Below are 72,089 nucleotides of genomic sequence, written 5' to 3'. Positions count from 1 at the left end.
TATAAATAGGAAATTATTAAGTGGGGTTTTATTTTGATCGGGATTCCTTCTCCCCAACCTAATTCCGCCACCCACTTCTCCTCTCCTTCTCTCGGCGCCAACCAAAAGCAAGGTTAGAGTTCCGCTCAAGGGCACTTTCCGGCGACGACTTCGACGCGAGGACGCTCCCCTCCGCGAGAGGAACGTGTAGACGCGAGAAGATCGTCGAAAGGATCGTCTCCTTCGGAGATCTAGCGATTAGATTTGTAAGAAATCTAGCATAGGAGGTAAGAAACCCCTCACCTGCAGTATAAGTAGCTTTTCGTTTGATTATATGTCTTTAGATTAGCTATATGCAGTCTTTTTGACACCTAGGGTGTATTTAACCCACTTCACGATTTTAGGGACTTAGTGAGCACCTCTAGATGGGTCGGACACATCCTTCCCCTATAGTTGGAGGATGTAGACGCTGTCGGGTGCCTAGAGATGGTCTCCCTAATAGAGGTGAAGGTTAGAGCACACCAAGTGTTCGATGAAAGTGCTTAGAACAACAAAATGCAACTTAGGCATTTTAACAGCCCAACTAAATGCAATAGAAGCATTTATTTAGTACAGTTAGTTTATTACAGCTTATAGGGGACTACGGTCCAATGGGTGGGCTCTCACAGTCGCCTCTAGGTTCAGACAACCTAGCTCTAGGTTCAGATAACCTAGAAATAGCAGGATAAGCAATAACTAGCTATATTCAGTATTTTACTTTCTCAGTGGCACTGTACTGGATTAGATATCCATTGGATTGGGCTCCCACAGTCGTCCCTAGGTTCAGCTAACCTAGTAACCCTACTAAATTCGGGACTTGCAAACCCGGGTCTAGTTAGGGATGCGCGCACAACAAAGTACAGTTGCCGGGCCCAAACAGCAGCATGATTATGTATTTTCACCTATTATATGTATATAGTTTTTGAACTCCCACAGAATAGCTAGGTGAAATCAGTATAGTTCTAGCATTTGCTAGAATTAGCTTAGTACATGCTTCAGTTCAGTTCACTCTTATGATTATGTATGATAGCTCTATGTTCAGTTTTATTACACCTGTTTTAGATGATAGTATGTCATGATCAGTTAACTTTCTATGTGTTGTATGTCATGCCATGCTTAGCATATTCAGTATGTTCTTTTCAAATAGCATGTTTTCAAAGCATAAATAGCATCGTATGCATGTTTTGTGAGGTAGATGGTTTCTTACTAAGCTCTCAAGCTTACAGATACTATTTTCCTTATACTGCAGATAAAGGTAAAGGGAAGATGGACTAGTGGAGGCTGGAGGTCAATGCAGTGATGAAGATGTGTGTGGATGGAACTTGGAATAAGAGATCTTAGGGATCTAGCAAGTTTTGTTTAAATCATTAGAACTTTTTAGCATTTTACCATGTTTCGCACTTTAGTATGCTTAAATGTCATGAACTAGTAAACTATGCACACTACTATGCTTAGAACATTCGTTATGTGATGTTAGAATGTTTCCCAGTCATTTTATAACTTGTATGGGTGATTGAGGCACGAAACAGTGCTGAAATCAGACTTCTGGTACGAAATCAGAACCCCAATCGATCGGCCGATCGATTGGAGGCTTCTCAATCGATCAGCCGATCGATTGAGAAGTTCGTACCGTGAATAGTAGGCCACTGGATCGATCAACCGATCGATCCAGCAAATTCTGTCGCGAACAGAAGGCTCTGGGATCGATCACTGGATCGATTGGCCAGTCTGGATCGATCAGCCGATCGATCCAGAATATTGCCCCGAGCACAGTAGGGTGCTGAATCGATCACTGGATCGATCCAACCTGAGTTCTGTATACAGTAACCACCTGGATCGATCAATGGATCGATCCGACCATTCCAATCGATCCGTGGATCGATTGGGAGGCCTGATATCAGCAAGGAACTCTTAGTTAAGTTCCTTGACCATTGGGGGATGTAATATATGTCATGAATAGTTTAGATTACACCCCTTAGCACATGTAGAACCAAGAAATGATAATAGTTTAGCAAAATTTTAATTAGTACAGCTTCCGCACCTAGATTTGATGATGGTCTTGGAATAGTTAGCACAGATTAATGTAACGATCGGCCTCACAGCCTAGTCAGTAGAGGGCGGGTCGTTACAAAATATTTAAAGTTATTTTTTTTTTCAAAAATTGCTAGGTTTTCTTTTCAAAAATAATTAAACCAAAAGAAACTAAAAAAAATTAACAAAAGACATTTTAACTTAAAAGAATATTTAATTTTGAGAGTAATTATAAAACTTTAACTTTGAGAAAATATTTAACCAAACATATTTAATTGAACCTAAGTCCTTTCACTCCTCCTTGATTAATACCAAAAAATATAATTTTTTTTTTAAATTTTGAGGGTCCTAGAGTCCAAGCAAATAAAATAAGATAAAAGTAATTATCTATTTTTCTGATTTTCCATCTCATCCTTCCTAAGTTATCAAACATGTTAAACTTATGAGTTGATGTGAGATCGAGAATTCTGAAATATATTTAAGTCTAAGAAGAATAATTTAATCAAAATAGATTAAATTTAATTTTTTAAGTTTAAATTTTAATTCAAAGAATAACTAAGTTTTAATTTTGAAATTTATGTATTGAAAAATAATTAAATTAATTATATTTTTGAAATTATCAGGATTAATTATTTTTTTTAAATTGATTAAGAATTTGAAATTAATTATACTTAACAATTTGAGATTAATTATACTTAAGAATTTAAAATTATTAGGATTAATTATTCTTTTGAAATTATTAAAAATTTGAAATTAATTATACTTAAGAATTTAAAATTAACCATACTTTTAAAATTAATTAATAATTTGAAATTAATTATACCTTTGAATTAATTAATAATTTAAAATTAATTATACTTTTAAAATTAATTAATAATTTGAAAATTTTTGAAATTAATTAAGCTTTTGAAATTAATTAAGATGACTTCAGTTAATTGAATTAATTTGAGTTAACTTAATTGAATTGAGTTTAATTAATTTGAGTTAACTACCTTTTATTTTAAACATAGGTCCATCTCACCATTTTCTAGAGTTTTAATCAGGGAAGTTTATATAAGTTTTATGAGATGGTTAATTTTAATCTTTAATTAAAATTTAAATCTAAGATTGATTTATATTTGAGTTAAACTAAGGTTTAATAGTTAGTCAATTAAATATTTATTTTAATAATTAGCTTCCAGGCTCTAGCGAGATACTAGGCCTTCTTGGGTATTGGATCATCAACCACTTTTAGACAAAACCTTTTAAAGAAATTGAATATTTAATTTTCTTTCTGAAAATCCTAGGTTAACTAGTCAAGTATATATCAAGCCTAAGTTCTTATCTATCTTAATCTAAGCATGCGTAAGAGAAAAACAGTAAATCAAGCATCAATCAGATTTATTTATAAAGATGGTCTTTCTATTGACTCCCTTGAATCATAGTCTCGATAAGTTCTATCAAGGTAATAGATTGGATCATTGGGAATCCAATATTAATCAAATCTGACTTGATTAATCAAGTTAGACTTGGGGACCCATGCTTGGACTAGGTTATTAGTTGATCGATTCACTAAAGACAAGTAAGAATTGAATCGATTTCTAGCCTTGTTTCCAAGTCCGGTTCGGTTGTATACGACCCTTTATTTTTCAAGAATCAGATCAAGGTTCTTGGAACCCAAGGTGAACTGTTCCAACGTGTCTTAAGTTTCTTTACTTGGCTTTTCAAATTGGAATTCTCTTCCTCAAGTTGTTAGACTTGAGTTGAGGTTCCTTCTTAAATTTGTTCAGTCAAAGAACTCGAGTTAGTCACTTCCTTAAGGGATGTTACCTCCTTTTGGAGTGACTTAACCCGGAGATTGGATTTAGCCAATTTTCTTAACAAGTATTCAATTAAATTTTGTAATTCATCTATTTGAGTACTAGCGAATAGAGAACTTACAAAGTGGTTTGGCCCTTCGGAAACGGATACGGATCCGTGACTTCTTTCGGACTCGATTTCTGATTCCACATCGGTTTCAGACTCAGACTCAGTTTCGATAATATACGCTTGTGTTGGTCGAGCAACGAAGTTTTCTTGCTCGTGTTCTTCTTCGTCTGACTCTTCCGATGACTCAGACCATGTTGCCTTCAACACCTTACATTTTCCTTGCTTCTAATTTGGACATTCAGGCTTGTAGTGTCCCTTCATGTTGCAGCCGTAGCAGGTAATTCCAAACTTGACTTTCGTATTCAATTGAGTCACCTTCTTCTTCTTAAGTGATTTTCAAACTAGTTTAACTAGTTCCGTGGTGATTTCATCTTCTTCTGAGTCCGATTCATCTTCGGACTCAGATTCGGTCGGGCCTTAGGCTTCGACTTCTTGTACACGAGTTTCCCTATAAGTAGCACAATTTCTTTCTCGGCCTGAGTAGTATTAATTTTTTCATGAAGTTCAAATTCGAAAAATAACTCGTCTAATTTAATTTACGAAAGATCCTTATACACTTTGTAAGTATCTACCATGGATGCCCACAAAGTGTTCCTTAGAAATGCATTGAGTGCATACCGATGACGTCGCAACTTTTCACCTTTTGTCCAATTGCGTGGAGATTGTTGAGGAGGTCTTGGATGATTGCATGAAGTTGGCTTGCTGATTCACCTTCCTGTATTTTTATATTATAAATTTTATTTAATATCAAATCATGTTTGCTTACCTTCATGTCGGAAGTTTCCTGTGCAGCTCAATCAACTTTTCCCATTAGTCTTTTACGCTAGAAAATGGGACAACTCGGTTCAGCTCTTCTTTGGTTAGTTTATATTATAGAGTGCATGTTGCTTTGGCGTCTACCTCGATCTTCTTCATTAGATTTGTGTCCCAGTTCTCACTGTTGGTGCAATATCTCTTGGGTCAAGGTTGACCAGTTTGACTAAGCTTGAGTTGGCTCATGCTTAAGTCTTGTTATTTGGGTTTCGATGTTTGATAATACATGGAGACTGACAAAATGTGAAGATTGCATGTGCAATCGTCTGACTGGGGAGATTGCTGGAGCAATTCCCCTCTGGTTAGGGTTTGACCAGATTGGTAGGAGAAAGAGTCAAGTAGGTCAAGGTTGACCGGATACTTGACTGGGAAGTCCTGGTGAGTGAAACTAGGTGGTTGGAAAATCCTGATGAGTGAAGTCAGGTGAAAGACCTAGTGAGTGAAGCTAGGCAGTTGGAAAATCCTGGTGAGTGAAGTCAGGTGAAAGACCTAGTGAGTGAAGCTAGGCAGTATGAAAATCCTAGTGAGTGAAGGTAGGTGAAAGTCCTAGTGAGTGAAGCCAGGCAGATGGGAAGTCCTAGTAAGTGAAGCTAGGCAGAAGTTAATGTTCTGGTGAGTGAAGCTAAGCACGGGAAATCTAGGTGGATCAAGGTGGATCGGACACCTGGTGTTAGTAAGTCCAAGTGGGTCAAGGTTGACTGGACACTTGGCACGAGGAGAAAAAGTATAAGTGGGTCAAAGGAATTGACCGAACACTTGGTGAGGAAATCCTAGCAGGTCGAGGGTGACCGGATGCTTGGCATGGTGTCCCAACAGGTCATGGTTGATCGGATGTTGGTTGTTAAGGGACTTAGGACTTGATTAGGACAAAACAAGTTGAGTCAATCGATCACCCGATCGATTGACTTATGCCCAATCGATCGGGTGATCAATTGGGTGAGTCCCGCGACAAAACTTCCTCCTAATCGATCAGCCGAATGATTGGGAAGGCATCGCTGATGTACATAAGCACTCCCAATCGATTAGCCGATCGATTGGGAGCCTCCAATCGTTCGGGTGATCGATTGGGAAGCTGAGAATCGCGAACAGAAGCTGGAAATCACGCGAGAAGCTGTGAATCGATCATGCAATCGATTCAAGCAATTTCCAAAGAGCACAGAGGCGCTCTGGATCGATCGACCGATCGATCTGAAGCCTCCCCAATCAATTGAGAGCTATTCAGTTGATTGAGATCTGACCGTTGCACAGGTTATAGCCGTTGGCGAGTGTTTTTCTGGGTGTTCTTCTTCGGCTTTCTTCTCCACGCGACAACGACGATTTTCTAGGGTTTCTCTTCACACTCACAGCCAATTCTTGAAGCTTCTTGGAGTAAGGTGTTTGTTGCACTTCCAAGGTCAAGAGGCATCCCAAACAAGAGGAGAAGCTAGCTAGGGTTCATTATATAAGATCTTTTAAGATTTACTTGTACTTGCTTCTTCTTTACTTCTTGTTTATTGTGTGAGTTTGTAAAGGCTTTTCCGCCTTCGGTAGTTACCGTAAAGGAGGATTTTACTTAGTGGAGTGTATATCGCATGTGGATTCTTGGATTAGTTACCTCTTCTTCAGGTGGATACCAAGTAAATCCTTTTGTTAGCGTTGTATTTTTATTTCTTATGTTTTCCGTGCATATCATCACCAAGAAGCAAGCAACGACGAGCGCAATGACTTATTCACCTCCCCCCCCTCTAGCTACATTTCGACCCTAACAAGTGGTATCAGAGCAAGGTTTCTCTTCACCGGAATCATCGCCGGAAGGGGCAACAAGGCTATTGGGTGAAGAAGTTGAAACAACTTCATCAAAGTCAAAGGATTCAAAAAGCTTAACTTCAAGATGAAATTCCGAGATGGACTCAGATTTGACACGAGGGTGCCTCCACCATATGTATCCATGAGTTTCGATTCTTGGAAATCAAGAATCAAAAATTTTCTTATGATGGAGATAGAGCAATGATTTGCTCTAATGGAAGGCTTCGAAGCTCCAAAGAATTCAAAAGGCAAGATCCTAAAGAAGAGCAAATGAAGGCAAGAGCAAATTCAAAGGAGCGAGGGAAATGAAAAAGTGACCAAGCTATTGGTCAAATTATTGTCAATCAATATTTTGGCTCAAGTCGGAGAATTCATAGATGCTAAGGAGCTTTGGAGCAAATTGGCAACAATCCATGAGATCCCCTCCACTGTACCAAATCAAAAAGAATCCAAAGAGGGCGACTCCGTGGATCAAGATCAAGAGGAAGAGGACTCTGAAGTTGAGAGATTCTCAACTTTCGAAGAAGAAGTCCAAGAAGCTTCATCTTCAAAGGAATGCAACGAAAAGGGCAAAGAGGGGAGCATACTCTTTGTTCCATGTACAAGATGAAGATGATGAAGCCTCCACCTCTAGGATTGAGGGTGAGCGATCTTCGTTGACACCAGATCAAGAAGAAAAAGAAGCCTCCACATCCGGGTTAAGAGGAGAAGAGGATGAAGAAGCTTCCACCTCCACAAGTCAAGTCAAATCTATTGGAGGAGCATCATTGTCGGATCAAGAGGAAGTCTCTATCTCCGGATCAAAAGGAGAAGATGCCATCCCTACATGCGAAGGTATAAATATTTCAATTAAAAATAAAAATCACATTATATGTTTTGAGTGTAGGGAGAATGAGCATTACAAGAGTAAGTGCCCTATATTGGCCAAGAAGAAGGGTCAAGTGACATCAAAGGGCAAGGAGAAGCCTAAGAAGACCGCCCCCACAACAAAGAAGAGCAAGCAGCACATTGTGTGCTTCTTGTGTCATCAAAAAAGACATTATCGGAGCCAATGTCCAAAGGGGAAGAAAGCGGTCAAAGTCAAGGGGGGAAGTACAAGTCAAGGGGGAGCTTTCAAGGCAAAACCCAAGGTATCATTTATTGAACATATTCCCTTGACTAATGGTAAAAAACATGTTAGTTCAAGGTTATATCATTTTAATGCTATTTACCATAAAAATAGGAGGCATGATAGACTTAATGAAAATCATGTAGCTCTTCATGCTAAAACTGCCTCATATAAGGTTAGGAAGGTAGATAAACCACTTAGGCAATAATTCTAAGGACCATAGCTATAAGCCTAAAAATAAAAATGCTCAAGGACAAAATGAAAAAGTAAAATCTAGGGATTTATGGAAAGAAAATCAAGTTTTGAGGTCAAAGCTTGATAATATGGAAAAGACTTTAAAGAGAATTGAAAATTTTCTTAAGCGCCAAAATGAGCAAAACCTAGGCCTAGGAGTACAAAAGTCATCCAATGGCCGTAGATGTTTGGGATATAAACCTAAGGCTAAGAAGGATTTAACTTCTTACCATAGGGTTCCATATAACTATGAGACCAACTCTAGGTCTAGGAGTCAAGTCAAGGGTACAAGGGAAGTTATCCCTAGGAGTATCTTTGCAACAACAAATGTGACTAAGACTTCTAAGGAGTCTAACAAAGTCACTAAGAAGTTCAAAAGGGAAGCAATCTCTAGAATGGACCTAGAAAAAGTGACCAAGGCTTCTAAGAAGCCTAACAAGGTCACTAGGAAGGTATCTAGGGAAATTATCCCTAGTGAGTACCTAGAGCATCCAAGGAGCACAAATAGATTTTGGGTTCCTAGGAGCATTTTCTCTACCCTTAGATGGGTTAGAGAGTGTCAACTCAAATTGGAAGGGTAGTTAACCCAACTTTGATAAAGTTGACACTTGGAGGACATTTTCAAGGTTATTATTAACCTTTGAAAATGAAATAGATTTTTCATTTACTCTTAAAAAGAGTAAAATGTGTCAAACTTGAGGAATTGAAATACAAATTAAATTGACACAATTGGGAAAAGCATAAGAAATACCTAGTTGAGACTTGGGTATTTTCTTAGGAAAGTAAGGGTCAATCTAGGCCTTAATTTAAATTTATTCACTATTTAGAAGAGTAAAGTGTGCCCAATCTTGAGGAATTATGCTTAATTTAAATTGACACAATTTAATCATGGGACAAAGAAATGCCAAGTTGGGTTTTGGCATTTTTTAGAGAAAGTGAGGGCAAGCTAGGATGTAATTTTTAATTAGCTAAGGTTTAAGGATACTTAGGTAGGTAATCTAGGTATATTTTATTTATGCTAACTTGCCATGATTATTTGCTCGTCATATGTCATGACATCATGTTTTGCATTCAAGCTTTATTATGAAAAATATAAAAATGTCATATCATGTCATACATACATCATGTAGTTATAGTTTTTTTTACAATCATTTATATTGATGTATGCCATCACACATCATGCATTAATTTTAATCTCTTACAATTAAGGATAATGAAATTTACTAGCAAGTAACATCCTAGGTGGATGCTCATAATCCCAAATTGACTAGGTAGATATGCATGGTCCCTAGTTTAGGGCAAAAATAAACTTTATATCTCACAAACACCTATAAGGTGGCTTGTATGTATTTTAGTACATATTAAACACAAGTGATATGTTAGGATGATGAACAAAACTCAAGATGTTGACTTAGTGCATTCCTTTGAGTTTTAGGTTCATCAAAACACATAGTTATGTGTGTTTCAATCATTGGGAAAGCTAATGTACAAGTTATGTGCATTGATCCCAAAGAACATTGTTGGCTATTGGTTTTGAAAATCATTTTAAAATGCTTTTGGAAAACCTTAATGAAGCCTATCTTTTGATAGTAATCATCATTGAAAAGTTAGACACAAACTAGAAGAAAACATTGAAGTTTTTATAAGTTTTCAAGTTTACGTCAATCTTTGAAAATATGAAGTATTTTCATAGAAAACTATTTTTCAATGATAGTATATACCCTAAATAATGTCTACACCAATTTTCATGATTTTTAGATTTTTGTAGGATATTTGGGGAGTTTCTGAAATTGACTGAAATAGAATTTCAGAAACTCAGTGCTCCAATCGATCAACTGATCGATTGGAGTGCCTCAATCGATCGGGTGATCGATTGAGAGGGGTTTTCTCGTGAGCAGAAGCTCGCTGGATCGATCCTTTGATTGATTCAAACACCCTGAATCAATCCATGGATCGATTGAACAGGGTTCAATCGATAGGGAGCCAACCTCAATCGATTGGGAATGCTGATTTTGGCTAGGAAACCTTAATTTCAGCATTTTAAATCATTTTTAGTCTAAGTAACCATTTCTCACCCCTTGAAATGCATTTGTATACACTTAGAGGGAGTTTTCATGATGAAAATTGTTAGTTAGAGCCCTAGAGCCAATCATTTGATGATTGTTGTATGGACTCATTGTATCATATTCTTGTATATTAATAAAGGTATTTGTTTTGGTTATTATACTTACTTGTATTGGCACCAAATAACTAAGTATAATAGCGTCCTTGAGTAGAAGGTTCTCACCTATATCAATCGATTAGTTGAATCGATAGTGAGATGATATAGGGAACACTACTCTTAATCATTCCTAGTCGAGTATTAACATTCAGGGACAATGTTAATGCAATAAGACTAGCATGTAGGTCAACTCGATGACTTGATCTCACAAGTCATGGATATAGACATATCAAGTTGACACATAGGTATGCATTGGAGAATGTATACTGAATGGCCCGCCATGAGAAAATATCATGGATAGTTATATGAGTGTCATATACTTTCTCATGTGGCTATTAGTATGACTATTAGTCCTTGGACCTGAAGTCACCATAGTTCCCTACATAAGGAGTTATGTACTTTGGCTTCGTCAAACGTCACCCGTAACTGGGTGGACTATAAAGGCGATTACTGGGTATGTAACAAATTATGCAGAGGGATGTGAGTGATGTAGATGGGATCTATCCCTCCTATATGACGGGAGTGACATCGATATTCTTGATAGAGTGAGACCACTAAGTGCATGGCCATGCCCAAATGAGTCAATATGAGATGTTGAGCTCATTTGATCGAGTGAGTCTACTTGGAGTTCAAGATTTAGATTGATTAGAGGATGACACGGTCTATGCCTCACATTAATCAATCTAGATGTCTAGGATAGAAGGACAATGTCACATATTGTGAGGAGTCACAATTAGTAGTCACAAGGTGATGTTGGATCTCAACATTCTTGTAACTTGGGTAGTAATGATATGTTGCTAGATACCGCTCATTACTTATGCTTCTAAATGAGTTTAGGAGCATTGCCAACGTTACAAGAACCTATAGGGTCACACACAAAGGACAATTAGATGAAGATTAGGTTCATATGATGAACCAAGAGGATTAGATTCATGTGATGAATCTAATTGGATTAAGAGTAATCCAAATTGGGCTAATTGAGTTGGACTCAAGTTGATTCATGTGTTCAATGAGTCTAATTTAGATTATGACTCATTGAATCAATTTAATTAAATGAATTAGATTCATTATATTAAGTTGGCTTGAATCAAATGGTTGGATTAGATCATACATGGGAGAGAATTGGTCAAGTTTGACTTGACTTGAGAGGAAGTTGAAGAGTCAAGTTTGACTTAACTATTTGCCACCTCATTTGTGAGTTGGCATTAGGAGGACTAATGATGATGTGCCATATCATCAAGGCTAGCACATGTGTGTGCCACCTCATGGAGGTTACAAATCTCCTCTTTAATGGCCTCCACATTAAATGTGAAGGGAGTTACAAGCCACTAATGTGGTCGGGCACTTATTGAGGTGAGAATGAATTTTTCATTCAAGAGAATTCATTTTTTCTTCCTCCTTGCTAGATCTCATCTTCTTGCTCTCCCTCTCCTCCTCCTTGGTCGAACCATCTAAGGTGCTAGCACACCTTTGTTTGGTCTTCTCCACCTAGTTTGTTTGTGTGGATACTTCTAGAGGATCGTACACTTGACAATCTCGAGATCCGGCGAACCATTGGAAGAGCGGGATTGCGAAGTGCATCGCATCGAGGGTAAATTCCTTCTCCTTGTAGATCTAGTTTAGAACTAGCGAAAGAAACTCGTACTCGTAATGTTTTTCGAAAATTTTATCTTCGCACGGATCCGGTGGCTTGGGGTTCGGGGTTTCCGCGACGCGAAAAAGCGATTTTTGCGGCTCGAATTCCCAACAGTGGTATCAGAGCCACGTGCGAAGCGAGTACAAGTTTTAATTTGTATTTTTATGAAAATTACAGATTTGTAACTTTCTGTAAATTCATGATTTTTATAGTTTTAATGGGTATTTTTCTCGTAGAAGCGAAGCACAAGTGTTTATACACTTGTAGGCTTCGACTACCGAGAAAACCTTTCCGAAATGGCAAGGTTTAGCCCCAAATCATTTTGGGACAACGGGCTAAGGCACTGTAGGATCACTTAGGAACAACTTGTGACGGTTATATCGTGAGTAGGGGTACTTCCCCTAACCTCGCAAGGGGCTTTGTTCCGCGATTGCGCCCGAAAATGCTAAACGAGACCACCGAGAATTTTTACTCATAAAAATTGTAAAAATTATAGAAAAAATTATAGAAAATTATGGAAATTATATAATTTTTAATTATGTATTATTTTTATGATGGTCATGGCCCAAAGACCCAATTTGATTGGACTGATTGTGTTGTAATTCATAATATGGCATACATGCCATTTTCTGTGTTGTGTGTGTTGTATTTGATATGCGACCTGTGCGTCGTACCTTTCTCTTTATTTATTCTTGTTGTAAATTAGTTTAGACTCGAATGTAACTCGAGTTTCACCATTGTAATGTACAAAATTGGAGCGGTGGAAGGTCCACTCGAGACGGAGTTACGAGGAGGGCGCGAGCAACACAAGGTGGTCAAAGGGAGGAGCTTGAGAAGCTGTTGACCTTAGGTTGACCATCCGATCTTTTCATTGGCTTGAGAAGATCGTAGTAGGGCCATGACTAATCACAAAATATTTAATTAATTGCTTGTGTGTGTATGTGATGCATGCTTGTAATATAGTAATTAATTAGCGCCTTAACGATTAGATTAGATCTAAATCGTGTACAAGATGCACCCTATCGATTAGATTAGATCTCAATCACGTCAACTCAAATGCCTACCATGCCGTGATACCTATCACTACCTCGATCACATGTGTTGTTGAATCTGCCAAAGCAGAGCAACACATATTATCTTGGTAGGGTACGGAGGGACAATCTTGGTCCCGCCTATCAACGCATGGGTGAGTACAACTCAATTAGATTGAGTAACTAGTTAACTCGGTTGGATCGAGTACAACTATAGGCATTCTTCCAATGGTTGGAAAGATAGGACATAAATAACATTTATATTAATTCTTGGGTGTATTAGCCAAAGCTAACTTAAGTATTAATATAACTGCGGATAATGATCCTATAAACAAGAGTTGCATAGAGATGTAATTGGTAATCGTTACCTACCGATCATACTAAGTCTTGGGCGATTTAGCCAAAGCTAACTCAAGGCATAGTATGATGTGGATCTTGTCCCACTTGAATTATAGAATTCAGTGGGAGCATCATTTAGTTAAAGGCCTAATTAAATGATTAAAAAGAATATGATATTTACTTTCTGCTTTCAATTCTGTTGTAGATTACCATGACGTCGAATATGAACTCTTTCTCCCTGCGTTCTGTCCTTGAGAAGGACAAGCTCAACGGAGCAAATTTCCTGGATTGGTATAGGAATCTGAGAATAGTTCTCACTCAGGAACGTAAACTGTACGTTCTGGAGCAACCCATTCCGGAGGCTCCTCCTGCCACTGCCACGCGAGCTGATCGAGATGCTTACAAGAAGCATCAAGATGACGCATTAGATGTGTCATGTCTCATGCTCGCGACCATGAACTCAAAGCTTCAGAAGCAACACGAGTTACTGGACGTTTATGATATGGTTGAACATCTTCGTCAACTATATCAAGGACAAGCGAGGCATGAGAGATTCGAGATCTCCAAGGCACTGTTTCAGTGCAAGATGTCAGATGGGGCTCCCGTAGGCCCATATGTACTCAAGATGATTGGATACATAGAGAACCTACAGAGGTTGGGATTTCCACTTGGCGAAGAGCTGGCCACTGACCTGATCTTGCAGTCTTTGCCAGAGAGCTATGGTCAATTTGTCATGAACTACAACATGAACGAAATTGACAAGCCATTGCCTGAGCTACTTAGCATGTTGAGAACTGTTGAGCTCAACCTTAAGAAGGTTAAGCCCAACTCTATTCTGATGGTTCAGAAACATAAGGGCAAGGGCAAGCTTAAAGGCAAGGGAAAGTCCCAAGCCAAAGGCATAGGCAAGACACTGAAGCCTAAAGGAGGGCTTGCCAAGGATGCTACCTGCTTCCACTGCGGTCAGACCGGGTATTGGAAGAGGAACTGCAAGGTATACCTGGAAGATCTGAAGAAGAAGAGAAGTGAGACTTCCACTTCAGGTATATATGTTATAGAAGTCAATCTATCTATTTCTTCATCATGGGTATTAGATACCGGATGTGCTTCTCACATTTGTACTAATGTGCAGGAATTGAGAAATAGCAGGGCATTGACAAAGGGTAAGGTGGACCTACGCGTAGGCAATGGAGCACGGGTTGATGCTGTTGCTGTAGGGACTTATTTTCTATCTCTGCCCTCTGGGCTTGTACTAGAGTTGGATGATTGTTGTTATGTGCCTATTTTGACTAAGAACATTATATCAGTTTCTTGTTTAGACAAGAAAGGCTTTTCATTTATAATAAAGAACAAATGTTGTTTAGTTTATTTAAATGATATGTTCTATTGTAGTGCACCTCTAATGAACGGACTCTATATTCTAGACCTTGAGAGCCCTATCTATAACATAAGTACCAAGAGGTTCAAGTCAAATGACATGAACCAAACCTATCTCTGGCACTATTGCTTAGGTCATATAAATGACAAGCGCTTATCCCAGCTCCATAAGGATGGTTTGCTGGACTCATTTGATTTTGAATCTTATGAGACGTGCGAGTCATGCCTACTAGGCAAGATGACCAAGACTCCCTTTAGTGGGCACAGCGAAAGAGCGACTGACTTGTTAGGACTCATACCTAAAATTACAGGTGGAGTTTGAAGGATTAGGAGAATTAAGAAGCAAGGATGAAGAAGATGAAGGATTAGGAGAATTAAGAAGCAAGGATGAAGAAGATGAAGGCATTTAGTTTATCTTCTTTCTTTATCTACTTGGTCCACTTCGATCCAAGTACGATGCAAACATGGCAAGGATGAAGAAGATGAAGGATTAGGAGAATTAAGAAGCAGTGTTTTGTTACTCTTCTAGTGTTGTACATGGTAAAAGTAGTTCAAATGATCCAACTCTTCAAAACTGGATATCAAGATTAGGATGTTGTGTTACTCTTCTAGGATTAGGATGTTGTGTTGTTCTACCTTTGTTTTAATAGTGTCGTTGTCATTTTGTTGGCTGCTTTTGAAATTTCTTCGGAATGTTGTAAATATTATTTTTGAATGTTAGAAAATTATATGTTAAATTTTATTTACAAATTTAGTATTTTGAATGATTTATAATACTAGAAAATTGTATAATAAATTTTAATATTTTTTTTATTTTTTATCAAAAAAAGACAACGGTTTTTCACTGTTGTCGTAAATAGTTTAAAACTGTTGTTGAAGACCCTGTTATTAAAGGTAGACGCTCAAAGACAATGGTGAAAAACTGTTGTCTTTGAAGGAAAAGACAACAGTTTTTCACCATTGTAAAAACTGATGTCTTTGTCTTCAAAGACAACGGTTAAAAACTGTTGTCTTTGAGTACCCCCTTTAACAACACAGCCTTTAACAACAGTCCGAAAGGGGCTACGACAACGGTGAAAAACCGTTGTTGTAAGGCTTTTTTCTTGTAGTGTGGGGAGATTGCTGGAGCAATTCCCCTCTAGTCAGGGTTTGACAGATTGGTAGGAGAAAGAGTCAAGTAGGTTAAGGTTGACCGGATACTTGACTGAGAATTCCTGGTGAGTGAAACCAGGCGGTTGGGAAATCTTGGTGAGTGAAACCAGGTGAAAGACCTAGTGAGTGAAGCTAGGCAGTTGGAAAATCTTGATGAGTGAAGTCAAGTGAAAGACCTAGTGAGTGAAGCTAGGCAGTGTGAAAATCCTAGTGAGTAAAGCTAGGTGAAAGTCCTGGTGAGTGAAGCCAGGCAGATGGGAAGTCCTAGTGAGTGAAGCTAGGCAGAAGTTAAAGTGCTGGTGAGTAAAGCCAGGCACAAGAAATCCAGGTGGATCAAGGCAGATCGGATACCTGGTGTTGGTAAGTCCAAGTGAGTCAAGGTTGACTGGACACTTAGCATGAGGAGAAAAATTTCAAGTGGGTCAAAGGGATTGACCGGACACTTAGTGAGGAAACCCTAGCAGGTCGAGGGTGACCGGATGATAGGCATGGTGTCCCAACAGGTCATGGTTGATCGGATGTTGGGTTGTTAAGGGACTTGGGACTTGATTAGGACAAATCAAGTTGAGTCAATCGATCACTCGATCGATTGACTCATGCCCAATTGATCGGGTGATTGATTGGGTGAGTCCCGCGGTAAAACTTCCTCCCAATCGATCAGCCAGGTGAAATTTGTTAAATGCGATATTTTATCAACACTGACCAATGGTTAAAAAATAAAAATAAAGGTTTTAAAAAAAATGGAGGAAAAAAATAAAAGGGGTAAAAGTAAAAATTGCCCAAATGGTATTGTACTGATTTAAAACGACCCTTCTCTGATACCAATTATAGAATCGTTGCGCTAGAGGGAGAGGGTGAATAGCGCTCATGGCTTTCATGTTCGTTTGAAAATGTTTAAATAAAACACAATAGAATAAAAAAGACAAGACAGAAAGAAAGCAATCACGAACACTAAGAGTTACTTGGTTTGGAGCTTGTGACAACTCTTACTCTAAGGCTCACACGTGAGAATGCTTTCGATGGACAATCCACTAATCAATCAAAAGTTACAAAGAGATTTACATTTGTAGTATAAGTAACTTTTAAATAAAACAATACCGATGACTTGGAGAAATAGATCTTCAGCGTAGTCGTCGTCGAAGCAGCTTTCAGGCGTCAAGAGGCTTTATCGAAGCAGCGCACAAGTGCAGAAGTCATTCTGAATGTTGTTGTTTATCCCCTGGTCGAATGCTGCTTATATAGGCTATTCTGGGTGCCTAGAACCCTTTCTAGTGCCTGGACCACGTGTCTTGGCCAATCGACGCGCTCCATGTAGGCTTATGGATGATTTTTTGGGCCCGGGGGCCTGGACCGAGTTCGGGCGCCCGAACCGCCTAGGAGCCCGCTGCCCACCCTGGGTGAGGCTGGTCCGGGAGCTCAGACATACTTTTTAGCCACCCCTTTTTTCAACAAAACAAAGTTAGTATAGGCAATAAACAATATATATAATATAAATTTGACAGTCTCTAACTGTCCGTTTTGATTTTGAGTTTCACTGAAACTCTAGGTCAAATCGACGCTTACTGTTCCCATTTCGGGGGGAATGCACCCTCACTTACTCCTCTCAAGAGAGTTTACCTTTTGCCAGATCGGTCCTCCATGATCATCTAGACTTTTGTTCAGTGTCCGAGACTTCAGGTCTTCATGCTGAACATGTTAGTTAGAGCCCTAGAGCCAATCATGTGATGATTGTTATATGGACTCATTGTATCATATTCTTATATATTAATAAAGGCATTTGTTTATGGTTATTATACTTACTTGTATTGGTGCCAAATAACTAAGTATAATAGCGTCCTTGAGTAGAAGGTTCTTACCTATATCAATCGATTAGTTGAATCGATAGTGAGATAATATAGGGAATACTACTCTTAATCATTCCTAGTCAAGTATTAACATTCAGGGACAATGTTAATACGTTGAGACTAACATGTAGGTCAACTCGATGACTTGATCTCACAAGTCATGGATATAGAGATATCAAGTTGGCACATGGGTATGCATTGGAGAATGTATACTGAATGACCCGCCATAAGAAAGTATCATCGATCGTTATATGAGTGTCATATACTTTCTCATGTGACTATTAGTATAACTATTAGTCCTTGGACCTGAAGTCACCATGGTTCCCTACATAAGGAGTTACATACTTTGGCTTTGTCAAACGTCACCCGTAACTGGGTGGACTATAAAAGCGATTACTGGGTATGTAACAAATTATGCGGAGGGATGTGAGTGATGTAGATTGGATCTATCCCTCCTATATGACGGGAATGACATCGCTATTCTTGATAGAGTGAGACCATGAAGTGCATGACCATGTCCAAATGAGTCAATATGAGATATTGAGCTCATTTGATTAGAGTGAGTCTACTTGGAGTTCAAGATTTAGATTGATTAGAGGATGACACGATCTATGCCTTAAGTTGATCAATCTAGATGTCAAGGATAGAAGGATAATGTCATATATTGTGAAGAGTCACAATTAGTAGTCACAAGGTGATGTTGGATCTCAACATTCTTGTAACTTGGGTAGTAATGATGTGTTGATAGATACCGCTCATTACTTATGCTTCTAAATGGGTTTAGGAGCATTGCCAACGTTACGAGAACCTATAGGGTCACACATAAAGGGCAATTAGATGGAGATTAGGTTCATATGATGAACCAAGAGGATTAGGTTCATGTGATGAACCAAATTGGATTAAAAGTAATCCAAATTAAACTAATTGAGTTGGACTCAATTTGGTTCATGTGTTAAATGAGTCTAATTTGGACTTAGACTCATTGAGTCAATTTAATTCAATGAATAAAGATTCATTACATTAAAATTGACTTGAACCAATGGTTAGATTTGATCAACCATGAGAGAGAAGTGGTCAAGTTTGACTTGACTTGAGAGGAAGATGAAGGGTCAAGTTTGACTTGACCATTTGCCATCTCATTTGTGAGTTGGTATTAAGTGGGCTAATGATGATGTGCCACATCATCAAGGCTAGTACATGTGTGTGCCACCTGATGAGGGAGATCAAGAGTTTTTGACTCTTGATATCCCATGGAGATAAAACTCCCTCTTTGAAGTGGCCGACCACTTAACTCATTGTGTGAGTTTCATTTTGGTTTTGTAACTCCATCTTCTTCCTCCTCTCATCTCTTTTCTCCCTCTCCTCCACCTTGGTCGAATCCTTCAAGAGTGCTAGCACACTCTAAGATTTCTTCTCCACCTAATCGTTCGTGTGGATACACATAGAGGGGTGTTCACTTGACACCCTTGAGATCCGGCATCTTTTTGGATGAGTGGGATAAGCGAAGGGCTTCGCATCAAAGGTATAACTCTTAACATGTAGATCTAGGTTAGAAAACATGTACACGTAAAATTTTAGAACTTCACACGGATCCGTGGCATAGGATTTCGGGGTTTTTGCAATGCAAAAAGCGGTTTTTGTGGCTCGAAAATCCCAACAAAACGTCCACTCCAAGACCCGTCCAGACTTCCACCTGCTCCACGATCACTAGGATTTTCACCTAGAGTCCCCGACTCTAGGATTTCGCCTAAAGTGCTCGACCCGCCAAGAGTTCACCTTGCCTAACCGCAGTTAGGACTTTCCACCACCTAGGGTTACCTCCCCTAAGACCTAGAGTTATCTGCCCCTAGGGTTTTTCACCTGCCTAGCATCCACTAGGACTTTTACCTAAGAACACTTAGGACTTTCCTACAAGCTCATTTAGCTTTGTTAGACAACAAGTAACCCTAACTTTTGACCCTTTACCATAATCAAAACTTAGGTTCGATCATCTGGTGCTCCATGCTACCAACATAGGTGAGGATGCGTTCCCCGTTGAGGGAACAATAGGCGTCAGTTAGACCTAGGGTTTCCGGAAAATCTAAAAGTTAGAACTGGACAGTTCGGAGATTGTCAAATAATTTATCATTTATATTTTATTGTGCTAATTTTGTTTTGTATGATATGTTTGATATTTTGGACTAACGTATTTTGCAGGGAGAGAAAAGCATATAAAAGGCTCGGATGGACAGTGTTTAAGGTGCCTCCGGGGCTGTTGGAGGGGCCTCAGGAGGTTTGGTTGAAAGCCCACGCGGAGAGGCTCGAAGGCGCCCTCCAAGAGTCTGAAAGCGACTTGGAGCTGGGATGGAAGGCGCCTTCGAATAGATGAAGTTTGCAGAAAGCGAGGCTTATCGATACTGTGGATTTGAGGATAGAAATCCAAGCTAGAGGCACCTTCAATGAGGTTGAAGGTGCCTTCAACGGGGTTGAAGGTGCCTTCAACAGTCCATAAATGGAGACCACGAGCAGATGCTTCGATACAACTCATCTTCACGATCTTTCTCTTGCGTGTTGCTTTAAAGATGATTCAATGAAACCGTAATGCTGCTTCGACGACCAAAAGTTTTACTTTAAGAATTACATGTTGTTAGTATAATTTTAAATTACTGTAATTAAGTTCTGAACTTATAATTCTACAATTTGTAAAAAAATTTTAAAATTATAGTGATTTCCCAATGAAAGTGATCAAGGATGACAGACCATGGAGTAAGAGTCGTCATACGCTCCGAACCAAGTAAAACTCGGTCTTGTTAGCATTGTTTCTCTTTTCTTTCTTTTCGCTGCATTATTCTCTATTTTTAAACAAAAAAATTAAAAACCTATTATCTCGAGATGATGACACACTATTTCCATGATTAAAATATTTTTTTTAGTGATGATGACACACTATCTTCATTATCGCTACGAGGAGGCTGATGATGAAGGATACTAGGATGAACGAAATCATCTTTTATTTTATAAATAATAATTATTTATTATATTTGAATAACTATCCACGCTATTCCAATTAGAGATGGTCTCTAAAATTTTAATTAAATCTTCTCGTCCAAAATCACAAATATTAGCCAATAATATTGTTTCATATTAATTAATTAATTAGATTCCATGCCTTGTATTAATTTTATTTTTTCAATTGATATGTGTTATTGCCTATTAGATTTCTTTAATTAATTGTTTTTGTTTCGTTTTTTCAACGCAATTTAACTTTTAAACATACTAATAAAAGAGCAGAGCAAGTAGATACTTAATTAAGCTGATGGAAACCAACTTACCAGAAAGTACGTACAACATAAAAACATAAAAACGAGGCGACGTACCATGCATGCATGCATATCGCTAATTATTTATGCCTCGCTACCTTTGATTCTGTTTTATTTAATAGCTAGCGATCCATGCATGGTTAACTTACGACAGTGGTGAAGCCAACTAATTTTTAGTCACCATGGCGATCTTCCTGTTCGTGGGTTCACCCTCAGGGATAATCCATACAGGCCTGCTGTAGATGACGACGTGGCCGTCGCGCTGCAGGACGAGGATGGAGCCGGGGAAGCTGTTGAAATTGGAATTTTGGCCAATCTCATCTACGATGCGGAAGTAGCCGTCGGTATCGAAGAAGGCGTAGCAGCCTCGGCCGTTGCCTTGGAAGGACCACACTTCATTGCCGTTGTCTTTGAGGACGAGCATGCAGTGGTCCTGCATGATGAATTCATAGGTCCCTTCGGTGAGGGATTCGCCGGGGAACAGCTTGTCGCCGCGATAGAGAACGTTGTTGTTGGCCATGGCGGAAGGCAGGAGGAGTCCGAGGAGGACAGCAGCAGCAGAGAGCGTGACAAGGGCAGCCATGGTTAAGCTAGCTACGGATATATCACTCACTAATTCACTCAAGTGATCGCTTGTTTAGAGTATCATGCCACTCCCATCTATTTATAGATGAGGATATATAGGAGGAGGTAAATTTAAAATACAGTTTCAAGAATCATTAATTGCTTACAAATTCATAGTATACGATAGCATTCAGTTTCCTTTACTACAATCAAATTATTCATATCGAGTGGTTGTGCTGTCGATAATCAAAGTAAATAATTTATCATTGATTTATAGCTAGAGTAGTATGACAAAACTAGCTAGCTAGCCAATAAATGCCCTCAGGTTTAGGTTCTATAGGAAATGAAACTCATATATGCTTCTAACCGTTCATGTTACGTTCATATATATCGATAAGATATACAGAAAAAGTTATTAACAAAAGACCAAAAAAAATTATATATTTAAAATTGATGATTGTGATTTATGTAGTAATTATAAATTCGAGACAAGCTAAAATGCATGTTTTTTAAATGTCAGTATAATAACACATAAATGAGAATATCAAATAAATCAATCACGCTAGATATCGACATTAAAGAATATCAAATAAATGGATGCACAAAAAATAGAAGAGGACCCCAGCGATTGATGAATACTTATCTATCATATTAAAAGCATTAAAATATAACTCATCGACCGACTGACACACTGAAAATCTCAATAGTCGCATGTCCCTTTGACCAATAGGGCATGAATATTATAGGACCGTTCCCAATGACACTCGGTCAGAGACGATTCTAGCTTGTGACGATGGATTACTTTTCTAAATAAGTAAAGGCAGAAGCTTTTTGAAAATATTTTTAAAAAACTTAACTAAGTACATGAAAGCTTAATTAAAAAAACCTTTTCAAACACTGATTTTTTTAGATGGGAATATTTAAATTTTCTTTTTCAAATATTTGAAGTTTTTTTTTTAAAAAATAGTTAAGTTTTCTTTTAAAAATAATTAAACGAAAAGAAACTAAAAAAATTAACAAAAAAATACTTTAACTTAAAAGAATATTTAATTTTGAGAGTAATTATAAAATTTTAATTTTGAGAAAATATTTAACCAAACATATTTAATTCAACTTAAGTCCTTTCACTCCTCCTTGATTAATGCCAAAACAATATAAATATTTTTTAAGTTTTGAGGGTCCTAAAGTCCAAGCAAATAAAATAAGATAAAAAGTAATTATTTATTTTTCTAATTTTTCATCTCATCCTTTCTAAGTTATCAAATATGTTAAACTTATGAGTTGATGTGAGATTGAGAATTCTGAAAGATATTTATGTCTAAGAAGAATAATTTAATCAAAATAGATTAAATTTAATTTTTTAAGTTTAAATTTTGATTCAAAGAATAACTGAGTTTTAATTTTGAAATTTATGTATTGAAAAATAATTAAATTAATTATATTTTTGAAATTATTAGGATTAATTATTATTTTTAAATTGATTAAGAATTTGAAATTAATTATACTTAACAATTTGAAATTAATTATACTTAAGAATTTAAAATTATTAGGATTAATTATTCTTTTGAAATTATTTAAAATTTGAAATTAATTATACTTAAGAATTTAAAATTAACTATACTTTTAAAATTAATTAATAATTTGAAATTAATTATACCTTTGAATTAATTAATAATTTAAAATTAATTATACTTTTAAAATTAATTAATAATTTGAAATTTTTTGAAATTAATTAAGCTTTTGAAATTAATTAAGATGACTTCAGTTAATTGAATTAATTTGAGTTAACTTAATTGGATTGAGTTTAATTAATTTGAGTTAACTACCTTTTATTTTAAACATAGGTCCATCTCACCCTTTTCTAGAGTTTTAATCAAGGAAGTTTATATAAGTTTTATGAGATGGTTAATTTTAATCTTTAATTAAAATTTAAATCTAAGATTGATTTATATTTGAGTTAAACTAAGATTTAATAGTTAGTCAATTAAATATTTATTTTAATAATTAGCTTCCAAGCTCTAGCGAGATACTAGGCCTTCTTGGGTATTGGATCATCAACCACTTTTAGACAAAACCTTTTAAAGAAATTGAATATTTAATTTTCTTTCTGAAAATCCTAGGTTAACTAGTCAAGTATATATCAAGCCTAAGTTCTTATCTATCTTAATCTAAGCATGCGTAAGAGAAAAACAGTAAATCAAGCATCAATCAGGTTTATTTATAAAGATGGTCTTTCTATTGACTCCCTTGAATCATAGTCTCAATAAGGTCTATCAAGGTAATAGATTGGATCCTTGGGAATCCAATATTAATCAAATCTGACTTGATTAATCAAGTTAGACTTGGGGACCCATGCTTGTACTAGGTTATTAGTTGATCGATTCACTAAAGACAAGTAAGAATTGAATCGATTTCTAGCCTTGTTTCCAAGTCCGGTTCGGTTGTATACGACCCTTTATTTTTCAAGAATCAGATCAAGGTTCTTGGAACCCAAGGTGAACTGTTCCAACGTGTCTTAAGTTTCTTTACTTGGCTTTTCAAATTGGAATTCTCTTCCTCAAGTTGTTGGACTTGAGTTGAGGTTCCTTCTTAAATTTGTTCAGTCAAAGAACTCGAATTAGTCACTTCCTTAAGGGTTGTTACCTCCTTTTGGAGTGACTTAACCCGGAGATTGGATTTAGCCAATTTTCTTAACAAGTATTCAATTAAATTTTGTAATTCATCTATTTGAGTACCAGCGAATAGAGAACTTACAAAGTGGTTTGGCCCTTCGGAAATGGATACGGATCCGTGACTTCTTTCGGACTCAATTTCTGATTCCACACCAGTTTCAGACTCAGACTCGGTTTCGATAATATACGCTTGTGCTAGTCGAGCAACGAAGTTTTCTTGCTCGTGTTCTTCTTCGCCCGATTCTTCCGATGACTCAGACCATGTTGCCTTCAACACCTTACATTTTCCTTGCTTCTAATTTGGACATTCAGGCTTGTAGTGTCCCTTCTTGTTGCAGCCGTAGCAGGTAATTCCAAACTTGGCTTTCGTATTCAATTGAGCCACCTTCTTCTTCTTAAGTGATTTTCAAGCTAGTTTAACTAGTTCCGTGGTGATTTCATCTTCTTCTAAGTCTGATTCATCTTCGGACTCAGATTCGGTCGGGCCTTAGGCTTCGACTTCTTGTTCACGAGTTTCCCTGTAAGTAGCACAATATCTTTCTCAGCCTGAGTAGTATTAATTTGTTCATGAAGTTCAAATTCGGAAAATAACTCGTCTAATTTAATTTACGAAAGATCCTTATACACTTTGTAAGTATCTACCATGGATGCCCACAAAGTGTTCCTTGGAAATGCATTGAGTGCATACCGACGAGGTCGCAATTTTTCACCTTTTGTCCAATTGCATGGAGATTGTTGAGGAGGTCTTGGATGCGTGTATGAAGTTGGCTTGCAGATTCATCTTCCTGTATTTTTATATTATAAATTTTATTTAATATCAAATCATGTTTGCTTACCTTCATGTCGGAAGTTTCCTGTGCAGCTCAATCAACTTTTCCCATTAGTCTTTCGTGCTAGAAAATGGGACAACTCGGTTCAGCTCTTCTTTGGTTAGTCTATATTGTAGAGTGCATGTTGCTTTGGCGTCTACCTCGATCTTCTTCATTATATTTGTGTCTCGGTTCTCGCTGTTGGTGCAATATCCCTTGGGTCAAGGTTGACCAATTTGACTAAGCTTGAGTTGGCTCAAGCTTAAGTCTTGTTATTTGGGTTTCGATGTTTGACAATACATGGAGACTGACAAAGCATGAAGATTGCACGTGCAATCATCTGACTGGGGAGATTGCTAGAGCAATTCCCCTCTGGTCAGGGTTTGACCAGATTGGTAGGAGGAAGAGTCAACTAGGTCAAGGTTGACCGGATACTTGACTAGGAATTCCTGGTAAGTGAAACCAGGCGGTTGGGAAATCCTGGTGAGTGAAGCCAGGTGAAAGACCTAGTGAGTGAAGCTAGGAAGTTGGGAAATCTTGGTGAGTGAAGCCAGGTGAAAGACCTAGTGAGTGAAGCTAGGCAGTATGAAAATCCTAGTGAGTGAAGTTAGGTGAAAGTCCTGGTGAGTGAAGTCAGGCAGATGGGAAGTCCTAGTAAGTGAAGCTAGGCAGAAGTTAAAGTTCTGGTGAGTAAAGCTAGGCACGGGAAATCCAGGTGGATCAAGGCAGATCGGACACCTGGTGTTGGTAAGTCCAAGTGGGTCAAGGTTGACTGGACACTTGGCACGAGGAGAAAAAGTCCAAGTGGGTCAAAGGGATTGACCGGACACTTGGTGAGGAAATCCTAACAGGTCGAGGGTGACCGGATGCTAGGCATGGTGTCCCAACAGGTCATGATTGATCAGATGTTGGGTTGTTAAGGGACTTAGGACTTGATTAGGACAAATCAAGTTGAGTCAATTGTTCACCCGATCGATTGACTCATGCCCAATCGATCGGGTGATCGATTGGGTGAGTCCCACGGTAAAACTTCCTCCTAATCGATCAACCGAACGATTGGAAAGGAATCGCTGATGCATAGAAGCACTCCCAATCGATCGGGTGATCGATTGGGAAGCTGAGAATCGCGAACAGAAGTTGGGAATCACGCGAGAAGCTGTGAATCGATCTTGCAATCGATTCAAGTGATTTCCAGATAGCACAGAGGCGCTCTGGACCGATCGACCTATCGATCTGAAGCCTCCCCAATCAATTGAGAGCTATTCAATCGATTGAAATCTGATCGTTGCACAAGTTATAGCCGTTGGTGAGCATTTTTCTGGATGTTCTTCTTCGACTTTCTTCTCCACGCGGCAGCGACGATTTTCTAGGGTTTCTCTTCACACTCACAGCCAATTCTTGAAGCTTCTTGGAGTAAGGTGTTTGTTGCACTTCCAAGGTCAAGAGGAATCCCAAACAAGAGGAGAAGCTTGCTAGGGTTCATTATATAAGATCTTGTAAGATTTACTTGTACTTGCTTCTTCTTTACTTCTTGTTTGTTGTGTGAGTTTGTAAATGCTTCTTCGCCTTCGGTAGTTACCGTAAAGAGGGTTTTGCTTAGTGGATTGTATGTCGCATGTGGATCCTTGTATTAGTCACCTCTTCTTGAGGTGGATATCAAGTAAATCCTTATGTTAGCGTTGTATTTTTATTTCTTATGTTTTCCGCTGCATATCATCACCAAGAAGCAAGCAACGACGAGTGCAACGACCTATTCACCCCCCTCTAGCTACATTTCGACCCTAACAAGTGGTATCAGAGCAAGGTTGCTCTTCACCAGAATCATCGCCGGAAGGAGCAACAAGGCTATTGGGTGAAGAAGTTGAAACAACTTCATCAAAGTCAAAGGATTCAAAAAGCTCAACTTCAAGATGAAATTCAGAGATGGACTCAGATTTGACACGAGAGTGCTCCACCATATGTATCCATGAGTTTCGATTCTTGGAAATCAAGAATAAAAAATTTTCTTATGATAGAGATAAAGCAATGATTTGCTCTAATAGAAGGCTTCGAAGCTCCAAAGAATTCAAAAGGCAAGATCCTAAAGAAGAGCAAATGAAGCCAAAAGCAAATTCAAAGGAGCGAGGCAAATGACAAAGTGACCAAGCTATTGGTCAATTTATTGTCAATCAATATTTTGGCTTAAGTCGGAGAATTCAAAGATGCCAAGGAGCTTTGGAGCAAATTGACAACGATCCATGAGATCCCCTCCACTGTACCAAATCAAGAAGAATCTAAAGAGGGCGACTCCGTGGATCAAGATCAAGAGGAAGAGGACTCTGAAGTTGAGATATTCTCAACTTTCGAAGAAAAAGTCTAAGAAGCTTCATCTTCAAAGGAATGCAACGAAAAGGGCAAAGAGGGGAGCATACTCTTTGTTCCATGTACAAGATGAAGATGATGAAGCCTCCACCTCTAGGATTGAGGGGGAGCGATCTTCGTTGACACCAGATCAAGAAGAAAAAGAAGCCTCCACATCCGAGTCAAGAGGAGAAGAGGATGAAGAAGCTTCCACATCCACAAGTCAAGTCAAATATATTGGAGGAGCATCATTGTCGGATCAAGAGGAAGCCTCTACCTCCGGATCAAAAGGAGAAGATGTCATCCCTACATGTGAAGGTATAAATGTTTCAATTAAAAATAAAAATCACATTATATGTTTTGAGTGTAGGGAGCATGACCACTACAAGAGTAAGTGTCCTAAATTGGCCAAGAAGAAGGGCCAAGTGGCATCAAAGGGCAAGGAAAAGCCCAAGAAAACCGTCCTCACAACAAAGAAGAGAAAAGAGCACATTGTGTGCTTCTTGTGTCATTAAAAAGGACATTATCGGAGCCAATGTCCAAAGGGTAAGAAAACGGTCAAAGTCAAGGGGGGAAGCACAAGTCAAGGGGGACCTTTCAAGGCAAAACCTAAGGTATTATTTATTGAACTCATTCCCTTGACTAATGGTAAAAAACATGTTAGTTCAAGGTTATATCATTTTAATACTATTTACCATAAAAATAGGAGGCATGATAGACTTAATGAAAATCATGTAGCTCTTCATGCTAAAACTGCCTCTCATAAGGTTAGGAAGGTAAATAACCACTTAGGCAAAAATTCTAAGGGCCATAGCTATAAGCCTAAAAATAAAAATGCTCAAGGACAAAATGAAAAAGTAAAATCTAGGGATTTATGGAAAGAAAATCAAGTTTTGAGGTCAAAACTTGATAACATGGAAAAGACTTTAAAGAGAATTGAAAATTTTCTTAAGCGCCAAAATGAGCAAAACCTAAGCCTATGAGTTCAAAAGTCATCCAATGGCCGTAGAGGTTTGGGATATAAACCTAAGGCTAAGAAGGATGTAACTTCTTACCATAGGGTTCCATATAACTATGGGACTAACTCTAGGTCTAGGAGTCAAGTCAAGGGTACAAGGGAAGTTATCCCTAGGAGTATCTTTGCAACAACAAATGTGACTAAGACTTCTAAGGAGTCTAACAAAGTCACTAAGAATTTCACAAGGGAAGCAATCCCTAGAATTGATCTAGAAAAAGTGACCAAGGCTTCTAAGAAGCCTAACAAAGTCACTAGGAAGGTATCTAGGGAAGTTATCCCTAGTAAGTACCTAGAGCATCCAAGCAGCACAAATAGGTTTTGGGTTCCTAGGAGCATTTTCTCTACCCCTTAGATGGATTAGAGAGTGTCAACTCAAATTGGAAGGATAGTTAACCCAACTTTGATGAAGTTGACACTTGGAGGGCATTTTCAAGGTTATTATTAACCTTTGAAAATGGAATAGATTTTTCATTTACTCTTAAAAAGAGTAAAATGTGTCAAACTTTAGGAATTGAAATTCAAATTAAATTGGCACAATTGAGAAAAGCATAAGAAATACCTAGTTGAGACTTGGGTATTTTCTTAGGAAGGTAAGGCTCAATCTAGGCCTTAATATAAATTTATTCACTCTTTAGAAGAGTAAAGTGTGCCCAATCTTGAGGAATTATGCTTAATTTAAATTGGCACAATTTAATCATGGGACAAAGAAATGCCAAGTTAGGTTCTGGCATTTTCTAGAGAAAGTGAGGGCAAGTTAGGATGCAATTTTTAATTAGCTAAGGTTTAAGGATCTTAGTGTTAGTTAGAGCCCTTGAGCCAATCATTTGATGATTGTATTATGGACTTGTTATATTATATTCTTATATAAATAAAGGCATTTGTTTTTGGTTATTATACTTACTTGTATTGGTGTCAAATAAACTAAGTATAATAACGTCCTTGAGTAGAAGGTTCTTACCTATATCAATCGATTGGTTGAATCGATAGTGAGATGATATAGGGAACACTACTCTAAATCATTCCTAGTCGAGTATTAACATTCAGGGACAATGTTAATACAATAATACTAGCATGTAGGTCAACTCGATGACTTGATCTCACAAGTCATGGATATGGAGATATCAAGTTAACACATGTGTATGCATTGGAGAATTATACTGAATGACCCGCCATGAGAAAGTATCATGGATCGTTATATGAGTGTCATATACTTTCTCATGTGGCTATTAGTATGACTATTAGTCCTTAGACCTGAAGTCACCATGGTTTCCTACATAAGGAGTTATGTACTTTGGTTTCGTCAAACGTCACTCGTAACTGGGTGGACTATAAAGGCGATTACTGGGTATGTAACAAATTATGCAGAGGGATGTGAGTGATGTAGATGGGATCTATCCCTCCTATATGACAGGAGTGACATCGATATTTTTGATAGAGTGAGACCACGAAGTGCATGGCTATGCCCAAATGAGTCAATATGAGATATTGAGCTAATTTGATCGAGTGAGTCTACTTGGAGTTCAAGATTTAGATTGATTAGAGGATGACACGATCTATGCCTCACATTGATCAATCTAGATGTCTAGGATAAAAGGACACTTGTCATATATTGTGAGGAGTCACAATTAGTAGTCACAAGGTGATATTGGATCTCAACATTCTTGTAACTCGGGTAGTAATGATGTGTTGCTAGATACCGCTCATTACTTATGCTCCTAAATGGGTTTAGGGTCATTGCCAACGTTACAAGAACCTATAGGGTCACACACTAATAACAATTAGATGGAGATTAGGTTCATATGATAAACCAAGAAGATTATATTTATGTGATGAATCAAATTGGATTAAGAGTAATCCTAATTGGGCTAATTGAGTTGGACTCAAGTTGATTCATGTGTTCGATGAGTCTAATTTAGATTATGACTCATTGAATCAATTTAATTAAATGAATTAGATTCATTATATTAAATTGGCTTGAATTAAATGGTTGGATTAGATCAACCATGAGAGAGATTAAGTCAAGTTTGACTTGACTTGAGAGGAAGAGGAAGAGTCAAGTTTGACTTGACTTTATGCCACATCATTTGTGACTTGGCATTAAGTGGACCAATGATGTTACTCCACATCATCATGGTGTGCCACCTCATGGAGGTTACAAGCCTCCTTTACATTTAATGTGGCCGGCCACATTAAATGAGTGGGAGTTACTCATGTGGCCGACCACTCAAGGGGATGACTGGGAATGAATTTTTCATTCATGTGCATTCACTTCTTCTTCTTCCTCAAGCTCTCCCTCTCCTCCTCTACCATTGCCGAGATCCTTTGGAGTGCTAGCACATTCTAAGGCTCTCCCTCCATTGAGTTGTTCATGTGGATACGTATAGAGAGTTGTCTACGTTGACAACTTCGAGATCCGGCGAACCGTTGGACGAGCGGGATTGCGAAGGGCATCGCATCAAGGGTAACTTTCTAAACATGTAGATCTAAGTGTAGATCTAGGTAAGAAACTCTTACTCGTAGTTTTTCGAAAATTTTTCTTCGCACAGATCCGTTGGCTAGGGAGTTTTGGGGTTTCCGCGATGCGAAAAAGCAGTTTTCGCGGCCCGAAAAACCTAACACTTAGGTAGGTAATCTAGGTAAATTTTATTTATGCTAACTTGCCATGATTATTTGCCCATCATATGTCATGACATCAAATTTTACATTCATGTTTTATTATGAAAAATATAAAAATATCATGTCATGTCATACATACATCATGTAGTTATAGTTTTTTTTTTTTACAATCATTTATATTGATGTATGCCATTGCACATCATGCATTAATTTTAATCCTTTGCAATTAAGGATAATGACATTTACTAGCAAGTAACATCCTAGGTGGATGCTCATAATCCCAAATTGCCTAGGTAGATATGCATGATCCCTAGTTTAGGGCAAAATCAAATTTTACATCTCACAAAGACCTATAAGGTGACTTGTATATGTTTCAGTACATATTAGATACAAGTGATATGTTAGGATAATGAACAAAACTCAAGATGTTGACTTAGTGCATTCCTTTGAGTTTTAAGTTCATCAAAACACATAGTTATGTGTATTCCAATCATTGGGAAAGCTAATGTATAAGTCATGTGCATTGATCCCAAAGAACATGGTTGGATATTGGTTTTGAAAATCATTTAAAAATGTTTTTGGGGAACCTTGATGAAGGCTATCTTTTGATAGTAATCATCATTGAAAAGTTAAACACAAACTAGAAAAAAATATTGAAGTTTTTATAAGTTTTCAAGTTTGCGCCAATCTTTGAAAATATGAAGTATTTTCATAGAAAACTATTTTTCAATGATAGTATATACCCTAAATAATGTCTACACCAATTTTCATGATTTTTAGATTTTTGTAGAATATTTGGGGAGTTTCTGAAATTGACTGAAATAGAATTTCAAAAACTCAGTGCTCCAATCGATCACCCGATCGATTGGAGGTCTCAATCGATCGAGTGATCGATTGAGAGGGGTTTTCTCGTGAGAAGAAGCTCGCTAGATCGATCCTTTGATCGATTCAAACACCCTGAATCGATCCATGGATCGATTGAGCAGGGTTCAATCGATAGGGAACTAACCTCAATCGATTGAGAATGCTGATTTTGGCTAGGAAACCTTAATATCAGCATTTTAAATCATTTTTAGTCTAAGTAACCATTTCTCACCCCTTGAAATGCATTTGTATACACTAAGGGGGAGTTTTCATGATGAAAACAAGGATGGATTGGTTAAGAGAGACTAAGTAGAAGTTTACGTTGAAAAGGGGGAGATTGTTGGTGTAATATCCCTTAGGTCAAGGTTGACTAAGCTTGAGTTGGCTTAAGCTTGAGTCTTGTTGTTTGGGTTTTGATGTTTGACAATACATGGAGACTGACAAAACATGGAGATTGCAGGTGCAATCGTCCGACTGGGGAGATTGCTGGAGCAATTCTCCTCTGATCAGGGTTTGACCAGATTGGTAGGAGAAAGAGTCAAGTAGGTCAAGGTTGACCGGATACTTGACTGGGAATTCCTGGTGAGTGAAACCAGGCGGTTGGGAAATCTTGGTGAGTGAAGTCAGGTGAAAGACCTAGTGAGTGAAGCTAGGTAGTTGGAAAATCCTGATAAGTGAAGTCAGGTGAAAGACCTAGTGAGTGAAGCTAGGCAGTATGAAAATCCTAGTGGGTAAAGCTAGGTGAAAGTCCTGGTGAGTGAAGCCAGGTAGATGGGAAGTCCTAGTGCGTGAAGCTAGGCAGAAGTTAAAGTGCTGGTGAGTAAAGCCAAGCACGAGAAATCCAGGTGGATTAAGGCGGATCGGACACCTAGTGTTGGTAAGTCCAAGTGGGTCAAGGTTGACTAGACGCTTGGCACGAGGAGAAAAAGTCCAAGTGGGTCAAAGGGATTGACCGGACACTTGGTGAGGAAATCCTAGCAGGTCGAGGGTGACCGAATGCTAGTCATGGTGTCCCAATAGGTCATGATTGATCGGATGTTGGGTTGTTAAGGGACTTAGGACTTGATTAGGACAAATCAAGTTGAGTCAATCGATCACCCGATCGATTGACTCATGCCCAATCGATCGGGTGATCGATTGGGTGAGTCCCGCGGCAAAACTTCCTCCTAATCGATCAACCGAACGATTGGAAAGGAATCGTTGATGCACAGAAGCACTCCCAATCGATCAACCGATCAATTGGGAGCCTCCAATCGATCGGGTGATCGATTGGGAAGCTGAGAATCACGAACAGAAGTTGGGAATCACGCGAGAAGCTGTGAATCGATCATGCAATCGATTCAAGTGATTTCCAGAGAGCACAGAGGCGCTCTGGATCGATCGACCAATCGATCTGAAGCCTCCCCAATCAATTGAGAGCTATTCAATCGATTGGGATCCAACCGTTGCGCAGATTATAGTCGTTGGCTAGCGTTTTTCTGGGTGTCTTCTTCGGCTTTCTTCTCCATGCGACAGCATCGATTTTCTAGGATTTCCCTTCACACTCACAGCCAGTTTTTGAAACTTCTTGAAGCAAGGTGTTTGTTGCACTTCTAAGGTCAAGAGGCATCCCAAACAAGAGAAGAAGCTAGCTAGAGTTCATTGTATAAGATCTTGTAAGATTTACTTGTACTTGCTTCTTCTTTACTTCTTATTTGTTGTGTGAGTTTGTAAAGACTTCTCCGCCTTCGGTAGTTACCGTAAAGGAGGGTTTTAACTTAGTGGAGTGTGTGTCGCGTGTGGATCCTTGGATTAGTCACCTCTTCTTGAGGTGGATACCAAGTAAATCCTTGTGTTAGCGTTATATTTTTGTTTCTTGTGTTTTCCGCTACATATCATCACCAAGAAGCAAGAAAGACGAGTGCGACGAGCTATTCACCCCCCTCTAGCTACATTTCGACCCTAATGCTCGCATGATACTGGTTTTCCAATGTCGTCGAGAGGGAGGACGAGGCTTGTTTGGATATTATTCACATCTCGACTTGTGTCTTGAGGTGGTACTCCATTCAACTCTTCCAGTAGCCGAAGTCTTCACCGGAGAAGAGGGTAGGGCGTGAAGTGCTATACCCTTCTTGATGGGTCATTTATTGAATAAATCTAGCACACAACAAAAACAAGTAGATTTGTCCCAAGGTTTGGTCTTGGATTAACAGTGATGGAGAAAAATAAAATAGTATTTCACTAATTTCGAGAAAAAATAATTTTAAATTACTATAATTAAGTTTTGCACTTATAATTCTGCGATTTGTAAAGTTTTTTCAAAATTATAGTGATTTCCCAACGAAAGTAATCAACGATCGCAAAACTTGAAGTAGGAGTCGTCATAGACTCTGAACCAAGTAAAAGTTGGTTTTGTTAGCATTGTTTCTCTTTTCTTTCTTTCCTTTGTGTTATTCTTTATTTTTAAAAAAGTGTAAAAAAATCATGAATGTTATTCATCCTTTCTCCTCTAGCACACATCAATCATAAGTGCTGGACTATGAAAAGTTGAATTTTTACCTCCCGTACACCAAAACAAAAAAGTGGATGATGCTCCACTCGTTAGATAAAAAGTCACTGAGAAGGTTTTAAAACTGGAGGATCAGTTTTAAAATCTTTTACAATGCCATAGAAACGTAAAACAAAATTTTAAATCTTTTTTCATCAGTTGAATATGAAAATGGAACGTAAGGATAACGATAAACAGTAAGTGAAATATAAAAAATTAAACATATTACAAGATTAGAATTAAGTTAAAGTAAATTTATATAAAATAATTTATGATATAGTCAATATAGTTTCATTAAAGATGCGTGGGAGACCATAAATATTTAAACAAAAAAAATTAAAAAACTATTATCTAGAGATGACGACACATTCTCTCCGTAACCATAATATTTTTTAGTGATGATGACACACTTTCTTCATTATCGCTACGAGGAGGCTGACGATGAAGGATGCGAGGATAAGCTGAATCATCTTTTACTTTATAAATAATAATTATTTATTATATTTGAATAACTATAGACTCTATTCCAATTAGAGATGGGTCTCGAAAATTTTAATTAAATCTTCTCGTCCAAAATCACAAATATTAGCCAATAATATTGTTTCATATTAATTAATTAATTAATTAGATTCCATGCCTTGTATTAATTTTATTTTTTCAATTGATATGTGTTATTGCCTATTAGATTTCTTTAATTAATTGTTTTTCTTTCGTTTTTTGTTCCAACGCAATTTAACTTTTAAAAATACTAATAAAAGAGCAGAGCAAGTAGATACTTAATTAAGCTGATCGATGACAAGAATCATTAATTGCTTACAAATTCATAGTATACGGTAGCATTCAGTTTCCTTTACTACAATCAAATTATTCATATCGAGTGGTTGTGCTGTCGATAATCAAAGTAAATAATTTATCATTCATTTATATTTATAGCTAGAGTAGTATGACAAAACTAGCTAGCTAGCCAATAAATGCCCCTCCGGTTTAGGTTCTATTGGAAATGAAACTCATATATGTTTCTAACCGTTCATGTTACGTTCATATATATCAATAAGATATACAGAAAAAGTTATTAACAAAAGACCAAAAAAAAAATTATATATTTAAAATTGATGATTGTGATTTATGTACTAATTATAAATTCGAGACAAGCTAAAGTGCATGTTTTTTAAATGTCAGTATACTAACACATAAATGAGAATATCAAATAAATCAATCATGCTAGATATTGACACTAAAGAATATCAAATAAATGGGCGCACAAAAAATAGAAGAGGACCCTCAACGAGGGATGAATACTTATCTATCCTATTAAAAGCATCAAAATTTAATTCATCGATACACACTAAAAATCTCAATAGTCGCATGCCCCTTTAACCAATAGGACATGAATATTGTAGGACCGTTCTTAATGGTACCTGGTCAGACACTATTGTAGCTTGTGATGATGGATTACTCTTTTTAAATAGGTGGAGACAAAAGCTCTTTGAAAATATTTTTAAAAAACTTAGTTAAGTACATGAAAGCTTAATTAAAAAAACCTTTTCAAACATTGTTTTTTTAGATGGGAATATTTAAATTTTCTTTTTTAAATATTTAAAGTTGTTTTTTTTTTCAAAAATTGCTAGGTTTTCTTTTCAAAAATAATTAAACCAAAAGAAACTAAAAAAAATTAACAAAAGATATTTTAACTTAAAAGAATATTTAATTTTGAGAGTAATTATAAAACTTTAACTTTGAGAAAAATATTTAACCAAACATATTTAATTGAACCTAAGTCCTTTCACTCCTCCTTGATTCAGGTTCGATCGGGCCTTAGGCTTTGACTTCTTGTTCACAAGTTTCCCTACAAGTAGTGCAATACCTTTCTTTGCCCGAGCACTATTAATTTGTTCATGAAGTTCAAATTCGAAAAATAACTCATTTAATTTAATTTGTGAAAGATCCTTATACACTTTGTAAGCATCTACCATGGATGCCCACAAAGTGTTTCTCGGAAATGCATTGAGTGCATACCTGATGACGTCGTAATTTTTCACCTTTTGTCCAATTGCGTGGAGACTATTGAAGAGGTCTTGGATACGTGTGTGAAGTTGGCTTGCCAATTCGCCTTCCTGTATTTTTATATTATAAAGTTTATTTAATATCAAATCACATTTGCTTACCTTCATGTCGAAAGTTTCCTCGTGCAGCTTGATCAACTTTTCCGATTAGTCTTTCTCACTTGAAAATGGGTCAACTCAGTTCAACTCTTCTTTGGTTAGTCCACATTGTAGAGTGTATATTGCTTTGGCATCGACCTCGATCTTTTCATCAGATTTGTATCCTAGTTCTCGCATGATACTTGTTTTCCAGTGTCGTTGAAAGAGAGAACAAGGCCTGTTTAGATATTATCCACATCTCGACTTGTGTCTTGAGGTGGTACTCCACTCAGCTCTTCCAGTAGCCGAAGCCTTCACCGGAGAAGAGGGGAGGGCGTGCAGTGCTATACCCTTCTTGATTGGCCATTTATTGAACAAATCTAGCACACAACAAAAATAAGTAGACTTGTCCCAAGACTTTATCTTGGATTAGTAGTGATGGAGAAAAATAAAATAGTATTTCACTAATTTTGAGAAAAAATAATAAAATAATAATAATAAATATTATTACAAATTTTGTTAAATGTGATATTTTATTAACATTGACTAATGGTGAAAAAATTAAAAAAAAAATTTAAAAAAAATTAGAGGGAAAAAACGAAAGGCATAAAAGTAAAAATTGCTCAAACAGTAGTTATATCGATTCAGAACAGCCTCGCTTTGATACCAATTGTAGAATCTTTGCGCTAGAGGAAGAGGGTGAATAGCGCTCATGGCTTTCATGTTCGTTTGAAAACGTTTGAGTAAAACACAACGGAATAAGAAAGACAAGACAGAAAAAAAGCAATCGCGAACATCAAGAGTTACTTGGTTCAGAGCCTATGGTGAGTCCTACTCCAAGGCTCGCACGTGATAATGCTTTTGATGGATAATCCACTAATCAATCGAAAGTTACAAAGAGATTTACAATTGTAGTACAAGTAACTTTTAAATAAAACAATACCGATGACTTGGAGAAATATATCTTCAGTGTAGTCGTCGTCAAAGCAACTTTCGGGTGTCAAGAGGTTTTATCGAAGCAGCGCGCAAGTGCAGAAGTCATTCTGAATGTTGTTGTTTAGCCCTTGGTCGAATGTTGCTTATAGGCTATTCCGGGTGCCTGGAACCCATCCGGGTGCCTGGACCACGTGTCTTGGTCAATCGACGCGCTCCATGTAGGCTTATGGATGATTATTTTGGGTCCAGGCGCCTGGACCGTGTTCGGGTGCTCGAACCACCTGGGCGCCCACCGCCCACCCTGAGCGAGGCTGGTACGGGTATCCGGACCAACTTTTTCAGCCACCCTTTTTTTTCTACAAAACAAAGTTAGTACAGGCAATAAACAATATATATAATATAAATTTGACAGCCTTTGACCGTCCGATTCTAACTTTGAGTTTCGCTGAAACTCTAGGTCGAACCGACGCTTACTGTTCCCTCTTTGGGGAAATGCGTCCTCACCTACTCCTCTCAAGAGAATTTACCTTTTGCCAGATCGGTCCTCCATAACCGTCTAGACTTTTACTCAACGTCCGAGACTTCAGGTCTTCATGCTGAAAGTCCACTCCACGACCCGTCCATACTTGCATCTGGTCCGCGACCACCAGGATTTTCACCTTGAGTCTCTGACTCTAGGATTTCACCCAAAGTGCTCGATCCACCAAGACTTGGCCTTGCCTAACCGCAGTTAGGACTTTCCACAACTTAGGGTTACCTCCCACTTGGACCTAGGGTTATCTCCCCCTAGTGTTTTCCACCTGCCTAGCATCCACTAGGACTTTTGCCTAAGAACACTTAGGACTTTCTTGCAAATTCATTCAACCTTGTTAGACAACAAGTAACTTTAACTTTAGACTCTTTGTCATAATCAAAACTTAGGTTCAATCATTTGGTGTTGCATGCACCAACATAGGTGAGGGTGTGTTCCCCGTTGAGGGAATAATAGACGTCGGTTAGACTTAGAGTTTTCAGAAAATCTAAAAATCAAAACCAGACAGTTCTGAGACTTCAAATTATTTATTATTTATTTTTTATTGTGCTAACTTTATTTTGTATGATATGTTTGATATTTTGGACTAACGTATCTTGCAGAGAGCGAAAAACACATAAAAGGCTCAGATGAGCAGGCTCCGGGACTGCTGGAGGAGTCTCAGGAGGCTTGGTTGAAAGCCCATGTGGAGAGGCACGAAGGCACCTTCAATGGGGTTGAAGGTGCCTTCAACAACTCAAAAAAGGAGACCACGAACAGATGCTTCGATACAACTCATCTTCGCGATCTTTCTCTTGTGTGTTGCTTTAAAGACAATCTGACAAAGCTGTAACGTTGTTCTGATGACTGAAAGCTTTACTTTCAAAATTTCACGTTATCGGTATAGTTTTAAATTACTTTAATTAAGTTCTGCACTTATAATTCTACAATTTGTAAAGTTTTTCCAAAATTATAGTAATTCCCCAACGAAAGCGATAAACGATCACGAGCCTTGGAGTAGGAATCGTCATAGGCTCCGAACTAAGTAACACTTGGTCTTGTTAGCGTTGTTTATCTTTTCTTTCTTTCCGTTGCGTTATTCTCTATTTTTTAAAAAGTATAAAAAAGTCATGAGCGCTATTCACCCTTTCTCCTCTAGCACACATCGATCATACATACTGGACTATGAAAAGTTGAATTTTTACCTCCCATACACCAAAACAAAAAAGTGGATGATGCTCCACTCGTTAGACAAAAAGTCACTGAGAAGGTTTTAAAACTGGAGGATCAGTTTTAAAATCTTTTACAATGCCACAGAAACATAAAACAAAATTTTAAGTCTTTTTTCATCAGTTGAATATGAAAATGGAAGGTAAGGATAACGATAAACAGTAAGTGAAATCTAAAAAATCAAACATATTGCAAGATTAGAATTAAGTTAAAGTAGATTTATATAAAATAACTTATGTTATAGTCAATATAGTTTCATTAAAGCTGCGTGGGAGACCATAAATATTTAAACAAAAAAATTAAAAAACTATTATCTCGAGATGACGACACACTCTCTCCGTAACCATAATATTTTTTAGTGATGATGACACACTATCTTTATTATCGCTACGTGGAGGCTGACAATGAAAGATGCTGAGGATGAACGAAATCATCTTTTAATTTATAAATAATAATTATTTATTATATTTGAATAACTATCCACGCTATTCCAATTAGAGATGGTCTCGAAAATTTTAATTAAATCTTCTCGTCCAAAATCACAAATATTAGCCAATAATATTGTTTCATATTAATTAATTAATTAATTAGATTCCATGCCTTGTATTAATTTTATTTTTTCAATTGATATGTGTTATTGCCTATTAGATTTCTTTAATTAATTGTTTTTCTTTCGTTTTTTTTTCAACGCAATTTAACTTTTAAAAATACTAATAAAAGAGCAGAGCAAGTAGATACTTAATTAAACTGATCGATGACGGAAACCAACTTAACAGTAGGTACGTACAACATAAAAACATAAAAACGAGGCGACGTACCATGCATGCATGCATATCGCTAATTATTTATGCCTCGCTACCTTTTATTCTGTTTTATTTAATAGCTAGCGATCCATGCATGGTTAACTTACGACAGTGGTGAAGCCAACTAATTTTTAGTCACCATGGCGATCTTCCTGTTCGTGGGTTCACCCTCAGGGATAATCCATACAGGCCTGCTGTAGATGACGACGTTGCCGTCGCGCTGCAGGACGAGGATGCAGCCGGGGCTGGTGTTGAAAGTGAAATTTTCGCCATTCTCATCGTAGATGCGGAAGTAGTAGTCGGTATCGAGCCTGGCGTAGCAGCCTCGGCCGTTGACGAATTGGAAGGACCACAATTCCCTGCGGTTGTCGTTGCCGTTGTCGTAGAGGCCGAGCTTGCAGTGGTCCTGCATGATGAATTCATAGGTCCCTTCGGTGAGGGATTCGCCGGGTAACAGCTTGTCGCCGCGATAGAGAACGTTGTTGTTGGCCATGGCGGAAGGCAGGAGGATTCCGAGGAGGACAGCAGCAGCAGAGAGCGTGACAAAGGTAGCCATGGTCACTGGCGGAGCCAGGAATCATAGCCCACCTGGGCTAAAATTGTCATCCGGGCTAAAAGTCCTTTTTCTCCCTTTGAAAATCCAAAATACAAGGGGTGAAGAAGTAAAATCAGCCTAATCACCAACTGGACCCCCCGGGCTATAGCCCGGGTAAGCCAATGCTTGGCTCCGCCATTGGCCATGGTTAAGCTAGCTACGGATATATCACTCACTAATTCACTCAAGTGATCGCTTGTTTAGAGTATCATGCCACTCCCATCTATTTATAGATGAGGATATATAGGAGGAGGTAAATTTAAAATACAGTTTCAAGAATCATTAATTGCTTACAAATTCATAGTATACGATAGCATTCAGTTTCCTTTACTACAATCAAATTATTCATATCGAGTGGTTGTGCTGTCGATAATCAAAGTAAATAATTTATCATTCATTTATAGCTAGAGTAGTATGACAAAACTAGCTAGCTAGCCAATAAATGCCCCTCCGGTTTAGGTTCTATTGGAAATTAAACTCATATATGCTTCTAACCGTTCATGTTCATATCCATAAGATATACAGAAAAAGTTATTAACAAAAGACCAAAAAAATTTATATATTTAAAATTGATGGCTGTGATTTATGTAGTAATTATAAATTGGAGACAGGCTAAAGTGTATGTTTTTTTTTTTTCAAATGTCAGTATAATAAACGTATAGAGATTAAACATCATTTTATAACAGATCATGTAGTTAGGGGTAATATTGTACTTGACTATGTTGAGTCCAAATCAAACCTAGCATACATTTTCATAAAATCATTACCTGAACTCGAGTTCAGTACACTTAGAAGACAGTTAGGTATGTGCTTAGAAGAATAGATTCAAAATAAAATATTTTTTAAAATCATTTTTTATTACTGTGTTGTCTTTTTCAAAAGTTATGGATTTTTAAAATTATTTCTTCAAAATCAGCTTGATTTTAAAATTTTAGAATAAAATCTTTTTTGTTTTCTTCAAAACTCTTAATTTTACTAGTGCCTTTAAAGATTGGACTTAGTATAGGTATTTTCCCTAAAAAGTATGTACCCATAGGTTTTAACTAGAGTATCTCATAAGCTCACTAAGAATACCTTGCTTGTATATGAAAAACACTTAGAATGGTCTGAGATGCATAGGGTATTGCCTAGGCTTTAGAATGCTTATATCTATGCTATAAATACCAATTCAAATTGATTAAGCTGAGTCATCCTTTTTAGTCAAAACTAACTGGATCACATACTTAACTTGACTAACTAAGTGAATGCTACTATCTTATGGTAAACAGCTAGTAGCTAAATGTTGGATATTTATTCTAAGAAAAATAGATGAATGTTTTAAAATCTTATTTATAAATCTTTTTAAAGCTAAATAAATAGTATATGGTAGCATTCAGTTTCCTTTACTACAATCGAATTATTCATATCGAGTGGTTGTGCTGTCGATAATCAAAGTAAATAATTTATCATTGATTTATAGCTAGAGTAGTATGACAAAACTAGCTAGCTAGCCAATAAATGCTCCTCCGGTTTAGGTTCTATTGGAAATGAAACTCATATATGTTTCTAACCGTTCATGTTACGTTCATATATATCAATAAGATATACAGAAAAAGTTATTAACAAAAGACCAAAAAAAATTATATATTTAAAATTGATGATTGTGATTTATGTAGTAATTATAAATTGGAGACAAGCTAAAGTGCATGTTTTTTAAATGTCAGTATAATAACACATAAATGAGAATATCAAATAAATCAATCATGCTAGATATCGACATTAAAGAATATCAAATAAATGGATGCACAAAAAATAGAAGAGGACCCCAGCGATTGATGAATACTTATCTATCCTATTAAAAACATTAAAATCTAACTCATTGACCGACTGACACATTGAAAATCTCAATAGTCGTATGCCTCTTTGACCAATAGGGCATGAATATTGTAGGATTGTTCCCAATGACACTCGGTCAGAGATGATTCCAGCTTGTGACGATGGATTACTTTTCTAAATAAATGAAGACAGAAGCTTTTTGAAAATATTTTTAAAAAACTTAACTAAGTACATGAAAGCTTAATTAAAAAAACTTTTTCAAACACTGATTTTTTTAGATGGGAATATTTAAATTTTCTTTTTCAAATATTTAAAGTTGTTTTTTTTCAAAAATAGTTAGGTTTTCTTTTCAAAAATAATTAAACCAAAAGAAACTAAAAAAATTAACAAAAAGTACTTTAACTTAAAAAAATATTTAATTTTGAGAGTAATTATAAAACTTTAACTTTGAGAAAATATTTAATCAAACATATTTAATTGAGCCTAAGTCCTTTCATTCCCCCTTGATTAATGCCAAAAAAAATATAAAAATTATTTAAGTTTTGAGGGTCCTAGAGTCGAAGCAAATAAAATAAGGTAAAAGTAATCATCTATTTTTCTAATTTTTCATCTCACCCTTTATAAGTTATTAAACATATTATGCTTATGAGTTTATGTGAGATTGAGAATTCTGAAAGATATTTAAGTCTAAGAAGAATAATTTAATCAAAATAGATTAAATTTAATTCTTTTTTAGTTTAAATTTTAATTTGAAGAATAACTAAGTTTTAATTTTGAAATTTATGTATTGAAAAATAATTAAATTAATTATATTTTTGAAATTATTAGGATTAATTACTCTTTTGAAATTGATTAAGAATTTGAAATTAATTATACTTAAGAATTTGAAATTAATTATACTTAAGAATTTAAAATTATTAGGATTAATTATTCTTTTGAAATTATTAAGAATTTGAAATTAATTATACTTAAAATTTTAAAATTAATTATACTTTTAAAATTAATTAATAATTAATTTGAAATTAATTATACTTTTGAATTAATTAATAATTTAAAATTAATTATACTTTTAAAATTAATTAATAATTTGAAAATTTTTGAAATTAATTAAGCTTTTGAAATTAATTAAGATGACTTCGTTAATTGAATTAATTTTAGTTAACTTAATTGAATTAAGTTTAATTAATTTGATGTAACTACATTTTATTTTAAACCTAGGTTCATTTTTATGAGATGGTTAATTTTAATCTTTAATTAAAATTTAAATCTAAGATTGATTTATATTTGAATTAAACTAAGATTTAATAGTTAGTCAATTAAATATTTATTTTAATAATTGACTTCCAGGCTATAACGAATACTACAACAAAAACATTAAAAGACAACGGTTAAAAACTGTTGTCGTAGACCCTTTAAAACCGTTATAATTGACAGTATTGTTAAAAGTAGGGGGTTACGACAACGGTTTTAAACCGTTGTCTTTGAATGAAAAGACAACAGTTTTACAACGGTTTTAAACCATTGTCTTTGAATGAAAAGACAACGGTTTAAAACCGTTGTTATTTAGAGCATTTTTAATAACACTGCCCGTTATAATCATTTTTGGGGCTACGACAACGGTTTTTAACCGTTGTCTTTGACAGCAATAACGGTTTTAAATCGTTGTCTTTTAAATTATTATCTTTTAATACTAATATATCATATTTTAATTTAAATATATAATAAAGAATCATAATCAAGAAAGAATATTTTCCACATCAATATCATTCAAAATGTTAGTTATACAAGAATTATAATCACTAAAGAAGAAATATATTTCATGTTCAAAAAATTTTTATCCCAATAGTATGAAAAGACAACGGTTACTTCCTCAAGCTAACTTGGTCATGTGCTTGTTGTAAACCTTGCGTTGAAGGACTCAGTCTTATAGTTGGTCAGGCTCCTATTTGCAGTTCTTCTATCATTGTTACTTCCTCGAGCTGACTTGGTCCTGTACTTGTTGTAATAAATTTTCCTTGCTTTGGGAAGTTGATGGTGATTCTTCTTCATAGTGTGTAATAGTAAGGTGCATGGTGCATCATAGACAGCAGGAGCCCATTTGGCATGTAACTTGAAGTTCGATGGTGAACCATGCTGTGCGCGACTTCCCTTCATGGCAGAAATAAGCTTTGGAAGCATCTGGAGTAGCAGTCCAATAAATACATTAAGGAGAAGTATGAAATTTGCAAACATGAACGTGTATCACATATGGCCAATCCCACTAAAGAAATTATAATCCAATGAAAGTAGAATCAATTCTTGCGAGTTGCAACTAACATGGTCCTATTTTCTATAAATAGGAGCAAATCATTTTTGTAGACATGAATCTGTTGCATTTATGTAGAGAATGCAAATATATCTTTTTTGGAGTAATACTAATTAAGAAAGTTCAATCCGTATGAAAAATTATAACGAGCTTATTTTCATACTAAAATTTTACAGCAAGTGTGTGTATAAACCTTATACAACAAGTGCGTGTAACTTTGAGGATGATACTATTCCATGTAGTCTTGATTGTCGGTTGTAACACTATTCTGCAATGTTAGTGCTTGACAACACTAGTAAAAAGGATCAACATGCGCATAAGAATTTCTACTTCAAATAAAAGTACAATTCATACGGGAACATAGACCACCATGTTCCATATAAGTCTATTTTAATTGTTATGTTCAACTAATGCATTTAATTAATTATGAAAACAATAGATAAAGAAATATAAATTGTTGAGTGAATGTTACTTGTAATTGTCAAATCCTGGACAACATTTGATGTTACTTGGAACGTTGGTGGCACGCTAGGAAACTTTGTCAATAGAACCTGCAAAATATAAACATATATTAGAAGATAAAAATATCCAAAACAATGTCATTATCCCCTCAACTAGTTAGGTTTTTTATTCTACTACGAAGCATTACAATACAAATATGTCTGAACTTTAAACAATGTAAACTAACCCTCATTTAAGTAATTGTGTTTGATAAAAAAGAGAAAGGATAATAAATCATGCAATTAAATTTGAATATAAAGAACAAACTTTACATTAAGCTAACTGATTTTTTATACTGATTCTAGCAATCTCTTGTCTAAATGAAATATTAATACATTGCATGTGATAGTAAGGATACATCATGGCAACTATACATAGACTAAGAAATGAAAATTGACAAAATTACTTACAACTACGATAGAAGGGCTAGAATCTTCCCCAGGATGAGAATGTGTTACGTCAGCACAAAATATTATAGTTGGTTGGTCGCTAACAAGAGGAATGCGCCTTGACAATGCATCGACAAGAACGGTGTCCCTTCCTTCAACCTATGAATCAAGCCTTAGTAACACAAAGCAGAACAAGAAAAATAGATCCACCTTCCACGTACTCACCGTTCCATTGATCTGGAGGCCAACATTGGCAAGGTATTGTTTACTCATCCTAAAAACATGCTTTGTCAAACAACATTATGAAACTAAACCAAGGCAGTCTCACATATCTACTTTTGATCACCTGTAATAACTATGATATATAATAATAAAGCGAACGAGGAAAGGGAAAAAAATTAAAGATAAAAGGTTCAGCCAATTGATATTTGTCAACAAGCAAAAATATCAAGTTGTGCACAACACTTTGCTGTGAGACAACAAAGAAGTAATCAGAAATTATATACGTAGACAGTTTCTCTAATTTAATCCTAGACCACTAAAAGAAGTAAACAAAATTATATACATAGTCGAATGAACAAGTCACGTTATTGCATTAAAGAAAATGTTATCTTTCACATAATCAAATAAAACAGATGCAATGTGTTGATGATTGCTGCTCACGAAACTTAGAAGCAAGGAAAGGCCTAGTCAAAAGAGAGAGCAAGGAGTCACGATCAGAGAGCACCGAACCAGACAAAAGCTTATTGTGCACATTCTGAAATGCATTTGATATCTTAGGTAGTTCAACGCAGCAGACTGTTCTAGCAGCATTTTCCATTCACTCGAAAGGATCCTCTATCTGTAAAGTTGAAAGATCATCAACTAGCTATAGACTGCAAGTAATCATTCCAAGAAATTTCAACAGAAACATCAACAATCTTACAATCAGGGGCAGCGATCTACAAAAACGATGGCTTTTTTGTCACCCTTCATATGTCGAGATGCTATAATCTGATCCAGAAGTTCTAATATCTGAAAACTGCACATATAGATTAAATCTTGATCAATATCCCAATAGCCTCTTTCTATCATAGCCTACTTTATATAAATTCAAGATAAGAAAATCGAGACTTGCTCAGTCTAAAACGCTAAATGTTGTACAATTAGGTAACTAGCCATGAATCTAAAAGATCGCACCTTGTCGAAAAAGGACAACAAAAGTTGAGCAAGAGAGCTTTGGTTTATGATTCTGCTATATCTGAACCTCTGTATATTTGCGGAACACACATCCTCAAAAGGACTCCCAGAGAAGTTACTCCATCCTGCAGCAACAAATAGTAGAAAATAGACATACACTAAGGAAAGACCTATATCATAATTATAGACATGCAAGCATGCAAAAAAGACGTAAGAAATAAAGATGTTTCAAGGCTCTAGAAGATATATACCTCAATCAGAAATTCTTTCTTCATTAATTATTGCTCGCAGTGGTTGGAAAATTGGTGGTTCGTAGGTCTGCTAAAGAAAAAGTAAAACAACACGAAGGATTCTAGAAAAGAATTTGATAGTTGATATTGCATCAAGAAATGAGCAGAAAAGAATCACAAACTCACAACTTTAACCTGAAAATGGAAGATAACGATCAAACAAATGGCATAGGAACTTAAACTCCCAGACTTTGGATCATTAATATCTTGTGCTTTAGCCCACTCCTTCAGCTGAGAAAAGGAATGGAATAACATCACAAAGGAATCTAATAACACTTTAAAAAATGCTTACAAAAAATGCTAACCTCTAAAACCATGTCACGGAAACGGTCATCTATTTCAGATAGCCATTTAAGAACGTTGGACTTCATTACACCAAGATGATTATTAACGGAGACATCAAAAGAAATATTAAGCTGCCTGCTAATGTATTTAAGCAAAGGAACTCTTGCATTTGGAATGTACTCAACAAAACTAGCAAGACCTGAAACAGAGATAGGAAATAGAAATCACTCACATTTTTATCATTTGTTGAAGATTCCATATAGATACTATAGATAGTATTAAAAATTTTCTATTTTTAGATTTTGTTGTGCCTTTTTAAAATTTCAAAATAGGTCGACAATTGTTTAAAGTATACCACCATATAAATAATGAGTTATTACAATTGTATAAATTATTTCTTTGTGGGAATCTAGCTTTCCATGCTTTTCATTTAGTATCATATACAAGAAGAATCAACAATGTCATGTTCATTACCTTACTCGACAGATTGAAGATATTGCGACTGATTTGAAAATCAGTAGAGAGGTCATGATAGATTTCAGCAGACACCTAGATTATGAATGACAAATATTGTATTTTGTTCTCTTAAGCATTTGGGCGAATAATTGGTCTACACACAACAATCATCATCAATCAATTAAACTGCCTAAGTTGGTTCTCCAAAAAGTTAGGAAATACTAAATATATCATTCTTCAAAAAGCATAACCATGATTTGTTTATCCAAATTCAATAGTTTTAGAGATCATAAAAATAGATAACTGCAAACAGACAAGGAAAAAAAAAGCACGGACCTGAAACAGGGATGACGTTGAAGGGTTGTTAGAGGACTTTCAGCAAGTCCTCGGTGCCGCTGAAGGTAAAGGCACCTCCATCCTCCAAGTTGAGCACTTTGACAACTCCATCTTCTGCCAGCAACGCATAGCGCCGAGATCGGACGCCTAGGCCTATGGGCTCATCTGACAGATCCAACTCCACCCCGAGTGCCAGAGTGAACTCCCTGTTTCCGTCAGAGAGTAACAAAACCTTGTCCTTAATGTTGAGATCCTTCCTCCAGGCATGCATCAATAAAGCGTCGTTGACCGAGATGCAGGCAATGGTGTCCACGCCTTTGGCATGCAGCTCCCCAGCCTTTTCCACAAATCCAGGGAGGTGCTTCTGCGAGCACGTCGGCGTAAAGGCCCCGGGACGGTGAAGAAGATGGCTTTCTTGCCCTTGGTGAGATCAGAAATGGTGATGGTTTGGAGCTCCCTATCGGAGTCGAAGTAGGAGAGGTTGGCGTCAGGAAGATTGTCTCCGACAGAGATGATGGTTGCGACGGCAGGGGCGGAGGCGGAAGAGGCGAAGAGGCGGGGGAAGAGGGAGGACCTACGAGTGTGCAGTCAGAGGTGTAGAGTGGTAGTAGAAATGGAGTGGTGGAAGCGGGCGGCAAAAGGGAGGAGGCGGGGCAAAGAAGGGGCGATGGGTTTAGGGCTTGGATCGAGAAGGTAAAGGGGCGGAATACGGCGGCAAAAAATTTCGGGGAGAGGGAAAGAAAAAACGTCGCGGCAAAAAATGGCAAAGGGGAAAAAGCGGCGAAAGAAAAAAACAACGGCATTCAACAACACTTAATAGACAACGATTTTTAAAAACTGTTGTCGTAATCCCAAAAAAAAATGCACATAGACAACCGTTTTAAAAAACTGTTGTCGTAGCCTTTAAAAATCGTTGTCGTAGCCCCAAAAAAACATAAATAGACAACGGTTTTTAAAAACCGTTGTCATAGGCCAAAAAAATTGTTCAAAGACAATGGTTTTTATTAAAACCATTGTTAAAAGGCAAAAAAATAACGATTTGGTATAAAACCGTTGTCGTTTGAGTGTTGTTGAATGAGGTTTTTCTTGTAGTGGAGGCACTAGGTCTCTTGGGTATTGGATCATCAACTACTTCTAGATAAAACCTTTTAAAGAAATTGAATATTTAATTTTCTTTCTGAAAATCCTAGGTTAACTAGTCAAGTATATATCAAGCCTAAGTTCTTATCTATCCTAATCTAAGCATGCATAAGAGAAAACAGTAAATCAAGCATCAATCAGGTTTATTTATAAAGATGGTCTTTCTATTAGTTCCGCCTAAATCATAGTCTCGATAAGGTCTATTAAGGTAATAGATTGGATCCTTGGGAATCCAATATTAATCAAATCTGACTTGATTAATCAAGTTAGACTTGGGGACCCATGCTTGGACTAAGTTCTTAGTTGATAGATTCTCTAAAGACAAGTAAGAATTGGAATTCTCTTCCACAAGTTGTTGGACTTGAGTTGAGGTTCCTTCTTAAATTTGCTCAGTCAAAGAACTCGAGTTAGTCACTTTCTTAAGGATTGGTATCTCCTTTTAGAGTGACTTGACCCGGAGATTGGATTTAGCCAATTTTCTTAACAAGTATTCAAATAAATTTTGTAATTCATCTATTTGAGTACCAACAAACAGAGAAACTACAAAGTGGTTTGACCCTTCAGAAACGGATACGGATCCGTGGATTCTTTCGAACTCGATTTTTGATTCCACATCGATTTCAGACTCAAACTTGGTTTCAACAATATACGCTTGTGCTAGTAGAGCAACGAAGTTTGCTTGCTCGTGTTCTTCTTCGTCCGATTCTTCCGATGACTCAAACCATGTTGCCTTTAACACCTTCCTTTTTCCTTGCTTCTGATTTGGACAATCAGGCTTGTAGTGTCCCTTCTTGTTGCAGCCGTAGCAGGTAACTCCAGACTTGGCTTTCGTATTCAATTGAGTCACCTTCTTCTTCTTAAGTGCTTTTTGAACTAGTTTGACTAGTTTCGTGGTGATTTCGTCTTCTTCTGAGTCCGATTCATTTTCGGATTCAGGTTCAGTCGGGCCTTAGGCTTTGACTTCTTGTTCACAAGTTTCCCTACAAGTAGTGCAATACCTTTCTTGGCCCGAGTACTATTAATTTGTTCATGAAGTTCAAATTCGAAAAATAACTCATCTAATTTAATTTGTGAAAGATCCTTATACACTTTGTAAGCATCTGAAGGACCGTTGCGGCCGGCTAGAAGGGAGTTTGGATCGTCCTGTAAAAGTTTAAAAGAAAACAACTCTTCTTGAACTCTTTAAACTAATACTTGTATAAATAAATTAAGCAAAGCAGTAAATAACATCAGAAAGACAAGGCACACCGGATTTGACTTGGTTACAATCGGGGTAGTTGTTAATCCAAGGAAGTTGTCGCACTAATACTCCTTTAGGCGGAGAAGCCTCTTACAATGTTGACGCACAGGAAATAGAAGTTTAACTACAACTAAAGCGTACAAGTGTTGGAAAATGAAATGTTTGTGATTGTTGAAAAGCTTCTGGACCAAGGCTATATTTATAGCCTTGGTCGGGGTGCCTGGAAGGGTTCTGTCACGCCCCGGGGGAGTCCCTGTCTGAAGAAATTTCGGTAGCATCTCCCTTGTACGGGTGACAATATGAAACTTTATACATCACCCCCAGGGCCACATATACATCGGCCAACATGGCCAGAACAATAACAATAATAAATAAGCAAGCAATCACACCATCCATGCAGTTAAATAGTGAAATAAAACAAATGATAAGTAAACATCTCAAATCATCCTACTCAACTATACTCATAAAGCACAAAATTCAACGACGAAAATAAAATCAGCTTACCTCTTCTGTCGTCCAGGCAGGCATGTAGAAGATCAGATCGAATAAAAATCCATACAAGATCCAAAGTATCGAAACAGAACAAGTCTAAACATAGTCTAATAAAGAAAAACCAAAAGGACCAACAATCATCCTCGTGATTTGCAGGGGACTAGCGACTGGAACTCTCCTGACAGCATCAACCTGAAAATAGTAAATATCCACGGGGTGAGTCAACTCCTCAGCGGGTAACAACTGATATGCATAATAAAGGAAATAACAACTACCACTGATCATGCGTACAGTCTCCTGATATAAGAAGGATAAATGCAGCTGAAGTAAACAGAAGAAAACTGTACTAACCAGGATGGGAATACGGATAACAAGGTCGTCAGACCGAGAGTGTCACAAATCCTGTGTGCATGTCAAACATATGCATCCATCCAAATGCAGCAAGTAAATGCAGCAAACACAAGCAATAAATGCATCAATGTGTATGATGCCAATGACATGTCCTGGTCACCCCTACTCTTCAGTCAGCCGTCTCACACACGATGGTGAGACCGAGTGGGTAGGGCTGTGACAACCGTGCACTCTGTCATCACTGCTCCTGATGAGTGACCGAGTGGACGGGATGCTGTCAGAGTACACCTATCCTCCTTACCCCAAATCATAAGTGGGGGAGCTCAATGCTCTCATCTCCCGGTACACGATGACGGGGAGGGATCCCTATCCTGCTACAACGCTGCGTCACACTAACCCATGAGTGAACCAACGGAGCCTTGACAGAGCACCTGCTGCAACACACCCTTCCTGATATACCACTAACCCATGAGTGGTGATGTGTGCAGATCCATGTAACTGGTGATGTGCTCAATAATAATAGAGCCGACTATCGCACAGCATGCAATCATGCGAGATGGTGCATGACACTAAGCATGGCAATATCCTCAACCTATCCATATATATAAAATGTGTACCATAAGACAAAGAACCAAATCAAAGGTACATAGATCAGATAAGGTATAAAAACCTGAGTACTGAACATAATAAACACCTGGTTGTATCACTACCCCTATAAGCATGTATAATCAGGTAGGTACTAACATGAAGTGTATAATAAGTAAACAAACAAGCATGAAACAGGTATCGGGTAGTGACTGTTGGTGCGGTTAGCACTAACGGTCTAACTCAGGTTTTGATGAATGACAAATCAGGTTAAGTTAGGTTTGTTGTTGTCTGACACTTTTATCAAGTGTGCAGGAAAAGTCCAGCTAGGTCGACGGGCTGACCGGATAGCTGGCGAGAAGTCCAAGCGGGTCGACGGGCTGACCGGACGCTTGGCGAGAAGTCCAGCTAGGTCGACGGGCTGACCGGATAGCTGGCGAGAAGTCCAAGCGGGTCGACGGGCTGACCGGACGCTTGGCGAGAAGTCCAGACGGGTCGACGGGCTGACCGGACGTCTGGCAGGTAAGTGAGGTAAGTCACTGGAGGGGAGTGACTGCGAGGACGCGTTCCCGGGTAGGGAACATTAGGCGTCGATCCGGCTTAGATCCATTTCGGATATCTAAGTCGAGATCGTGACTAGATTCCGGTCTCGGAAAGACGGAATCTAAGTCATACTTTGCTCATCTATAAAACTGTGCTAACACTCTTTGCTGCAGGGTACATTTGCCTCGGACTAACCTTTTCTTGCAGGAGAAGGACTTTCTGGAGAAGAGGGGTCCGGGCGCCCGGAAGGCAAATTTCATCCAGCCGAGTCGTCGCCACGTGGAGCATCATGGTTTGTGCAGCTACGTCACATTCCAGGCGCCCGGGACAGCATATAAAAGAAGCCCCAGGCAGGAGCTTCAGAATCAATCATCAACTGAGAACTTTTCGACTGCTGGTCCTGCTGCTCTACGTTCCTGCGACGCTAACAAAGCTCCGACAAAGTGCTTCTTCGTTTTTTTGGTTAATTTCCTTGTCGGTATTACTTTGTTTCATTAGCATTTCCTGTATTCATTTTGTAATTATATTCGAATTGCTAGTGATTGCCCAACGAAAGTGGTCAAGGACCACGGGCCTTCGAGTAGGAGTCGTCACAGGCTCCGAACGAAGTAAAAACAACTGTGTCTACTTTACTTTTCCGCTGCGCTTATACTCGATATTTTCGAATCGATATTCACCCCCCCTCTATCGAATCTAACGGTCTTACAAGTGGTATCAGAGCAGGTACCGCTCTGATTTGGTGCAACCACCAATCAGACAGGGGGTGAAATATTTTTTTTAATTCCAAACTGATATTATTATCTTTTTGGAAGATTTTTTTTCCGTTACACTTAGAGTTTCTATTTTTTCCCGCACTGCTAATCCAAGACGAAGTCTTGGGATTTTTTTCCAGTTAATTTAGTGTGTGCAGGATAAGATGTCTCAACAAGAAGGCTTCAGCACAGTTCGTCCTCCCCTATTCAACGGGGATGACTTTTCGTACTGGAAGAGAAGAATGGAGGTCTACATGAAGACAGACTACGACCAATGGATGAGCGTCACAAAGGCTTATAAAATTCCAGTAGACAACTCCGGGAAAATAATAGACCCTGAAGAATGGACAAATGATTTAAAGAAAAAGGCATCAATTGAAAACAAAGCCATCAACACTCTACACTGCGGACTAACACGAGAAGAACTGAACCGGGTCGGACCGCATGAAAACGCTAAGGAACTCTGGGATAAACTGATCGAGCTGCACGAAGGAACAAGCGACGCGAAGGTAACAAAAAGAGATTTGCTGTTAAATAAAATTTTTAATATAAAAATGCAGGAAGGAGAAACGGCAAGTCAGCTCCACGCGAGGGTCAAAGATATCCTCAACGGTCTCCATGCAATAGGACACCAAATGGAGAACCGAGACTTAATAAGGTACGCGTTAAATGCTTTTCCGCGAAATAATTTGTGGGCATCAATTGTAGATGCCTACAAAATTTCAAAAAATTTATCTAAATTAAAATTGGATGAACTCTTCTGTGAATTAGAACTTCATGAGCAAACTAACGCCGGGGTCGAGAAAGGTGTAGCTTTATTCGCAGGTTCCTCTAAAGAAAAGAAGAACAAACCCGAATCTGAAGAAGATTCCGATCAAGACTCTGAAGACGAAGAACACCTGGTGAACCTGGTAAGGAAAATGTTCACCAGGAAAAAGAAAACTTCAGAAGATCAGTTCGCCAGCCGACTCAAGAAATGTCACATGTTTCGGATGTAACAAAAAGGGCACTACAAGAACGAATGCCCAAGATTGAAACTTGACAAACCAAAGTCAACAAAGAAGAAAGCCCTCAAAGCAACATGGGACGATTCCTCCTCGGACGAATCGGAAGGAGAAAAGCACCAAAGTCACCTCGCGCTGGAAGCTGAAACGGAAGACGAATCAGAGGAATCGGAAGACGGGTCCGAACCCGAATCGAGCCACGAGTCCGCACTCGTTTCCGAAGGTTCCGAAGAGGTATACCTAAACTTAAATCATAAATTCTTTAGAATTATCTCGTGTTTAAATAAAAAATTAGTTAAATTGGAAAATGAAAATAAATCGCTTCTTGAGGAAAATCAAAACCTCAAGGAACAATTAAAAAATTCGAATCCAACTCAAGACCGAACACTTGAGGAGGAGAATTTATCATTGAAAAGTGAAATTAATAAGTTAAAAGAATTGTTGGAAAAATTCACAACAAGATCTAAAAATTTAGATTTAATTCTAAATAACCAAAAGGCATGCTATAATAAAACCGGACTTGGATATAAGTCAAAATCAAACAAAACCTTTAAATCATTATTAACCCAACACAAAGCAACTAAACAAGCTTGGGTCCCGAAAGCGTGCTTAACCACGCAAGTAGGACTTAATCAATTCTATATACCTAAAGATAAAATACATTATATAAACTTGAATAAATCGGATCAAAACTAAAAATAAATTTAACTTAAAATCAAAATTCAAAACTCAACAAAATTTAGACTATCACCAAGTTGATTATAACTATAAAAGAATCGACACAAACCCAAAATCTAAATTAATGGCCAATAATTCAGGGGGAGGCTCCACCAAAACTAACATACCCGACAGGGTAACCCAAAACAAACTAACCCGACAGGGTAATCAGGATTAGTTAAAAAGAGACCGAGGTTAACTTGACTCATGGTACTGGTGAAGTTTTTGGATGATAGTACGTTAGGGAAGCTTGGGCATCGCATGTCTAGAAAGATATGGCTTCGATCTGGTGCATTTGGCCAAGTGGAACTGACCGAAGCTACCCTTAAACGAATCCTAACCAGTTAGACCAAGATTTAGTACTAAGTTCCGTGGATAGGACTATTCGGAAAACTTCGAAAGGTTGGTTACTTCTAATGATGTCCCTGTGACTCACCAAGCTTAGAAGTTTATCCGAAGAATGCCTATTTGTGGAAACCAAAACTAAATCTGAATCTAACATAAGTTAAACCAAAAGTCTGTAATCAAACCAATTTCATCTCACAAAATCATAGGATTCCCTGATTGATAATATAGATCGGGTGAGATGAATAAGGCTTAATTTAATTTTAAACTTAAAAATTAATTTCAAAAATTTTAATTTTAAACTTAAAAAATTATTTTCAAAATTTTAAACTTAAAAATTAATTTCAAAATTTTAATTTTAAACTTAAAAATTAATTTCAAAAATTTTAATTTTAAACTAAAAAATTATTTTCAAAATCTTAAACTTAAAAAAAAATTATTTTCAAAATTTTAAACTTAAAAATTAATTTCAAAAATTTTAATTTTAAACTTAAAAATTATTTTCAAAAATTTTAATTTTAAACTTAAAAATTAATTTCAAAATTCTAATTTTAAACTTAAAAATTAATTTCAAAATTCTAATTTTAAACTTAAAAATTAATTTCAAAATTTTAATTTTAAACTTAAAAATTATTTTCAAAATCTTAAACTTAAAAAAATTATTTTCAAAATCTTAAACTTAAAAAAAAAAAAAATTATTTTCAAAATTTTAAACTTAAAAATTAATTTCAAAAATTTTAATCTTAAAAATATTTTCAAAATTTTAATTTTAAACTTAAAAATTAATTTCAAAAATTTTAATTTTAAACTTAAAAAATTATTTTCAAAATTTTAAACTTAAAAATTAATTTCAAAATTTTAATTTTAAACTTAAAAATTAATTTCAAAAATTTTAATTTTAAACTTAAAAATTAATTTCAAAAATTTAATTTTAAACTTAAAAATTAATTTCAAAAATTTTAAACTTAAAAATTATTTTCAAAATTTTAAACTTAAAAATTAATTTCAAAAATTTTAATTTTAAACTTAAAAATTAATTTCAAAAATTTAATTTTAAACTTAAAAATTAATTTCAAAAATTTTAAACTTAAAAATTATTTTCAAAATTTTAAACTTAAAAATTAATTTCAAAAATTTTAATTTTAAACTTATTTTCAAAATATTAAACTTAAAAATTAATCTCAAAAATCTTAAACTTAAAAATTATTTTCAAAATTTTAAACTTAAAAATTATTTTCAACTTAAAAATTAATTTCAAAATTTTAAACTTAAATTAATTAATTTAAAAAAAAAATGATTTTATCAACTTATAGGCTAAACTTGTTTGTTTTCAAAATTTCCATTTTTAGACTTTCAAAAACAGTTTTGGCCTTAGACTAGTCTTACATCCTTAGAAAGCATGTACCAATAGGTTTAGTTCTTGAGCATCTCACCAACACCTTAGGTTTACCTTGCTTGTGGTTGATAAACATAGAAAGGGGTGAGATGCATAGGCCATCTGTCTGGACTTAAGATACTTATTTCAGTGCATCAGTATAAGTCTGGACGTTAAATACAATTCAAATATTAATCAGATTAAAGTTCATCAGTCGAGTCAAACACTGACTGATTATAATTAACTTAATCTGACTAACCAAGTGAAAGCTACTATTTTCTAATAGTTAGTTAGTACCTAATTGGTTAGACAGCTGGTTGAAGTTAAATATCAAATTTAGGGGGAGAAATAAAACTACTTTAGTTTTCCAAATTGAATTTTAAACTTAATTTTGAAAATCAAAGTTTAAAAATAATTTGTTTAAAATTGTGAAATTTTTAAACTCACAAACTTTTTATCCTTTTTACCTATTCTTTGAAAACTGAACTTTTCAAGTATTTTAAACCATGGTTTTGAATCTAATACTTTTAAACTTTGAAAATTTTGATTTTGAAAAGCAAACTTTACAAAAACATTCCAAAAATTTTTTTCTTACGTTTATCAAACTCCTTTGAAAACTAAAAGTAAAGATTTAAACTTAATTTTACTTTGAAAATTGTCCTGAGTCTACTTCTTAAAAATTTGACTTTACTTAATTTTGACAATTTAATTTGAAGGATAAATTTTACAAAATTTAGTTTACAAACTAAGCTTCTCAAAGTTATTTTCCTTGTTTTGAAAATTGAATCTTGTACACTTAGTGTTGAAAAATAAATTTCAATTAGTTTTGAAAAATAGACTTTTCAAACTTAGTTTTGGAATTTTGGTTTTGAAAACTTATGTTTAAGTAGCATTTCAAAGTTGAAACTTGTTTTGAAAAATTTTTTTTAGACCTTATACACTTATGTTTGAAAATTAACCTATCTAAACTTAGCATTTTTTCTAAAAGCTAAAAGCTAATGCTTTAAACAAATTTTCAAAACTTTATACCCCCCCCAAGTCAATTTGATCTTCTCTTGGATTTAAAAACTCAGTTATTGTTCACGGTATTATTGTTTTCAGTATTTCTCGCTATGATTGTTTACCCTTGTTTTTTGATGAATGCCAAAGGGGGAGGGTTAGGTTGGTTAAGTTAGGGCAACTAAATGCAAAATTAAAAAACTAACTTAAACCTTAAAACCCTCAAAAATCATGCTTGATTTTTGCATATTTTTTATCACTAACTTAACCAGGTTGTCGTTCCATCAAAAAGGGGGAGATTGTTGGTGCGGTTAGCACTAACGGTCTAACTCAGGTTTTGATGAATGACAAATCAGGTTAAGTTAGGTTTGTTGTTGTCTGACACTTTTATCAAGTGTGCAGGAAAAGTCCAGCTAGGTCGACGGGCTGACCGGATAGCTGGCGAGAAGTCCAAGCGGGTCGACGGGCTGACCGGACGCTTGGCGAGAAGTCCAGCTAGGTCGACGGGCTGACCGGATAGCTGGCGAGAAGTCCAAGCGGGTCGACGGGCTGACCGGACGCTTGGCGAGAAGTCCAGACGGGTCGACGGGCTGACCGGACGTCTGGCAGGTAAGTGAGGTAAGTCACTGGAGGGGAGTGACTGCGAGGACGCGTTCCCGGGTAGGGAACATTAGGCGTCGATCCGGCTTAGATCCATTTCGGATATCTAAGTCGAGATCGTGACTAGATTCCGGTCTCGGAAAGACGGAATCTAAGTCATACTTTGCTCATCTATAAAACTGTGCTAACATTCTTTGCTGCAGGGTACATTTGCCTCGGACTAACCTTTTCTTGCAGGAGAAGGACTTTCTGGAGAAGAGGGGTCCGGGCGCCCGGAGGTCCGGGCGCCCGGAAGGGATCCGGGCGCTCGGAAGGCAAATTTCATCCAGCCGAGTCGTCGCCACGTGGAGCATCATGGTTTGTGCAGCTACGTCACATTCCAGGCGCCCGGGACAGCATATAAAAGAAGCCCCAGGCAGGAGCTTCAGAATCAATCATCAACTGAGAACTTTTCGACTGCTGGTCCTGCTGCTCTACGTTCCTGCGACGCTAACAAAGCTCCGACAAAGTGCTTCTTCGTTTTTTTTGGTTAATTTCCTTGTCGGTATTACTTTGTTTCATTAGCATTTCCTGTATTCATTTTGTAATTATATTCGAATTGCTAGTGATTGCCCAACGAAAGTGGTCAAGGACCACGGGCCTTCGAGTAGGAGTCGTCATAGGCTCCGAACGAAGTAAAAACAACTGTGTCTACTTTACTTTTCCGCTGCGCTTATACTCGATATTTTCGAATCGATATTCACCCCCCCTCTATCGAATCTAACGGTCTTACAGTGACCAATTGATGCAGATAAGAAACACAATTATTACTATTTGTTAAAAATACTATTATGCATATCAAATGACATAAAGTCAAAGTACCCACCTCTAATAGAAAAGGATCGTATCCAGTCCAAATCCGACGTCGAGATACTCATCCTGTGTCACAGTCCTGTGTTACCAATATAAATATATTTTATTTAGCTACAATTCAATGAATAGCTAAATAAAATCCTTAACCCTAAATTATTCCAAATTTCCATTTTTAGGTGTAACTACAGCAAGAATAAAATTCTTCCTCTAGTCAAATTCAAATAGTTATCCCTTCTAAAACTCACCAAGATATAGGGATTCCTCGATTAGTCAATGTCGGAGGTACACGCTGCGATACCGCTGTCCAACATGGTTAAATGCCTGAAAATTAACAATCCATCACTATATCACCTATTTAGAGGCTAGGGTTAACACTTACCTCAATTCACAGCCAAAGCTAGTTGCTGCCGGAAGAAGTAGCTGCTGGAAAGTGGCTGCCGGACCCAAGAACAATCAACAACACAAGATTACCCTCGTAATCACTGATCCACTAAACCCTACACCTGTGGACCAGGTCAGAAGGGGAAATTAAGAGTGCAACCAAGTGCTACAACCAACTCACCTTGTTGGCTTAGCAGTAAGGAACTAGGGCAGAGGGGATTCTGGCCGAAACAGAGGAGAGAAACCTAGGGCACGCGGCTGGAGGCTAGGGCGCAGGTGAAGGTCGGCTGTAGGGCTGTGGAGTTGGCGTCGCTGGTGTGGAGAATGAGGCAATGGTGCGAGAGGGCAAAATCGTAGAAGAGTGCTCGAGATGAGGAGAGGAAGGGGCAGCAGTGAGGAGGAAAAGAGGAGAAGGAACCGTTGAGCGGTTTGGGGAGAAAGGCGTCGGGGAGGTTAGGGCACAGCATAAACGAAGGAAAAGACAAAAAAAAAAAAAAAAAAAAAATGAAAAATCTAACTTTTCCTAGTTAAAACGGGGTAGCCTAAACAGGCTTTCCTGGGGCCCAGTTTTATCCCCATAAACTCGTCCATACGAGCTCCGAAATATTTTTAAAAAATTTCTAAAAATTCTGAAAAAATCCCTTATTATTATTATTCGTCCTTTTTTCGGTATTTTACAAGTTCCGGGCGCCCTGGGGGGATAAATTTTATCCCCCAACGTTCAGATCGAGTCAAAGACTCAATCTGGTCAAAACCAAACTCTGGGCGCCCGGAATGGTTCCGAGCACCCGGATGGTCCGGGCACCCGGAATGAATCCAGGCGCCCGGACCATTAAAGTCAACTTTTGTTGACCTTTTGGTCCGGGCTCTCGGCTCCGGTTCAGCTCATCTTTGGTCCGGATCTTCTACTCTCGATCAGCTCGTTTAGGTGATCTCTACCATCCGGAATAGGGCTCACCCGAACCCAACTTCCGATCTTCTAGAGCGGGCTTCCCTCCGGCTTCTCGTCCCTCTGAATCACTGCGTGCTTCCTTCTTGTCCGCCAGCGTACTCATCCGCAGTCTTCGTCCCTTGGTCATGCCGACCTTCTCGCTAGCTGCGTCTCTTGCTCCCCGAGCAATCTTCCGCTCCGGCTTTCATCCCTCGGAACCACCGCACGCTTCCTTCTCGTATGCCCGTGTACTCTTCCGCAGTGCCTCGTCCCTCGGACGCACCGCGTGTCGTCCTTCTCGCTAGCTGCGTCTTCCACTCGAGTACCTGTGCTCCTAAGCTCCTGCACACTTAGACACAAGGTTAGAAACACACAAGACCTAACTTAACTTTGTTGATCACACCAAAACAACATTGGGGTTCCAACAATCTCCCCCTTTTTGGTGTGACCAACCCAAGTTAAGCTAGGATAAAAATAAACATAAAATAAAACTAACTTAATTTGCAAATTAAGTGCAAAAAGATAGAAAAAATTAAATTTTGCGATTCAGTGCAAAAATTTATTTACCTCCCCCTAGACTTATACTTTTCCTTCTCTCCCTTTGATCACAAAAAAAATGGGGTACAAAGAAAAAAATCTAAGGGTTAAAGACTTAGAAAATTTTAAAAATTTATCTTAAAAAATTATTTCTAAGTCAAAAACTTTTAGAAAGTTTTGAGAAAACTTTGAAAATTTTGCAATAATTTTCACAGAAGCAATCTCAAAATATCAGAGACAATTTCTAAGTTAAATAATTTTTCACAAAAATTTGAGAAAGTTCTAAATTTTTGTAAAAATATTTTTGAAGATTAAAAAATTTAAGGCAGAAATTTCTAACTTCAGAAAAGCTTTTTAACTTAGGCAAAATGATTTTTTGAGAATTTTTCAAAGCATAATTTTTTTATTTACTTATATATATATATATATATTTTTTTTTTAAAAAAAAAAATCTTTCTCAAGTTATTGTCATTTCTCTAAATTTCTATTTTAATCTTTCATTAGTTTTTAGATCACAATTTTTCAGATTTAAAGCAGACAATATTAACCATGAAATTGTATCATGTTAATTTCTATTTTTAATTTGTCGAGAATCTTTAATCGACAACCTATTGTTCGAAATTCTTTCAACTCATTATTATTTAATGATTTTTTAGTTTTTAATTCACAAAACTCGTTCGAGAAAGTAATTTGTAATTCGAAAAAATATTTGAAGAAAGTTTTCGATAATATTTCGAATTTGCATAATTCTTTCAAAAAAATGTTTTGCAATTCACAAAAGTCTTTCAGCAATATTTTTAATTTACAAAATTCTTTCAAACTAATTTGTAAACCGAAAAACTCTTTCGATGATTCAATTTTTAAATCGCAAAAATCTTCAGACAACATTTCTATTGAATTAACCAATTGCTCAGAATGTTGAGATCATACCTGACTTACCTTGTCAGCTTTTGATCCTCCCCCTGTTGTGTTGCTTTCTTCCGAAGTCTCTTCCTCTTCATCGATGCTCATTTGGGATGAGCTTTTAGTGTCTTCGGGATGGAATTCGGCTGTCTCGGTAGTTTCCTTGTTCTCAGACTCTTCTGTCGACAGCTCGGTGTCAGATTCAGCCTCGACTTGTTCTTCGTAGAGTTTCAGAACTTTTCCCAAAGTTCTTTCACGCTCTTGTATTCTCCGACTCTGTTGAAATCTTCATTTGGTATTGTGCTTAGAATGTGAAACTCTGCCCAAGCGTTTGCCATAGACTCGTCACGTTGCTTCTCATTCTAGAGGCGTATATCAAGTTTTTCTCCATTCGTATTCTTCGATGCTTCATAACCAGATTTTAATATTAAAGAAATGCCAAGGTCTGAGTTAAGGTATACCTCCATTTTTTGTTTCCAAACGGCAAACTCCCCCTTGAATGCAGGTGGGTAGACGTTGGCTCCGGCCATCACTTCGTTCGACGGTTAGTCCTCCTGAAGCGTCTCAGCTCTGATACCACTTGAAAGGACCGTTACGGTCGGCTAGAAGGGGGTTTGGATCGTCCTGTAAAAGTTTAAAAGCAAACAACCCTTCTCGAACTCTTTAAGCTAACACTTGTATAAATAAATTAAGCAAAGCAGTAAATAACATCAAAAAGATGAGGCACACCAGATTTGACTTGGTTACAACTGGGGTAGTTGTTAATTCAAGGAAGTTGTCACACTAATACTCCTTCAGGCGGAGAAGCCTCTTACAACGTTGACGCACAGGAAATAGAAGCTTAACTACAACTAAAGCGTACAAGTGTTGGAAAATGAGATGCTCGTGATTGTTGAAAAGCTTCTGGACCAAGGCTATATTTACAGCCTTGGTCGGGGCGCCTGGAAGGGTTCCGGACGCCCTGGGGGGGATAAATTTTATCCCCCAACGTTCAGATCGAGTCAAAGACTCGATCTGGTCAAAACCAAACTTCGAGCGCCCGGATAATTAAAGTCAACTTTGTTGACCTTTTGGTTCGGGCTCTTGGCTCTAGTTCAGCTCATCTTTGGTCCGAGTCTTCTACTCCGGATTCGCTCGTTTGGGTGATCTCTGCCATCCGGAATAGGGCTCACCTGAACCTAACTTCCGGTCTTCTCGAGCGGGCTTCCCTTCGGCTTCTCGTCCCTCGGAATCCCTGCGTGCTTCCTTCTCGTCCGCCAGCGTACTCATCCGCAGTTTTCATCCCTCGGTCATGCTGGCCTTCTCGCTAGCTGCGTCTCTTGCTCCCCGAGCAATCTTCCGCTTCGGCTTTCGTCCCTCAGAACCACCACACGCTTCCTTCTCGTCCGCCGGTGTACTCTTCCGCAGTGCCTCGTCCCTCGGACGCACCACGCGCCATCCTTCTCGCTAGCTCCGTCTTCCACTCGAGTACCTGTGCTCCTAAGCTCCTGCACACTTAGACACAAGGTTAGAAACACACAGGACCTAACTTAACTTTGTTGATCACACCGAAACAACCTTGGAGTTTCAACAGCATCTACCATGGATGCCCACAAAGTGTTCCTTGGAAATGCATTGAGTGTATACCGATGACGTTGTAATTTTTCACCTTTTGTCTAATTGCATGGAGACCGTTGAGGAGGTCTTAGATGCGTGCATGAAGTTGGCTTGCTGATTCACCTTCCTGTATTTTTATATTATAAAGTTTATTTAATATCAAATCATGTTTGCTTACCTTTGTGTTGGAAATGTCTTGTGTAGCTCAATCAACTTTTCCCATTAGTCTTTCGCGCTAGAAAATGGGACGACTCGGTTCAGCTCTTCTTTGGTTAGTCTACATTATAGAGTGCATGTTACTTTGGCGTCTACTTCGATCTTCTTCATTAGATTTGTGTCCCAGTTCTCACATGATACTGGTTTTCTAGTGTCGTCGAGAGGGAGGACAAGGCCTATTTGGATATTATCCACATCTCGACTTGTGTCTTGAGGTGGTACTCCATTCAACTCTTCCAATAGCCGAAGTCTTTGCCAGAGAAGAGGGTAGGGCGTGCAGTGCTATACCCTTCTTGATGGGTCATTTATTGAATAAATCTAGCACACAACAAAAACAAGTAGATTTGTCCCAAGACTTGGTCATGGATTAGCAGTGATGGAGAAAATTAAAATAGTGTTTCACTAATTTCGAGAAAAGATAATAAAATAATAATAAAAAAATATTATTACAAATTTTGTTAAATGCGATATTTTATTAACACTGACCAATTGTGAAAAAATAAAAATAATTTTTTAAAAAAAAATGGAGGGAAAAAATGAAAGGGGTAAAAGTAAAAGTTGCTCAAACGGTAGTTGTACCGATTTAGAAAGGTCTCGCTCTGATACCAATTGTAGATTCGTTGCGCTAGAGGGAGAGGGTGAATAGCGCTCATGACTTTCATGTTCGTTTGAAAACGTTCGAATAAAACGCAATAGAATAAGAATGACAAGACAGAAAGAAAGCAATCACGAACATCAAGAGTTACTTGGTTCGGAGCTTGTGACGACTCCTACTCCAAGGCTCACACGTGAGAATGCTTTCGATGGACTAATCAATCGGAAGTTACAAAGAGATTTACAATTGTAGTACAAGTAACTTTTAAATAAAACAATACCGATGACTTGGAGAAATAGATCTCCAGCGTAGTCGTCATCGAAGCAACTTTCAGGTGTCAAGAGGCTTTATCGAAGCAGCGCGCAAGTGCAGAAGTCATTCTGAATGTTGTTGTTTAGCCCTTGGTCGAATGCTGCTTATATAGGCTATTCTGGGTGCCTGGAACCCCTCCTGGTGCCTGGACCACGTGTCTTGGCCAATCGAAGCGCTACATGTAGGCTTATGGATGATTTTTTGGGTCCGGGGGCCTGGGCCGAGTTCGGGCGCCCGGACCACCTAGGGGCCCACCGCCCGCCTTGGGCGAGGCTGGTCCGAGTGCCTAGACTAACTTTTTTAGCCACCCCTTTTTGTTCTATAAAACAAAGTTAGTATAGGCAATAAACAATATATATAATATAAATTTGACAGCCTTTGACTGTTCGGTTTGACTTTGAGTTTCACTGAAACTCTAGGTCAAACCGACGCTTACTGTTCCCTTTTCGGGGGAATGCACCCTCACTTACTCCTCTCAATAGAGTTTACCTTTTGCCATATCGGTCCTCCATGATTGTCTGGACTTTTATTCAGCGCCCGAGACTTCAAGTTTTTATACTAAAAGTCCACTTCACGATCCGTCCGGACTTCCACTTGGTCCACGACCACTAGGATTTTCACCTAGAGTCCCCGACTCTAGGATTTCGCCTAAAATGCGAAACCTGCCAAGAGTTCGCTTTGCCTAATTGCAGTTAGGACTTTCCACCACCTAGGGTTACCTCCCCTAAGACATAGGGTTATCTTCCCCTAGGGTTTTCCACCTGCCTAGCATCCACTAGGACTTTTGCCTATGAACATTTAGGCCTTTCCTACAATTTCATTCAACCTTGTTAGACAGCAAGTAACCTTAACTTTGGACCCTTTGCCATAATTAAAATTTAGATTCGATCGTCTGGTGCTCCATGCTACCAACATAGGTGAGGATGTGTTCCCCATTGAGGAAACAATAGGTGTTGGTTAGACCTAGGTCTCGTTAGCGTTGCTTCTCTTTTCTTTCTCTCTGCTATGTTATTCTCTATTTTTTAAAAAGTATAAAAAAGCCATGAATGTTATTCACCCTTTATCCTTTGCACACATCCATCATACATGCGGGACTACGAAAAGTTGAATTTTTACCTCCCATACACCAAAACAAAAAAGTGGATGATGCTCCACTCGTTAGATAAAAAGTCACTGAGAAGGTTTTAAAACTGGAGGATCAGTTTTAAAATCTTTTACAATGCCACAGAAACATAAAACAAAATTTTATGTCTTTTTTCATCAGTTGAATATGAAAATGGAAGGTAAGGATAACGATAAACAGTAAGTGAAATCTAAAAAATCAAACATATTGCAAGATTAGAATTAAGTTAAAGTAGATTTATATAAAATAACTTATGTTATAGTCAATATAGTTTCATTAAAGCTGCGTGGGAGACCATAAATATTTAAACAAAAAAATTAAAAAACTATTATCTCGAGATGACGACACACTCTCTCCGTAACCATAATATTTTTTAGTGATGATGACACACTATATCTTTATTATCGCTACGTGGAGGCTGACGATGAAAGATGCGAGGATGGACGAAATCATCTTTTACTTTATAAATAATAATTATTTATTATATTTGAATAACTATCCACGCTATTCCAATTAGAGATGGTCTCGAAAATTTTAATTAAATCTTCTCGTCCAAAATCACAAATATTAGCCAATAATATTGTTTCATATTAATTAATTAATTAATTAGATTCCATGCCTTGTATTAATTTTATTTTTTCAATTGATATGTGTTATTGCCTATTAGATTTCTTTAATTAATTGTTTTTCTTTCGTTTTTTTTTCAACGCAATTTAACTTTTAAAAATACTAATAAAAGAGCAGAGCAAGTAGATACTTAATTAAGCTGATGGAAACCAACTTACCAGAAAGTACGTACAACATAAAAACATAAAAACGAGGCGACGTACCATGCATGCATGCATATCGCTAATTATTTATGCCTCGCTACCTTTGATTCTGTTTTATTTAATAGCTAGCGATCCATGCATGGTTAACTTACGACAGTGGTGAAGCCAACTAATTTTTAGTCACCATGGCGATCTTCCTGTTCGTGGGTTCACCCTCAGGGATAATCCATACAGGCCTGCTGTAGATGACGACGTGGCCGTCGCGCTGCAGGACGAGGATGTCGCCGGGGCTGGTGTTGAAAGCGAAATTTTCGCCATTCTCATCGTAGATGCGGAAGTAGTAGTCGGTATCGAGCCTGGCGTAGCAGCCTCGGCCGTTGACGAATTGGAAGGACCACAATTCCCTGCGGTTGTCGTTGCCGTTGTCGTAGAGGCCGAGCTTGCAGTGGTCCTGCATGATGAATTCATAGGTCCCTTCGGTGAGGGATTCGCCGGGTAACAGCTTGTCGCCCCGATAGAGAACGTTGTTGTTGGCCATGGCGGAAGGCAGGAGGAGTCCGAGGAGGACTGCAGCAGCAGAGAGCGTGACAAGGGCAGCCATGGTTAAGCTAGCTACGGATATATCACTCACTAATTCACTCAAGTGATCGCTTGTTTAGAGTATCATGCCACTCCCATCTATTTATAGATGAGGATATATAGGAGGAGGTAAATTTAAAATACAGTTTCAAGAATCATTAATTGCTTACAAATTCATAGTATACGATAGCATTCAGTTTCCTTTACTACAATCAAATTATTCATATCGAGTGGTTGTGCTGTCGATAATCAAAGTAAATAATTTATCATTCATTTATATTTATAGCTAGAGTAGTATGACAAAACTAGCTAGCTAGCCAATAAATGCCCCTCCGGTTTAGGTTCTATTGGAAATGAAACTCATATATGTTTCTAACCGTTCATGTTACGTTCATATATATCGATAAGATATACAGAAAAAGTTATTAACAAAAGACCAAAAAAAATTTATATATTTAAAATTGATGATTGTGATTTATGTACTAATTATAAATTCGAGACAAGCTAAAGTGCATGTTTTTTAAATGTCAGTATAATAACACATTACACATATACGAAAATATCGAGTATTAATTGATGAAAATTTAATCAATCGGGCTATATTGACACTAAAGAATATCAAATAAACGGATGCATAAAAAAAAAAAGAGGATCCTCGTTGCAAAACCAAGTAGAGAGAATATCTCTAACTTGTACTTAAAAAGAGATTAATCAGTCTCGGTAATGTCAAGCTTGGGATGAGCAATCCGGTTCAACTGAAGTTTTCCATTTCCATCAGGATAAATCGAAAAGCACTTACGATGAACAACCAAGAAACCTAGTATCCCTTAATTACAAGTCCTATTTCTTTTTTTTTAAAAATATCTTTAAATACACAGTAATCTACAACTTCTACTATTTATCATGTATGAATGTCTTATAACTAATTAAGTCGTCTGTCAGTCTATTTCTATCTCGAAGCCTTTTTTTATTTTAAAATTTGTTGAAACCGATGCAATGCAAGAGGAGTTAAAAGCTTTGATTTTTCTAATAAGGTTGCACATTAGAAATTTGAAGTAAAATCAACAACACAAACATAACAACAAGATTTTACGTGATTCATTACCTCACAAAGTGAGGTTGAGTGGTACTACTTTTAGAGCTAATAAGGTTGCACATTAGAAAGGTTGAGTGGTTCATTACCTCACAAGATTTTTCTAATAAGGTTGCACATTAGAAATTTGAACTCATAAGGTTTGTCATGTTAAACCCTGCAGGTGGACTTATTCTGACATAACAATGAGGTTGAGTGGTACTACTTTTGGAGCTAGATATTAATTAAGTTAGTTGTCAGTAACTTACTTAATTAGTGGACATTCGTTATCTTAAACACAGGGAGATTAACACACTCATAATAAGAACGAACCCAAAAATATAATATGGGATTGGTGCGGTAGTGCAATAATAACTCTCTAGTGAAATGAGTTATTATTGATGAACTTAAGTTGTGTGTTCGGGGTGAACACGGGATACTTAAGCTCGTCGGGAGACCAAAACCAATTTCTCCTTTAGGTCCCTGTCGTAGCCTCATTAGAGCCTCAAGTCCATCCAAAGAAAGGTCCATCTTGGTGTCCAAGAAGGGGGCCGGCCCAATGCTTGGTGACCAAGCAAGGGCCGGCCACATCCTCCTCTATAGAGGCCGACCCTATTGCTTGGTGATCAAGCTAGTAGGGGCCGGCCACAATAATTCAAAAAGGGAGTGTTGTTTTGAATTTTTAAAATCTTCTCTGTGTAGAAAACTATATGTTTTAAAAGAAAGATTTTAAATTTTAAAACTTTTCTTATTTGAATTAGGCCACATGTTTTAATAGAAAATTTTAAAAGTTTTAAAACTTTCCTTTTTTAACCATTGTTTTAAGAAAAAAAAAGGAAGATAAGTTTTAAATTTTAAATTTTCTATTATCAAGTTAAAAAAGGAAATTTTATGAAGAGATGTTTTAATTTTTAAAACTTTCCTTTTTTAACATCCACATTAAGAAGGAGAGTTGTAAAATTTTTAAAGAGGTTTTCTTCTTTCAAAAATTTTATAAAAATTTTATCCCTTTCCTTTTAATATGGCCGGCCACCTGCTTGGTGGCCATGCAAGGGGCTGGCCATGAAATTAAATCAACAAGCCAATCAACAATTTGTTGATTGGTGATTGATTCAATCAAGAGAAAGGAAAAGAAAAAATTAAAAGGGAAAAGGAAAACTTGAGAAATAAATTTAATTTCTTGTGAAAGTCTTTCCTAATTTGTCTTGGACAAGTAATATAAAAGAAGGGGAGAGGAGACCTTATGTGACAACAATTCATATTGTGTGGTTGGAGATCTCAAGTGGTCGGCCCCCTCTCTCTCTGTTCCCTTTGTTCTCTTTTGGTTCTTTTGTGGTGGTGGCCGAAACTTAGAGAAGGAAGGAAAAGCTCTTTGGGTGGTGTTCGTCTTGGAAGATCGTCGCCCACACGACGTCCAAGAGGAGGCGAGGGATACGGCAGAAGATCTCAAGGTTTTTAGCATACAAGGAAGAGGTATAACTAGTATTTAGTTTCTGCATCATACTAGTTAATTTTCCTTTGTATAAATACCAAATACATGACGCATTCGATTCGTGTTTTTCGAATTTAGTTTCGATGTTGTGTTCTTTCTTTTCCTTGTGATTCGATTGTTCTTTATCGTTAACCTAGGGTTGATATGGGTAGGTTAAATATCCAATTTCCCTAAAAAGCTTTGTCTAGTCGGCGGTAGTTGCTTCCATCACTACAACAAAAACCTTCATAGACATCGGTTTTCCACCGGTGTCTATTTCATTTTCGACCGATGTCTATGAAGCCGATGTTAAAAGTCTGTCATTTTAGACATCGGGTTAAAACCGGTGTAGTATCATTTAACGACACCGGTCTTCGAATTGGTTATTAATCGGTGTAGTATCACTTAACGACACCGTTTCTTCAACGGTGTAAAACCGATGTAATATTGTATGTTAATAACACCAGTTTTAGCAGCGGTAAATGATCGATGTAATATTAGTTAATAACACCGGTTTTGCAGCGGTGGAAAACCGATGTAATATGTATATTTTTTAACAGCACAAATTTAATTTCTGAAACAATGAAAAATCGACAATAATAAAAAAAAATACACAAATATTCATAAATTATACAAATATTCTTCATTCAACAATATCCATAAAATACACAAATATTCACAAATTATATAAATAATCTTCTTACAACAATATCCATAAAATACCCAAACATTCTTTTTACATCAAAAGCTAGCTAATAGATATCAAAATCAAGGTAGAACATTCTTTTAATAACACATCAAGGTTGAACCGCACTTCAAATGTAATCTAGCATGCATTCAGCCCACTCGAACCGCACTTCATCAATTTCAACTCTGGAGTACTTGAGATTTGTAAACTGTAAAAACACATAAATAATATATTAGCAAACCAAGACTAAAAATCATAATTGAAAAAGTAGTAAGAGCACCAGGTAACAAGATGACTAATTGGAATGCTTAAAAAGAAAAACATTCATCATTTATCTCAACCACATCATATAGTGATAGATCTATCATTCTTGAGAACTTAATATAATCCAAACCAAAAATTTTAATCTAACTACATAAACAGCAATTTAATCTTTCAAATTCAATTCATTAGTAGTCGGCCCAAATGGCATAACTGTTTACCACTAAGAGTACATGAAAAGTAAATAAATTCACTTTTAGTTTGCAAATAATAAATTCACTTTTATCACTAAGAGTACATGGAAAGTAAATAAATTCCTCAGCAGCAATAAAGATGAGTAACATCAATTCATTTATATGATTTTCAATGAGATATATATATGCACCTTAGATGATAATTTATGTTTCAGAAGTGAAGCAACAGAGCATAAAGCAACAATAGTCAATAACCACACCGCATCGCCAATGTCATTCATGTAAAGATTCAGCCATAGCAAGGACTTAGTTTTCTTAACAAACTCAGCGATGCTAAAGGCGCCTTTGGGACCAATCTCATTGTTGCCAATATCTAGAAGTGTTATTTTTCCTAAACAAGAAGAAATATAGTTTTACATAATTGCTGAGAAGTAGTACAATCAATAAATACTGGAAAGCCAACAGATCTGATGAAGAAATTAAATCTGCAAGAAAGAACTGCATGGATAGAAAATCTAAGTGTGTGTAAGTCTTATTAGCTTGAGATGTATAGATCGAATTGCCTTATTCTCAACTAGTGCTCCAGCAAGACTTGCAAAACCCTATAAAATTTCACATGGAAATAAGGTGTAAGGAGTAAGGACACCAGAAACAAAGTGTAAAAGATCTAGGAATTTCATAAAAAAAACATGAAAGATTGCCCAAGAATAAGGTCATACAGAATATTCAATCATATTAATGTTAAGTTCCAGTACACATAAAGTTTGATTTTCTTTCAGCATATCTGCAATAACCCTTGCACCCTACATAACATATTTAGCATTCAGACTTTACCAGAATCAAGAATCATTTTCTTCCTCAAGAAACAAACAACCGGAACTTGCAATAAGTAAAATTAAACAACCTCATCTCCAATACCTGAACTGTTTAGTTGGAGTTCCTGAATACATCCATTTACCTTCAAAATATCTGAAAGAAAGTGACATTATAGACAATGATTTCAAAGTAATGCAAAAGAGGAAGTTACCTATTGAATTTCAAAAGCAATACAAACTATAGAAGGCATCAAGAATCGACATAGTTTGACAAATAGAAAGCACGAGATTATGAACCTTATCAATCCGAATATTATAGATCAAAATACTAGAATCTTCCATTCCAGCAGCAATCATGTTATTATCTTCAGGATGAAATGCTAAAGACGTGGCTGCCGGTGGGGTTGGCATAAAAGTGGTTATAACCTGAAAGATATGTTTCGATTTAGTCGGTTTGGTTTCTCCATTTTTGGTAGCAAGAGTAAAATCAATTCATGGCTACGCACCTTAAAAGTCCTCATATTTAACAGAGAAACTTTTCCACCTAATGCAGACGTTGCATAAGAGTCATCCTTAGATAAAGCAATACAAGCAGTTGCTTCTTCTGGATTGTTATCACTCCTTTCATTGGTCATAAGAATACCATTTGGTGGCTGACGGAGCTGAGGAGCA

At 37.0% G+C, this 72,089-nt stretch overlaps 3 protein-coding genes and 1 pseudogene across 3 annotated transcripts; all 4 read right to left on the bottom strand.

The window, feature by feature from the left end:
• Window positions 1–20,962: 20,962 nt before the first annotated feature.
• On the bottom strand, window positions 20,963–21,379 carry LOC121978615 (mannose-specific lectin-like). Its single transcript, XM_042530937.1, has one exon. It carries the CDS (start codon window positions 21,377–21,379, stop codon window positions 20,963–20,965), a length of 417 nt encoding a protein of 138 aa, XP_042386871.1.
• Window positions 21,380–39,951: 18,572 nt separating this feature from the next.
• Window positions 39,952–40,383, bottom strand: LOC121978614 (mannose-specific lectin-like). The gene has a single exon (XM_042530936.1). The coding sequence runs from the start codon at window positions 40,381–40,383 to the stop codon at window positions 39,952–39,954; it is 432 nt and encodes a 143-aa protein (XP_042386870.1).
• A 7,592-nt stretch (window positions 40,384–47,975) lies between these two features.
• LOC121978613 lies at window positions 47,976–48,563 on the bottom strand (annotated as a pseudogene).
• A 17,095-nt stretch (window positions 48,564–65,658) lies between these two features.
• On the bottom strand, window positions 65,659–66,938 carry LOC121978612 (mannose-specific lectin-like). The gene is made up of 2 exons (XM_042530934.1): window positions 66,522–66,938; window positions 65,659–65,757 (listed from the first exon to the last, which is right to left on the bottom strand). Exons 1-2 carry the CDS (start codon window positions 66,936–66,938, stop codon window positions 65,659–65,661), a joined length of 516 nt encoding a protein of 171 aa, XP_042386868.1.
• Between the last annotated feature and the right edge of the window lie 5,151 nt (window positions 66,939–72,089).

This window comes from Zingiber officinale, chromosome 4B (assembly GCF_018446385.1).
Source record: "Zingiber officinale cultivar Zhangliang chromosome 4B, Zo_v1.1, whole genome shotgun sequence".
NCBI lineage: Eukaryota > Viridiplantae > Streptophyta > Magnoliopsida > Zingiberales > Zingiberaceae > Zingiber > Zingiber officinale.
The sequence above is the reverse complement of the archived record's forward strand: the minus strand, read 5'-3'. Positions and strand labels throughout refer to the sequence as shown.

Coding starts and splice junctions, on each gene's coding strand:
- LOC121978615 (XM_042530937.1), bottom strand. CDS start 21,379: ATGGCTGCCCTTGTCACGCTCTCTGCTGCTGCTGTCCTCCTCGGACTC.
- LOC121978614 (XM_042530936.1), bottom strand. CDS start 40,383: ATGGCTACCTTTGTCACGCTCTCTGCTGCTGCTGTCCTCCTCGGAATC.
- LOC121978612 (XM_042530934.1), bottom strand. CDS start 66,938: ATGGCTGCCCTTGTCACGCTCTCTGCTGCTGCAGTCCTCCTCGGACTC. Junction 65,758..66,521: donor CGAACAGGAAGATCGCCATG/GTGACTAAAAAT, acceptor TTGATTTTTTAG/ATTTCACTTACTGTTTATCG.